This window comes from Hordeum vulgare, chromosome 6H (assembly GCF_904849725.1).
Source record: "Hordeum vulgare subsp. vulgare chromosome 6H, MorexV3_pseudomolecules_assembly, whole genome shotgun sequence".
Classification (NCBI taxonomy): Eukaryota; Viridiplantae; Streptophyta; class Magnoliopsida; order Poales; family Poaceae; genus Hordeum; species Hordeum vulgare.
The window spans coordinates 34,608,456-34,680,544 of NC_058523.1; the positions used below are offsets into that span (position 1 = coordinate 34,608,456).

The following is a 72,089-nucleotide window of genomic DNA, read 5'->3' on the forward strand; positions in this document are numbered from 1 at the left end:
ATACCGGTTCGGTTGCTAAGTGATTAGTAACAGGAAATGAAAGCTACGGCATAAACGGAGACTAGCTAAAGGCGAGGTGACGATACGTGTTGGAAGTGTTTCCAAGGTTGATATGATCAAACGTCGCACGCTCCCTCTACCATCGGGATTGGTGTTAAACCAAAATAATTGTTATTTGGTGCTTGCGTTAAGCGTGGACATGATTGGATCGTGTTTATTGCAATACGATTATTCATTTAAAGAGAATAATGGTTACTCTATTTGCTTGAATAATCACCTTCAATGGTTTATTGAATCTCGATCGTAGTGTTACACATGTTCATGATATTGGTGCCAAAAGATACGAGGTAATGATGATAGTACCACTTACTTGTGGCACTGCCGCTTGAGTCATGTTGGTATAAATTGCATGAAGAGGTCCATACTGATGGATCTTTATACTCACTTGATTTTGAATCACTACTGACATGCAAATCATACCACATGAGCAAGGCCTTGTTTTCATTGAGATGAAACAAGATAGTAACTTGTTGGAAGTGATACATTTTGATGTATGCAGTCCAATGGGTCCTGAGGCACGCACTGGATATCATTATGTTCTTACTTCAATGACGATTTGAGTAGATACAAGAGTATTTACTTAATGAATCACAAGTCTGAAATATTGAAAAGTTCAATTCTGTTTCGAAGTGAAGTTCGTCGTAACAAGAGGATAAACTGTCTATGATATGATCATAGAAATGAATATCTGAGTTACGAGTTTTGGTACGCAGTTAAGACAATGTGGAAATTGTTTCGCAGTTCATGCCACCTGGAACATCATAGTGTGATGATGTGTCTGAACGTCATATCCACACAATATTTGGTATGGTGCATGCTACGATGTCTCTTATCGAATTACCACTATCGTTTATGGGTTATGCATTAGAGACAGCCGCATTCACTTTAAATAGGGCACCGCGTGTTTCCGTTGAGATGACACAGTATAGACTGAGGTTTAGAGAAATCTAAACTATCGTTTCTTGAAAGTTTGGGGCTTCGACACTTATGTGAAAAAGTTTCAGTCTGATAAGCTCGAACCCAAAGCGCATAAATGCATCTTCATAGGATATCCAAAACAGTTGGGTACATCTCCTATCTCAGATCCGAAAGCAAAGTGTTTGTTTCTAGAAACGGACCCTTTCTCGAGGAAAGGTTTCTCTCGAAAGAATTGAGTGGGAGGGTGGTAGAACTTGATGAGGTTATTGAACCATCACTTCAACCAGTGTGTAGCAGGGCGCAGGAAGTTGTTCCTGTGGCGCCTACACCAATTGAAGTGAAAGTTGATGATGGTGATCATCGAGCATCGGATCAAGTTACTACAAACCTCGTAGGTTGACAAGGTCGCGTACTACTGCAGAGTGGTATGGTAACCCTGTCTTGGAGGTCATGTTGTTGAGCAACAGTGAACCTACGAGTTATGGAGAAAGCAATGGTGGGCCCGGATTCCGACAAATGGGTGGAGGCCATGAAATCCGAGAGAGGATCCATGTATGAAAACAAAGTGTAGACTTTGGAAGAACTACTTGATGGTCATAGGACTATTGAGTAAAGATGGATCTTTAAAAGGAAGACATACGATGATGGTGATAAGTCACTATTAAGAAAAGCTCGACTTGTCGCAAAGATGTTTCCGACAAGATCAAACAGTTGACTATGATGAGACTTTCTCACTCGTAGCGATACTAAAAGTCTGTTAGAATTATGTTAGTAGTTGCTGCATTATTTATGAAATATTGCACATAGGATGTCAAAACATTGTTTCCTCAACGGTTTCCTTGAGCAAACATTGTATGTGATACAACCAGGAGGTTTTGTCGACCCTAAAGATACTAGCAAGTATGCAAGCTCCAGCGATCCTTCAATGGACTGGTGCAAGCATCTCGGAGTTGGAATATACACTTTGATGAGATGATCAAAGATTTTGGGTTTGTACAAGGTTTATGAGAAACTTGTATTTCCAAAGAAGTGAGTGGGAGCACTATAGAATTTCTGATAAGTATATGTGGTTGACATATTGTGGATCAGAAGTAATGTAGAATTTCTGTAAAGCATACAAGGTTGTTTGAAAGGAGTTTTTCAAAGGAATACCTGGATTGCGCTACTTGAACGTTGAGCATCAAAGATCTATGGAGATAGATCAAAAGCGCTTAATAGAAGTTTCAACAAGATGCATGCCTTGACAAGTTTTTGAAGGAGTTCAAAATAGATCAGCAAAGAAGGAGTTCTTGGTTGCATTGTAAGGTGTGAATTTGAGTAAGACTCAAAACCAGACCCCGGCAGAATAAAGAGAATAGACGAAGGTCGTCTTCTATGCCTTGGCCATAGAATCTGAAGTATGCCATGCTGGGAACCGCACCTGATGTGTGCCTTGACTCAAAGTCTGTTGAGAGGTACAGAGAGTGATCCATGATTAAATCACTAGCAGCGGTCAAAATTTATCCTTAGTAACTGATGGACTAAGGAATTTTTCTCGATTATGGAGGTGGTTAAAGAGTTCGTCGTAAAGGGTTACGTCGATGCAAGCTTTGACACTAATCCGAATAACTATGAGTAGTGAAACGGATTCGTATAGTAGAGTAGATATTTGGAGTATTTCCGAATAGCACATAGTAGCTGCATCTATAAGATGACATAAAGATTTGTAAAGAACACACGAATCTGAAAGTTTCAGAACCGTTGACTAAAACCTCTCTCACGAGCAAGACGAGATCAGACCCCATAACTATATGGGTGTTGGATTCGTTGGAATGACATGGTGATGTGAACTAGACTATTGCCTCTAGTGCAAGTGGGAGACTGCTGGAAATATGCCCTAGAGGCAATAATAAATTAGTTATTATTATATTTCTTTGTTCATGATAATCATTTATTATCCATGCTATAATTGTATTGATTGGAAACACAATGCATGTGTGGATACATAGACAAAACATTGTCCCTAGTAAGCCTCTAGTTGACTAGCTCGTTGATCAAAGATGGTCAAGGTTTCCTGACCATAGGCAAGTGTTCTCACTTGATAACGGGATCACATCATTAGGAGAATCATGTGATGGACTAGACCCAAACTAATAGACGTAGCATGTTGATCGTGTCATTTTGTTGCTACTGTTTTCTGCGTGTCAAGTATTTGTTCCTATGACCATGAGATCATATAACTCACTGACACCAGAGGAATGCTTTGTGTGTATCAAACTTCGCAACATAACTGGGTGACTATAAAGATGCTCTACAGGTATCTCCGAAGGTGTTTGTTGAGTTAGTATGGATTGAGACTGGAATTTGTCACTCCGTGTGACGGAGAGGTATCTCGGGGCCCACTCGGTAATACAACATCACACACAAGCCTTGCAAGCAATGTGACTTAGTGTAAGTCACGGGATCTTGTATTACAGAACGAGTAAAGAGACTTGCCGGTAAACGAGATTGAAATAGGTATGCGGATACCGACGATCGAATCTCGGGCAAGTAACATACCGTAGGACAAAGGGAATGACATACGGGATTATATGAATCCTTGGCACTGAGGTTCAACCGATAAAGATCTTCGGAATATGTAGGATCCAATATGGGCATCCAGGTCCCGCTATTGGATATTGACCGAGGAGTCCCTCGGCTCATGTCTACATAGTTCTCGAACCCGCAGGGTCTGCACACTTAAGGTTCGACGATGTTTTATACGTATCTGAGTTATATGGTTGGTTACCGAATGTTGTTCGGAGTCCCGGATGGGATCACGGACGTCACGAGGGTTTCCGGAATGGTCCGGAGACGAAGATTGATATATAGGATGACCTCATTTGGTTAACAGAAAGTTTTCGGGCATTACCGGAAAAGTTTCGGGCTCATCGGTAGTGTATCGGGAGTGCCGGGAGGGGTGACGGGGACCATCTAGAGGGGTGTCACGCCCCAAGGGGTCTCATGGGCTATGGGAAGAGATAAACCAGCCCCTAGTGGGCTGGAATAAGTTCCCACTAAGGCCCATAAGGTTTGATAAGGGAAAACACAAGGTGGAAAGAGTTTCCAAGTGGGAAGGTGGAATCCTACTCCAAGTAGGATTGGAGTAGGACTCCTCCACCTCAAATTTCGGCCAAACCTTGAGGGTTTGAGGCTGCCTCCTACCCTCCCTCCCTCCTATATATACTGAGGTATTAGGGCTGATTTGAGACAACTTTGCCATGGCAGCCCGACCACATACCTCCATGGTTTTTCCTCTAGATCGCGTTTCTGCGGAGCTCGGGTGGAGCCCTGCTGAGATTAGATCACCACCAACCTCCGGAGCGCCGTCACGCTGCCAGAGAACTCATCTACCTCTCCGTATCTCTTGCTGGATCAAGAAGTCCGAGATCATCGTCGAGCTGTATGTGTGCTGAACGCGGAGGTGTCGTCTCCGTTCGGCACTAGATCGGAGTGGATCGTGGGACGGTTCGTGGGACGGTTCGCGGGGCGGTTCGCGGGGCGGATCGAGGGACGTGAGGACGTTCCACTACATCAACCGCGTTTCTTAACGCTTCTGCTGTGCGATCTACAAGGGTACGTAGATCGGAAATCCCCTCTCGTAGATGGACATCACCATGATAGGACTTCGTGCGCGTAGGAAAATTTTTGTTTCCCATGCGATGTTCCCCAACACATGTGAGAAAGTAACACAACAAAATCTCATGCCACTTTACACTGTCCCTAGAGACTTTATCTTCGCCTGCCCAAAAAGAAAGCCCTACAAAGCTTGTCTATTTTCTGAACCATACCTATAGGCAGCCGCAGAGCAGACATGGCGTAAATAGGGAGCACACGCAGCATAGCATGAACCAGGATGGCCCGCCCTGCTATGGACAGAAGAAGACCCCTCCAAACCCGGAAGCCTACGATCGATTTTATCAATGATAAAAAATAAATCCGAGAGGTTTAATTTGTGAGTAGAGAGCGGCAAGCCTATGTAGGACTGAGGGAAGGAAGCAATAGAGAAACCAAAGTGATTTGCTATACTAGTAGCCTCATCCGAGTCAACGCGAATTGGGGCAAATGTACTTTCGTGAAAATTAATGTGCAGCCCAGTCGCATTAGAAATTTTTGCCATAATTGATTTAAGAAGCAGAAGTTGATCCCTATCGGCCTTTGAGAATGTTAAGCGTGTCATCCGTGTACTGAAGGACCGGACAATGGATAGAAATATCGATCGGGTGGGAGAGCAACCCATTAGCCGAGGCATGGGTGATCAAACGCTGAAGGACATCGTCAACAATAATAAAAAGAAAAAGGGGACATGGAATCTCTTTGTCTTAACCCGTGCCGATAGATAATCCAAAGGTCCGGCTTGCCATTAAGAACAACTGTGGATTGACTAGATTGATTAAGGCTTTGAATCCAATCACACCAGATTAACAGGAAACCTTTCACCTGCATAATAGAGGCCAATGCCACCCAAGAGACCGAGTCGAAAGATTTTCGGTAATCAAGCTTAAGCATGATTGCCGGTTTTTTGCGCCTAAAACAGGTTTGAATAATGTCTGCGGCGTAAGCAAAATTGTCGGCAATACCACGACCCCTAATAATTTCAGACTGGTCATGATGAATAATTGAAGGGATTACTGGTTGAACTCTGGATGCCAGGCATTTTGAGTTGAGCTTGATAATGTAGTTTTGTAAAGACACCGGGTGAAAATTGTCCGGGGATGTGGCCCTAATTTTTTTAAAAGTAAAACAATATAAGCTTTGTTAATACGAGAAATATAGGCTCTTTCCTGGTGCAAATCAATCATGAATTCTAAGAGGTCCATCTTAACCAAATCCCAATTGGCTTTAAAAAAGGCAGGGCCAAAACCGTCTAGTCCCGGGCTGGCGTTCGCATTCATAGGTAGGATAGCTAACCGGATCTCATCTAAGGAAAAATTCCTAGTCAAGGAGGCATCCTGAGATGAGGAGAGAGAAGTTTCTGAGAAAATATTATTGAGATCAAAGTTAAGAGTCCTTGGAATGTTGTCCCTAGGAGATTGAAGAAGAAATCATGAAGAACTCGTTCTTTGCCATTGTGAGAGGTGACATGCGAGCCGTTGATTCTTACGATACAGAATGGAGGCCGAAGCACGAAGATAGGCAGAGTTTTCGTCCCCAAATTTGCAGTCCTTAATTTTTTCTCGTTGGCGCCAGTATTCTAAGAGGAACTTGTTATGACGGTGAAGAGCAAGTTTAACCGCGATCCAAAGTTGTAGCTCTAGCGGCGACAACCTTCTAGATTCTTCAATTTTGTCGAGGAAATTGATAGCAGTACTGCAATTAGTAGCTAGAATTTTTGGAGATTTAGCATTGACGACCCACTTCTTTGTCACCGCTCTCGTACGTTTAAGCTTAAGAGCAAGCCGACTCAGGGATCCAATATTGAAGAGATTAGCAGACACACTAAGCCAGTTCCGGGAGACTTGATGGATGAAATACGGATTGTAAAGAAGGTAGTTGTTTAGCCTAAAGATCGGTGGCTTAGGAATGTACGTGGATGCGGAGAGAGTTAGTGGCGGTTTAGGGCCCCAGGCAGCCCAGGCGGCGGACGCGTGAGGCCCATTTTCTTTGTTGACTGTAGGAAATACTATAGCAATTTGCTACAGTCAACAAAGGTTGCCTGGGCCTGACCCAGTTCGCCCTGGGCTTGGCTCATTCCTGGGTTCGCCACTGGAGAGAGTAATCGGGGCGTGGTCCGAGGTACTCCTGGTGAGCGAGGAGAGAGTTGAGTCTAGGAATAGGGCAGACCAAAACATGTTCACAAATGCCCGATCTAGTTTAACCAAGGTAGGGTTTACTTGTTGGTTCGACCAGGTGAAAAGTTTGTCCAACAAGGGCAGTTCCTGAAGCTGCATGTGATTACGAAGAGGCTAGCTTCATTAGCATTAAAATTACTAGTCGAATTGAAGGGGCGAAGAGTTAGATTGAAATTGCCCAAAATTGTTCCTAGGTCGTTAACTAATGACGACAGGGATTTAAGGCATTCTACGAACTCCAGTTGGTTAGGGCAACGCGTATGTGGGTGCGCGTTGGGTACGACGGACGAGCCAGAACCGTGCTCTGTGTGTGTGTGTGTGTGTGTGTGTGTGTGTGTCTGTGTGTGTGTGTGTGTGCGTGAGTCAGCGTGTGTGTGCGCGGGGCCACGGGAGCTGGTTGGCGATGGTCCAAACAGAGAGGACAACGTCAGGCCCGCGAGGAGGCCGCGGCGACCGCGTCGAGCGCGGGACGTGGGCGCGAGCCGGCGCATGCGGGGCGTGGCGAGTGGGGTAGCGAGTGCGTGTGGGCGAGGCCTGGCATGTCAGTTCTCGCGGGTATAAGACCCTCTCTCTGTGTAGCTCGCGCAACTGAAAAGACCTCAATGACGCCTAGAGGGGGGTGAATAGGCTATTTAAAAACTTCTTCGGATTTGGCTTGAACCTAATGCGGAAATAAACTAAGAGGGTACTTGTCAAGCACAAATCCTAAATGCACTGGGTACTGCAACGTGTATCAACAACACGATCTACCAAGATGGACACAATACAGTTACTAACAAGCACAAGTAAGTTACACAAACTTACTTGAGCTATATCACACGACAAGTAGGTGAACGACACAAGATACTAGATCACACTATATCACACGATATATCAAAAGCTGCAAGTGTGAACGTGTGGATGTAGAGGGTATGCTTGAATGATTAATCTTGTACAAGAAATAGCCAACACAATATAATGAGCACAACCAATATGCAATGTATGTATGCTCAAGTAACACAAGTAAACCACAAGAAAGGAGTTAGGGTTAAGGATAACCAAGGTCACTGAGACGAAGATGTATCCCGATGTTCACTTCCTTGGAGGGAAGCTAGTCACCGTTAGAGAGGTGGATGTTACCACGAAGGCACACCAACGCCACGAAGGCTCACCCTATTCTCCCTTTGAGATAACACCACGAAGGCGTTTCTCAACCACTAGTGGTAAGCCTTTGAGGTGGCTTCCAAACCCTCACAAACTTTTCCGGGGGTAATCACACGGATTGATTCCTCTCCGAAGAACTCCTACCGCCTAGGAGTCTCCAACCTCCAAGAGTAACAACATCACGGGGAATGCTCAAAACTTGCTCAAAACTCAGCTTGGGTTGAGAGGAGGAGAGGGAGACGATCTATCTTTTGATTGGAACAACTCTCAAAGGGGCTCACAAATGCTCTTGGGATCAAAGATTTGGTGTGAGCAAATGTGTGTGAGGTAGAAATGTGTTCTTATGAGGATAAGGCTGTGTTGGGCACCCTCTCACGAAGTGGGAGGGGTATTTATAGTGGGGAGAGAAAAACAGCCGTTGGGGACACTTTAAGTCACACACGGGTTAGACATCTCGCAGTTCACGGATGTCCGGGCGTCCACAAGGGGTCGGACGTCCGACAGGGGTCGGACGTCCGAGGGCTGTAAATATATCTGGAAACACTCTGGAGTTGGACAGGGACCGGACGTCCGGAGAAGGCCGGAAGTCCGAGTTATTCGACTCAAACGTCTCTGGTGCAAGATTCCGGATTTCCGAAAGGAGACGGACGTCCGGCCCTCGGACGTCCGGAGGGAGCCGGAAGTCCGAGTTATATGGCTCAAGTTTCTCTGGTGCAAAGCTCCGGATTTCTGAAGCTGGTCGGACGTCCGGCCCTCGGTCGTCCGGAGGGAGCCGAAAGTCCGAGTTATATGGCTCAAGTTTCTCTGGTGCAAAGCTCCGGATTTCCGAAGCTGGTCGGACGTCCGGCCCTCGGACGTCCGGTGGGAGCAGGAAGTCCGAGTTATATGGCTCAAGTTTCTCTGGTGCATAGTTCCGGATTTCTGAAGCTGGTCGGACATCCGGGCCTCGGACGTCCGGAGGAGGCCGGATGTCCGAGGCACTGGTCCTGTTTTCTGATAACAGCAGAGCAGTGGAGATGTGGTAAGAGCAGAACAGTGGATATCTAGTTTGAGCAAGTTCATCACAAAACCTGTGATCCCCTCTTAATACTGCGGGATCCCTAAAGACTCAAGAATTATAAAAGGGGTACCGATGATCCATACTTGAGTGTATACTTTTATTCGCTGATCATCACTCCTCACCACTAACGTCAAAGTAACTGATACCTTTGAGTTAGCCCTTTCACTTGAGCTTGATGTTGTTGTTCCTTCTTGGCTCAAGTTGAAAGCAAGACATGATGAAGTCTTCAAGAAGCTCTCCCATACACAATGTGGAAAGCCTAGCTTATGTATTCATCTTCATTTGTCCACCATGTGAACATCCACAAGAGTCAAGCATGTAGTGCTCAGGAATGCTTATCAAGATCTTGTCCTCGTTAGCACATGAGCTTGTCCTTATCAACACATGATCATTAACAATAGTTTCAATGATATATTCGTGTTGATCCACTTGAACTTGCACACCACAATCTTGATGACGATCACCACTTGACGTCATCCTTCATGGGTTGTATGAGATCTTCCTTTTGACGCAAGCCCATGGAAGCACACCTAACCCCCACATAGGACTCTCACAAAGACCATGGGTTAGTACACAAACACGTAATGGACAAAGCTTACCATACCATGGGATCACTTGATCCCTCTCGATACATCTTATACGCTTTGTGTGTTGATCATCTTGATTTACTCTTTGTCTGAGATCTTGATCAGGCTAGTGTCTCTATGACCATTCTTTGGATAATACCTTGAATACCATCTTGGTCATCATATAAACTCCTTGAACCCAACAGATGGACTTCAAGAAGTGCCTATGGACAAATCCTATAAATATAACTTAAGGCAACCATTAGCCCATATGAATTGTCATCAATTACCAAAACCACATATGGAGATATATTCTCTAACAATCTCCCCCATTTTGGTAATTGAAGACAACCACTTCAAGAGAGTTTATATAAGGAAATAAGCATAACCAAGCGCACACATACAAGGTAATAATGCATGCGTGCAAGATGTAAATGCTTACGCAATAAAAGCAAAACCCTCTAAACATATCCAAAGTAAACTCTCTAAACTTCTCCCCCATTGGCATCGATTGCCAAAATGGACGAAAAGTTTGGAAAGCCAATATAGTAGGTGGTCCTCCAAAAAGTATGTACTTCTCAGCACATGAGTGCAGAGAAATACACAGATACAATGATAAGTAGTTGGAGGAAAACAAACTATATTGAGGACCCAAAGATTGCAAATAAAAGGATCGTATGCCACAAAGACATACACAAATAGAGGCAAGCAATCAAAAGATTCCAGATGGAACAAACAATCATATGGTCCTTCGAACCACATGAATAAAAGATATTATGATAACGGCAACAGAGTGTTTTATCAAAAACTAGAGAAGCTTCCCATGATTTGTGCATTAATATGAGATTTTTGTATTTGATACAGGTGCACAAAAGAGGATCGTTGCTCCCCAAAATGAATAAAAACACACAACGAGTGCAAGAAGATAGATGAGACAATAAGCATATCAATTGCACAAAACAAATGGTTGAGCAACATGTAAAAGAAACAACTTAAGAATAGGCTCAACCAAAGTAATGTGTGTGAGTCATGGCAAAGCACTTGAGAAGACTAAGATAAGGATGAGCATTACTCATCAACATAGTCTTGATGAAATGAGATACAAAGTGCAAGACATATCATTCCCACACACACATACTAGAAAATGGGTTCACAAGCTTACTAATAAACAAAATAAGAACCAACGCTTGTGACAACCCATTGTGAAGCTAGGAAGTAAGAACCTTGTCAAGAGGAGGGATACTAATTGAAATGGCAAAACCCTCATCAAGGCAAGCATGAGGAAAAATAATCTTCACGGCCAAAGAATGCATCAAGATGTAGGAAAATAAGATACGCACTCAAAACAAATCCTTTCACGAAGCCACCAAAAACTGAAAAAGGAAATGCAACGATGGACGTGAAAGAAAAGAGGATATCAATTAGAGATGTAACTTCTCTCATGTGTAAAAGATTCTAAGTAGAAGACAATCATGATGATATATATCCACAAAGAAGGATGTACACACGAAATGGTTACAAGAAGGAACAAACTAGATATCCAAAAGGAAGTCATAAATATATCAATGAGATCTTTTGCTTGGAAGCATAGCACATGGCCTAATATTTTCTTATTGTACAATATGAACTTCCAACATACGAACATCAAAGACATCCCAACTAGTAGTAAGACATCATCGTTCGGATGCTTTGAGAAAGCAAACAAGTACTACAAGAACGAATCAAGAGATTCATGCCATGATGCAACCTGGAAAAGAAAAGACAGGTTGGGGCCTTTGCAAGAAAAGAATGCATGAAGTGGATACTTGTTACCGAGACGACATTGGATTGATGTAGTAGATAGTTGTTATTTGATCATCCTAACTTGGATCCAATAATCACATGGTCTCAATACCTTCCTTATAGGTGAGCCGAGCATCCAATGCATCTCCAGTTGTTCCTGGAACAGCAAAAACAAACAAAATGGTGCCCAAACTCATTGGGACCAAAGAGTTAGAAAACCAACAATACATAGGACAAACTCCACATACATGTGTGCATACAGATATGAATTTGAATTTCATGCACACTTTAGCCAATTTATGACAAGGTGGAGTTTCCCCTATATATTGGGTCAAAGAAGGAAAGCAGGCAAAAGAAGTTGTATATAGTAGATATGCATGCTCAAGACTCTCAAGAATCAACTCAACACAAAGTTGATAAGTCATCAAAAGACAAGGTATCAAGTGATAATAAGATCTTAAACAAAAAGGAACTATCACTTGAAGGATATCAATTAAAAGATACCTCAACGAATGAGATATCCATTGACACATGCCAAATAAAAGGAAGCAAGAAATCAATTGAAGGAAAACAAACACGAGGTATCTAATTTCCAAAAGAGAGCTAGGTTCTAACAAACCAAGCCCTCGACAAATTTTCATGATGGCACAAAGCATTATAAAGTGCAAGACTTGCCTCCCATCAACACACACTTGATGGGGATCAAAATATTTTATGATGGGTGAATAAAGAAAATAGGATAGCTCCCCCAAGGGACGTGCATTATATAGAATTTGCATTTAAATACAAAATGCACATAATGGGATCATCACGTTCTCTATATCTATAAAAACACTAGACATGTTAAAATATATCCATAAGAGGCAAGGAAGACAAACGAAAACACAAAATCCAATGTTAAGACGATTAGCAATTCCTATCACATGATGGGAATACCAATTGTCAAGGACAAGAAGTATTTTGGAAGTGATACTCATTGGTAGATCGCAAATATATCCAAGATCATCTTTACCATAAAACGCAAGCAAATGACACTTGTAGAGCTAACACACCACCTAGGAACAAGATAATTTACAATATCAACACTAAGTGGCAACACCTCAAATGTACACATTTTCTAGGTTTCTAATATGCACATAGCATATTACTCCCCCATAATGTGATAAACCAACAATATTAACAAGTGGCAAATTGAAACCAACAAGAGATAATTAATGGACCATATAGAATTTGAATTTCTCATGAGTAAGACATACCACATAGAAACTAGGTAATCTTGAAATATCAAAACTAAGTGGTATTCCCCATGTATACACATTTATAGGATTGTGAGGTGTGCAAAGCACATCACTCCCCCACAATGGGATAATCCATTAGTCTCTCACAAGAGCCAACAAAAATACAAACAGGATGCAAAAGGCTTAATACAAGACCCACATGTACATGATATGCAAACCAACATACACATACTCGATTACTCAAGATAAGCAAGTTGGAAGCACAACATATACAAACGTATGCAAGGTACAAAACCACAACATGCAAAGGGGCAAGCACCTAACAATGTAAACAGTTTAAGTACAAGTTACCGTAAGGAGGCACATTGGATATAAGATAGAAACTCGATAATCCAACTGACTTGGCTTGAGATAATATGAATGATGAAGACCCCTTAATTCTTCATTATGTATCAAAGTCTCTAATGTCCTCCATAGTCACCTATTGATCAAGTTTGAGCTTGTTGGTCCCCAACTACGTTGGGTCCTAAGAGGTTAATCACAATAGGCTTGGCAACCCAAATGGTTCTTTTCTTGACACCATTTTGAGTACCAACAAACTTGGCAAACACATTGCCAACCTTATCCTTCCCAAGGGAATAGATATCATCAATAGTGATTGGGTTGGATAAGTTACCTCTTGTGCAAGACGAAGCGACGTGACCCTTCTCACGACATAAGTAGCAACATCTACCCTTTGCTTTCTTCCCAGTTGATTTCTCACCTCGGGGAGTGTTGGCTTGGGTCTTATTGGGAAGAGGCCTTCCTTCAACTTGTAGCTGAATATGTGATTGAGTTTGTGGCCGCTTCCCTTGTTGCTTGTGACTTTGAGACTTCGTCTTCAGAGGGCAAGATCTAACATGGTGCCCTTTAACTTTGCACTTGAAGCAAATGATTTTGGCCAAATTCTTGACTTGTTCTAGGCCCCTCTTGTTCTTGTTTGAGTTTACTCCAACATCATTTTTATCATTCGGAGATGTTTGCTCACACAGGACGTTGTTGAGTGTGGACATCCCTTCATGACATTGTTCCAAGTCTTTCTTCAAAGAAGTGACTTGGGCCTTGAGCTCTTCGATTTCCTCTGCATGGTTAGTATCAATGCAAGTACTAGAGGAAGTGTAAGCTTCAATGTTAGAGCAACAAGGCAAGGAAAGTAATTCATCACACGAGGTAGCAACATTATGAGTAGACGAATTACGAGGACTAGCACATGGAAATATAGTACTTTGACTAGAAGTAATGCCATTGTCCACATGAGGCTCACTTGATGTTACCTTGGTGATGATAGCCTCATGAGCTAACTTTTGCACATTATGGGATGTTATAAGATCGGCATGAGAACTTGTGAGCATTACATGGTTTTCTTCCAGCTTCCCATAATTGCTAGTTAGTAAATCAAGTTGAGCACGTAGCTCAACATTCTCCTTCAATGTTGATACTTCAAAAGAGATAGGGTTAGATGTACAAGTATCATCAACAATATGAGAGGAGTAAGTAGAGATTAGAGACTTCTCATGAGTAGATTGAAGCTCCTCATAGATCTTAGAGGTTTTGACGAGCTCTCCCTTGACATTCTTGCATTCAAGGAGAAGGACCTCAAAATCCCTTTTAAGTTTATCATGAGTAACTTCAATCTCCCCTTTTGAAGATCTTAAGTCTCTACATGCTTGATGACTCTTCTCAAGTTCATGTTCAAGTTGTTCACTTTTAGCTTGTTCATGATTAAGTGAATCATTACACTTTTCAAAGTAAGCAAGAACATCTTGGAACCTTTGAAGAACGTTATTTTTAGCTTTATGAAGAATTTTACTAATCACATAGATATTTTCAGTCAAGTCATCATCATCATCATCATCGCAAAATCATCGTTATTGCACAGGGAAGATGATACCTCATTATTACCTCTTGCCATGAGGCACATGTGAACTGGAGGAGTTGATGATGATTCTTTTGGTGAATCAGATTCTTCATTAGTCAAAAGTACTTCATATTTCTTGATTTCCCCTAAATTATTAGCCATAGAACAACTAGGGAGAAACAAGATATTTTGATCAAGAGGACACGGGAGAGCAGGCATATCACCACAGACATTTGTCGAGGGATCTTTAGGTGAAATGCATGACCTATCAGCACAATAATTTACACTATGTGTGGTGCTAGATATGCTCATGTCCATAGAGGCTATGACATTTTCATCAACATATATTTCTTCACTCACCATGTCATTACCTTGTGAGATTGAAGATGTTGAGGTGTGCAAGCAATCGGATATGGAAGTAGTGGTGGACTCTTTATGATCGAAAAGAGTGAAGAGCTCATGCACCAACTCCTTCATCATAATATCATCTTCATCAAGATTGGACCCACCATATATATCTTCAAGTTTAGTCCAAACTTCATGAGCTGACTTGCAAGTCGAGATAGACTTAAACACTTCAGGACTTATGGTTCGATGAATGGTAAGAAAAGCCTCACAATCAAGATACATTTCATTAGTAGATGAGGAGGCATCATCCTTTTTGTCGGCAATCCCTACAAGAACAATTCGTAAATTATTTGGGCCCATGGCCCGAAAGTGATGAAGCATACGGATTCTTCATAGGGTATAATTTGTGCCATCAAAGTCAAAGGTGCCATTGTGCACTAATCCAATAGTCGACATCGATACTCTCTAGGTCGTGAAACCTAATTAAAGAGAGACCTAGCTCTAATACCAATTGAAAATACCTCGATGACGCCTAGAGGGGGTGAATAGGCTATTTAAAAACTTCTTCGAATTTGGCTTGAACCTAATGCGGAAATAAACTAAGAGGGTACTTGTCAAGCACAAATCCTAAATGCACTGGGCACTGCAACGTGTATCAACAACACGATCTACCAAGATGGACACAATACAGTTACTAACAAGCACAAGTAAGTTACACAAACTTACTTGAGCTATATCACACGACAAGTAGGTGAACGGCACAAGATACTAGATCACACTATATCACACGATATATCAAAAGCTGCAAGTGTGAACATGTGGATATAGAGGGTATGCTTGAATGATTAATCTTGTACAAGAAATAGCCAACACAATATAATGAGCACAACCAATATGCAATGTATGTATGCTCATGTAACACAAGTAAACCACAAGTAAGGAGTTAGGGTTAAGAATAACCAAGGTCACTGAGACGAAGATGTATCCCGATGTTCACTTCCTTGGAGGGAAGCTTGTCACCGTTAGAGAGGTGGATGTTACCACGAAGGCACACCAACGCCACGAAGGCTCACCCTATTCTCCCTTTGAGATAACACCACGAAGGCGTTTCTCAACCACTAGTGGTAAGCCTTTGAGGTGGCTTCCAAACCCTCACAAACTTTTCCAGGGGTAATCACACGGATTGATTCCTCTCCGAAGAACTCCTACCGCCTAGGAGTCTCCAACCTCCAAGAGTAACAAGATCACGGGGAATGCTCAAAACTTGCTCAAATCTCAAATAGCTTGGGTTGAGAGGAGGAGAGGGAGACGGTCTATCTTTTGATTGCAACAACTCTCAAAGGGGCTCACAAATGCTCTTGGGATCTAAGATTTGGTGTGAGCAAATGTGTGTGATGTAGAAATGTGTTCTTGTGAGGATAAGGCTGTGTTGGGCACCCTCTCACGAAGTGTGAGGGGGTATTTATAGTGGGGATAGAAAAACAGCCGTTGGGGACACTTTAAGTCACACAGGGGTCGGACATCCGACAGTTCACGGATGTCCGAGCGTCCACAAGGGGTCGGACGTCCGGCAGGGGTCGGACGTCCGAGGGCTGTAAATATATCTAGAAACACTGTGGAGTTGGACAGGGACCGGACGTCCCAAGAAGGCCGGAAGTCCGAGTTATTCAACTCAAACTTTTCTGGTGCAAGATTCCGGATTTCTGAAAGGGGATGGACGCCCGGCCCTCGGACGTCCGGAGGGAGCCGGAAGTCCGAGTTATATGGCTCAAGTTTCTCTGGTGCAAAGCTCCGGATTTCCGAAGCTGGTCGGACGTCCGGCCCTCGGTCGTCCGGAGGGAGCCGAAAGTCCGAGTTATATGTCTCAAGTTTCTCTGGTGCAAAGCTCCGGATTTCCGAAGCTGGTCGGACGTCCGGCCCTCGGACGTCCGGAGGGAGCCGGAAGTCCGAGTTATATGGCTCAAGTTTCTCTGGTGCATAGTTCCGGATTTCCGAAGCTGGTCGGACGTCCGGGCCTCGGACGTCCGGAGGAGGCCGGGTGTCCGAGGCACTGGTCCTGTTTTCTGATAACAGCAGAGCAGTGGAGATGTGGTAAGAGCACAACAGTGGATATCTAATTTGAGCAAGTTCATCACAAAACCTGTGATCCCCTCTTAATAGTGCGGGATCCCTAAAGACTCAAGAATTATAAAAGGGGTACCGATGATCCATACTTGAGTGTATACTTTTATTCGTTGATCATCACTCCGCACCACTAACGTCAAAGGAACTGATGCCTTTGAGTTAGCCCTTTCACTTGAGCTTGATGTTGTTGTTCCTTCTTGGCTCAAGTTGAAAGCAAGACATGATGAAGTCTTCAAGAAGCTCTCCCATACACAATGTGGAAAGCCTAGCTTATGTATTCATCTTCATTTGTCCACCATGTGAACATCCACAAGAGTCAAGCATGTAGTGCTCAGGAATGCTTATCTTGATCTTGTCCTTGTTAGCACATGAGCTTGTCTTTATCAACACATGATCATTAACAATAGTTTCAATGATATATTCGTGCTGATCCACTTGAACTTGCACACCACAATCTTGATGACGATCACCATTTGACGTCATCCTTCATGGGTTGTATGAGATCTTCCTTTTGACGCAAGCCCATGGAAGCACACCTAACCCCCACATAGGACTCTCACAAAGACCATGGGTTAGTACACAAACACGTAATGGACAAAGCTTACCATATCATGGGATCACTTGATCCCTCTCGGTACATCTTATACGCTTTGTGTGTTGATCATCTTGATTTACTCTTTGTCTGAGATCTTGATCAGCCTAGTGTCTCTATGACCATTCTTTGGATAATACCTTGAATACCATCTTGGTCATCATATAAACTCCTTGAACCCAACAGATGGACTTCAAGAAGTGCCTATGGACCAATCCTATAAATATAACTTAAGGCAACCATTAGCCCATAGGAATTGTCATCAATTACCAAAACCACATATGGAGATATATGCTCTAACAGCAACGGACTGAGTACGTGCTCAGGGAAGAAATACAGGAAGTGTCGTTCATGGCGGCCTGGAAAATTTCTGTGTTCCTCCTCCCCTCGTCGTATCTTGTCTCCGGTGCTCGTCGGAGTGCGAAGGTTCCATTTTTTAGCTGACATTTGGTATCAGAGCCACAGGTGATGGAGGAGCTCGCCGGCCATGGCGCTGGTCCCGTACTCTGATGGGTCGGGGACGACGATGTCGACGTCGGTCTCTGTGCTCACGAGGGAGAACTATACCACCTGGGCCATCAAGATGGAGGCCGACCTCGATGCTGCCGGGCTCTGGGAGGCGGTGGTGCCACCGGAGGACGCGGCGTCAGCGGTGATCGCCAAGAAAGATAAGCCGGCGCCGGCTTACCTGCTGCGGGCACTCTCCAACAACTTGCTGCTGCAGGTGGCCGCAAAGAAGACCGCGGCGGAGATATGGTCCGGTCTCAAGTCGCGCTTCGTCGGAGCCGATTGTGTGCGGGCGGCGCGGCTGGCTACGCTCTGAGGCGACTTCGAGCGGCTGCGCATGGACGTCGACGAGTCTGTGGATGCTTTTGCGGGGAAGATCAGCGGGATGGCGACGCGTTACGCGGGGCTCCGATCGACCCTGGACGACGTCGCGATGGTCAAGAAATTGCTCGACGCCGTGCCGGACCGCCTGTACGCGGCGGTGGCATGGATTGAGCAATTCTGTGACGTATCCACGATGCTCTTCGAGGACGCGTTGGGGCGGCTCAAGGCGTTCGACGAGAGGTTGCGGCGCCGTGGACAGGACGGCGACGATCGTGGCGGCGACCAATTGCTGCTGACCATGGCGCAGTGGCGGGTGCGGGAGCGGCAGCAGGGAGGAGTGCACGACGACGTCGACGGACGGAGCGTGGCGTCGGGCAACCACGGCAACCGACGCGGGCGTTGCTACAAGTGCGGCAAGCGCGGCCATTTCAAGCGGGACTGCCCCGAGTGGCGGAGGGAACCGGTGGCGGAGCGTGCGCTGTTGGCGGACGTCGACGTTGAGAATGCCGGGCTCCTCTGAGCCGCGTCTTAGGGGGAGAATGTTAGGGCAATAAGCCGCGGCGATGAGCCGGCTGTGCCGGACGCGTATATGGGTGCGCGTCGGGCACGACGGCGAGCCGAAACCGTGTTGTGTGTGTGCGCGTGAGTCAGCGTGTGTGTGCGCGAGGCCACGGGAGCTAGTTGGCGAGGGTCCAAACAGAGAGGACCGCGTCAGGCGCGCGAGGAGGCCGCGCCGAGCGCGTCAAGCGCGGGACGTGGGCGCGAGCCGGCGCGTGCGGGGCGTGGCGAGTGGGGTAGCGAGTGCGTGTGGGCGAGGCCTGGTATGTCAGTGCTCGCGGGTATAAGACCGTCTCTGCTGTGTAGCTCACGCAACGGACTGAGTACGTGCTCAGGGAAGAAATACAGGAAGTGTCGTTCATGGCGGTGTAGGTGTTCGAGCGCGTGGAAAATTTATGTGTTCCTCCTTCTCTTGTCGGATCTTGTCTCCGGTGCTCGTCGGAGTGCGGAGGTTTCATTTTTTAGCTGACACAGTTTACGATCATGCATGATCGCAAGGACTGTACACATTAGTAACTACAAAGGAGACATCAGTCGATTTTGAGGAGAACCAACAGGTAAGAGCAAAAGTATATAATTGGAAGTGCGTACAAGCAAAATTGGCTTCATCCCAAGCCGTTAGAACCCCTCCTGACGCCGCCACACAGGGAATGAAGTGGGAGCATCGAAGAGAAACCGAAAGGAAAGAAATCGCTTTGAACGTAGAAATATCCCAAGTTTAGAGGGTGTTTGTTTTCAGGGACTTATTGCTTGAGGGACTTAAAAAAGTCCCTATAAGTCCCACCTAAATCAAACACAAGGGATTTATTGGGACTTACTGTGGTGATTTGGGACTTATCAAATAAGACTCTCAGGGAGGAGCTTATTGGGACTTATCCCGGGCCGGACCTACCCGTGTCGCTCCAAGCTCGGTCCAAGCAAGCCGCCCCGCCTCTCGGTCCAATCGCCGCCGCCGCCCCGCCTCTCGCCCCGTCGCCGCCCCGTCACCGCCGCGCCTCTCGCCCCGTCGCCGCCCCGTCACCGCCGCGCCTCTCGCCCCGTCGCTGCCCCGCCTCTCGCCCCGTCGCCGCCCCGCCTCTCGCTCCGGTCGCCTCCCCGTCGCCGCCCCGCCTCGGTTCGTTCTGCCTCGGTACGCCGCCCCGTCGTCGCCCCGCCTCGGTTCGTTCTGCCTCGGTTCGTTGCAGCGGTGCCTCCAATCGCCGGACAGACCCTCTCCTGAGCCTCGTTGAAGCGGTGCTTATCCTGTGTGCCTTACGCGTTGGCTGATTACGATCCATGTGAACAAGTGTATTATTAGGTGCAACATGGACTTATAAGTCCGTGTAAACAAACAGGTAGGGACTCAGGACTTATAAGTCCCTGTAAACAAACAGGTAATGACTTATGACTTATAAGTTGGGACTTAAAAAAGTCATAGGACTTATGAAACAAACAGGGCCTTAGTTTCTTGATGACAAAGAATGGAGCGGGTAGCAGATCGAAGCCAACATTGTCCCCACCGACTTTCTCATTTAACTTTATAAAACCTTGATAAATGAACAGCATAAACTTAAAATCTTCTGATCATCATGGCATCACAAACGTCCGATCTGGTTTAACCAAGGTAGGGTTTATTTGTTGATTCGACCAGGTAAAAAGTCTGTCCAACAAAGGCAGTTCCTGAAGCTGCATGTGATTAATAGTGTTTGCGAGGAGGCTTGCTTCATTAACATTAAAATTACCAGTCAAATTTTTGGAGTGGCGAAGAGTTAGATCGAAATTGCCCAAAATTGTTCCTAGGTCGTTAACTAATGACGACAAGGATTTAAGGCATTGTACGAACTCCAGTTTACAATCATGATCGCAAGGACCGTACACATTAGTAACTACAAATTAAAGAGAGATCAGTCGATTTTGAGGAGAACCAACAGGTAAGAGCAAAAGTATCTACTTGGAAGTGCGTACAAGCAAAATTGGCTTCATCCCAAGCCGTTAGAACCCCCCCCCCCCCTCCCCCCCCCCCCCCCCCCCCCCCCCCACCCACACAGAGGGAATGAAGTGGAAGCATTGAAGAGAAACCAAAAGGAAAGAAATCGCTTTGAACGTAGAAATATCCCCAAGTTTAGTTTCTTGATGACAAAGAATCGAGCGGGTAGCAGATTGAAGCCAACATTGTCCCCACCGATTTTCTCATTTAACTTTATAAAACCTTGATAAATGGACAGCATAAACTTAAAATCTTCTGATCATCATGGCATCACATGATCTGTTGCCTGCGTACTTACTGGCGTAGATTTCATACGTGTGTCCAGTTCAACCAAGGGCATGCATGTATCAAACGGAATTGCTTTCAACATGACCGTTTGCCGCCCCATGCATACTCTTTGTTAACCATTTTGTAATGGGTCGAGGCACAGTGAAGTGTATGTGCATGTGCATGCTGTGGGCGCTTCACCTAACCGCCATCGACTAATCGCCACCTGAGCCGCGTCCACACGTACGTACGCATCCACGCCGTTGAACGGAACCCTACGCATGCGCTGGATCCATTCAAAGTCTCGGAGTTCTTGCGACCGGAGATGGAGCATTCCATTCCACGCGGACGAACGATGCGTCTTGGTGGCTCGGACGGGTTCCCCACGAGAGCTTGCACCGCGCGCGTCCACGACGTGCCCCCCGTAAATAGAGCTCGCCAGCGGCGTCCATGCAAAAGAAACACAGCTAGCGACCCATTAAGGGACGACGGAGAAACGGAGAAAGAATAGCAAGCTCTTTCGCACCGTTGCACGGCACGGGCCAGAAGCTTGTGGTCGTTCCTTCCACCTTGGCCACAGCTAAGCTAAGACCAGCGATAATGGCGTCGCCTTCGCCTTCGTTCCTCCTCCAGCTGGTCCGGTACGTGTCGTCCCTCCCGAGCCAGTTCATGGGGGCGACGGCGAGGGCGCTCCCAGCCTCGAGGGAAGGCGCCGCCGGCGGGGCGATCCGCGCGCCATTCGCCGCCCCCGGGCCGCAGCGGCCAGGCACGCCGGCGGAGGGCGCCGGCGGCCAGGGTGGGGTCATCCATGAGGCTTCTCCCGTCCCGCTAGAGCTGATGCACGCGTCCGCAAGAGCGGCGCCTCGGATGCAAGGCGCTGCCGGCAACAGGACACATCCACCCACGGCCGGACTTATGGCGCCTCAGCGGCCCGGGACGCCGAAAGAAGGCGCCGGCGGCCGCGGCGGGATCATCCATGCGGCTTCTTCTTGATCAGCGCAGCTCGGGTGCATGCACTTTCGGGATGGCACGACGGATGAAGAAGAACAAGAAACTCGAGATTAGTTGAAAATTATTACAGGTTCATCAATTTGCTGATTCGGGTACGCACAGTTCGAGATGTAACACATGTCCAGTGTGCGTACGCGCTTCAGGTTCAGATAAATTGCCTGAACATCGATGGAGGTTGTGGAATCTACAAATCGACGTCAAAACATCTCGGTATTATGCTCGCTAGATGACCGGCCTGTTGTGCCAAACAGCGCATGAGAAATAAGTCGGCGTTAAAGTGTATGCCAAATAATGTGGTGTTGCTCTTGAACTACCTTGGTTTTTTATCTAAGAGGCCAGAGTTGTTGCTTCATCTATTTCTGAACATGTTCCTCCATGCTGTCATAGTTAGGCTGGTGTAATATGTAAAAATGATGTGCCACAAAGATGAAAAAAACGCATAAACACTAGTGGGGACGGGGCCTTTAGCCCCGGCCCGTAAGGGGCTTTAGTCCCGGTTCACCAACCGGGACTAAAGGGGCGGGACTAAAGGCCTAACCTTTAGTCCCGGTCCTGTTACAAGCCGGGTCTAAAGGTGCTCCACGTGGGCGCCTCGTAGCGCCCCACGGGCAGGGCCTTTAGTCCCGGTTTGTTACACGGGCCGGGACTAAAGAGTTTCAAATCTTGCTTATTTTCGGGGTTTTTTAATGAAATTATTTTTGGGTTTTAGGGTTTTAGGGTTTAGGTGTTCGGGAGATTAACGTGATGCCTCGTTTGGTGTTCGGAATTAGTTTTCATATAATTTAAATAGAAATAATTATGCATATATACATAAGGTTAACTTATCTTACAAGCGAGCATATATATATACAATTATACGGAGATCTGAATTATCGGGACTAGAGCCCGTCTATTTGATTACATGGACGAACATCAGTAATGGCCCCTAGCTACACTAAATCGTCCTTTGTCATCTATAGCTTCCGTCTTCAGAAAGGTCACAAGCTCCTCTGCAACAGCAATCGCGCGTTGCTCTGGTAGGACCTTCGTCGTCATGGCCGTGTGCTATATAAGAAGAGGAGATGAATATGAATATCAATCATGATAACAAAGAATGACGGGTAAAAATAGAGGTGTGAATGTTCATTGCTTACGTCGAATATGTGATCCTTGTACTCAGAGATAAACGTGCGAATGGTCTCGCAAACATAGTATCCGCCTAGATGCGTTCCCCGTGGCTGCTGGTCGCACTTTACGAGAATAGAATATGAATAATCAAAATAATAATCTAGCATCATAAATGTATTGAAAATAGAAGTATATCATACTACTACTTACCTCAGCCGCTCTAAAGGTCAGCTTCTCATGCTCGATACCGGGAGTCACGCACTTGAACCGCTTCCAAACCCTGCCCGACAAGGATAATGATTTGCTAAGTTTTTCATTAATTGATATATCAGAAAATCATTGAAAGAGACCGATAGAGCGCAAAAATGATTGAAATTACCCTTGGAGCATGTCCTGCAGGCTTTGGAACTGTTCCAAGGGTCTCGATAATGGGTCGAAGGCATCAACTCTTTCCTTATCAATTTGAATGTCCAACATAATCAAATGGAAGCTGCACATGTGTATACATATATGTGTGTCAGTAACTTATCAATTACACTTATAAGTGAATGGACACAACAGAGTAAAGACCCTCACCTGAAGTTGTATGGAAACAGTATGTGGTCACAGAAATTTTGATCTGTTAGAAACCTTAGAAGGTTTTCCTCCGTCTCCTTGGGATAATTAGTTAGCGTCGCTATATGTATTTTATCTGGGTCAATAAACCCAATATTTAGGATGCTCTTACTTTTACAATCCAGAATCTTCATTCTGCATAATAGAGTACAAGTTATATATAGACAATGAATTGAAATAACTAAACAAGTTATATGTAGACAACGAATTGAAAAACTTACAGACAATAGCAACTCATAAGCGATTTGTCGAGGGCGTCGCCGTTGTACATCTGGAAGAGTTCATCAAAGTCGATATGGATTTGTTCGGGGCGGCCGTAGTACTCCTGTGGGACACTCAGCACGATCATCGTTCTCCCATTCTTTGATTCACTTAATTACCATTGATGCAAGTAACGCATATTTGTTGGGAGATCATCTTTGCTGATCAAAGGCTCACCCATGACAAACTGTGGCTTAGGGGCTACCACAGCCTTGGGTATCCTGTCGTCTTGGGAAGACAACAATTCTTCAACCGAGACACCACATGCAACCGCCAACTCCTTTGCTCTTTCTAAAGCTAGCCCCTGCACCGGAGGGGGAACATTCTCGGTTAACACCTTGAGGGGTGGGATCGACTGTTTGGCCTGTTGTCCAAGCTGAGGAACATCTGATTCTTTCTTGCTTGTAGTTGAACTTGATTTGCTCCCACTTGCACTTGCACGTGATCTGCTCTTTTTCACTTCCTTCTGCAATGTGCGTGTATAGTCATCAGGCTTATGGTGTAAGTCATACTGTGATGGAAGGGTCGTGAAGTATTTTGCAAATGCTATTTGCTTCTCGGTGTATTCCGGGCGGGGCTCGGGTTCCTTCTTTTCCATCTGCGCATCATGATGTTCCTTTGCTATCCTGGCATTTTCCTCGGGGTTACGATCATAAGGTCTGATAGGAAGATTAGCATGACGTACCTTTGGGAGGGGCGACCGTTTGTGCTTTGGGGTGCTCTGTGGCTTAGGAATCGTCGGCGGAGCGTTCTTGGTGGCACGCTCCCGCTTTGTATCCGGAGCGGGCGGCGGCGGAGACGGACGACCCAAGTCCGGCGGCGGTGATCGAGATGGACTCGTGTTGTGCTGGCCGACGTCATGTGGAGGGCTTGCACGTGATCTGCTCTTTTTCACTTCCTTCTGCAATGTGCGTGTATAGTCATCACGCTTATGGTGTAAGTCATACTGTGATGGAAGGGTCGTGAAGTATTTTGCAAATGCTATTTGCTTCTCGGTGTATTCCAGGCGGGGCTCGGGTTCCTTCTTTTTCATCTGCGCATCATGATGTTCCTTTGCTATCCTAGCGTTTTCCTCGGGGGTACGATCATTAGGTCTGATAGGAAGATTAGCATGACGTACCTTTGGGAGGGGCGACCGTTTGCGCTTTGGGGTGCTTTGTGGCTTAGGAATCGTCGGCGGAGCGTTCTTGGTGGCACGCTCCCGCTTTGTATCCATGGCAGGCTCAGGCTTTGTATCCGGAGCGGGAGGCGGCGGAGACGGACGACCCAAGTCCGGCGGCGGTGATCGAGATGGACTCCTGTTGTGCTGGCCGACGTCATGTGGAGGGCTTGGAGGTAATGGAGGTGTAGGTGACCTGCGACGACTCGGAGGCGGTGTTGTCCTTGGGGCCGAGCCTGGAAGCTTGATGTAGTTCTTGTCCTATAGGATGACTCCACCCAGTACTTCTCCGAGTGTCCTCTCATCTTCGGGTCCAGCTATGTCGAGCTCCATATCATTAAACCCCATCATGATTTCATCCACCCCGACTTTAGCAAAGCCAGCTGGAATCTCACGGCCATGCCAGCGTGCATCAGGGCCAGAAGGTAAAGCTTGTCCGACGGCCACCTTCATGGATATGTTCTTGAATTTCTGATGGAGTTCACATGATGTTGACTCCTTGATTCCATCCACGGGGTAGCCGGGACCGCCCTCTATCATTCTTCGTTCATCGTCAGGCGGGGCCTCAGATTCAGTCACGCTGCTTTTCCGCTTAGATGGGACGCCGGTAATATCAAGTGCAGGATCTTCCTGGCGCGGTACTCCTCTAAGCTCATTAATCTGCTTCTGTTGCTCGTTAATCCTGGCAAGCAACTGGTTGAACTTGTCATTCTCCTCATCCTGCTGCCGCTTCTTTGCTCTCTCTCGGCTTCTGTAAGTGTCTTGGTCTCTGGCAAACCCAAGCCACAACGGGTAAGAAGGACCGAAGCCTCGCGTTCGTCCTCCATGTTCGTCATTGCCGAGGACCAGTGTGAGCAAATCTTTATCTCTATCTGTAGTGAACTTTCTTTGTCCCTCCTTAATTTCTTTCACTATCCTTTTCCAATTCTCCCTGGGTATCCTAAGATCGTCATTGCAGATGAGGTCCCCTGTTGTTTCGTCGTACGACCCACCATGCGCAAGGAACCAATTTCTTGCTCTCAATTCCCACTTATCACGGAGTGGTTCAGGTACGATGCCTTTATCTATCAGATCTTGCTCTTTCTTATCCCACTTTGGGATGGCAGTCTCATAGCCCCCTGGCCCCAGCTTGTGGTGATATTTCTTCTTGTCGGCATTTATCTTGTTCTTTTCTGATAATGCCTGGGCATATTCTGACTCCTTGTACTCTTGAAATTCCTTCCAGTGATTCGCCTGCTTGGCTAGATACCCCTCGAATACTGGCACTTTCTTTGTCTTCAGATAGTTTTTCCATAGCTTCTTCTTCCAGCTACGGAACAGTTCGGCCATCTTCTTTAGAGTCCACTGCTTGACTTTGGCCCTCAGTTTGTTTGCGGCGTCTTCATTCTCACATTCTGGCAGGTTGAAATGTGACATGAGATCATTCCAAAGATTATCTTTGTACCTTTCGGCGACATAGTCACTATGGGCTGCCCCTTTGCACTTGTTCCACTCCTGGACGTTGATCGGGACGTGATCCCTAACGAGAACTCCGCATTGCTTCTTGAATGTGTCAGCAGCATTCTTAGGAAGCTTGGCTTCGCCCGTAGGCATTATCACCTCAAAGGTGTAATGCGTCCGTGCATCCAACTTTCTAGTCGGGCCTCGTTTCGTAGATTTGCTCGATGTGGAGGCCTAAGAGGGAGAAACATTCGTCAAATGAATGTATATGTATACAATATAGAGCTATCTCCAATATTTTTCACATATTACAAGTGATTGTCGAACTTCATATGTATACCTCGCCGGACTTTATTATTTCTTCACCGGCTTCTCCATCAGTGGAGCTATCACCTTCTCCGTCATTGGACCTATCTCCTGCCCCATCGGCTTCATCTTCGTTTCGCTCGACCTCCATTCCATATCCGGAGTCGTTTAGATATGACGTCGGAGATTCAGCTGGTTCAACGTCGGGGCCGTCTTTGATTATATCTTCGAGAAGTTCTTCCTCTTCGAGGTTCCTGATATGTGGATCCATAGTTCTGCAAAAAACGGACATTTGATTAACTAATAAACTAACAAACTATATAAGAGGGGTTGGAAACTTCGAAGTGTCGTTTTATATAGGAGGACCTTTAGTCCCGGGTCTTGGCTAGAACCTAAACTCTAAAATACCAGCCGGGCGGAGCCCAGTCCCGGACACTTAAGCATATACAATAGCAAAATTAAACTAGTTCTATTAATTTTCTTGCTAAAAATAAACTATTAACACTTAAGCATATACAATAGCAAAATTAAACTATTAACACTTAAGCATATACGATAGCAAAATTAAGCAATAATCTAAGAAACACTATTAACACTTAAGCATATACACTATACAATAGCAAAATTAAATGACAAAAAATATATTTCTTCTTCTTGTAACCCTACACTAAATTTTCCTCTTCTTCTATTTCTCCTCTTCTTCTACTTCTACTTCTCCTCTTCTTCTACTACTTCTCCTCTCCTCTTCTTATATTTTTCCTCTTCTTCTCCTCTCCTCCTCTTCTTATTCTCCTTTTTCTTCTTTTCTTCTCCTCCTCTTCTTATTTTCTTTTTTCCTAATTCTACATATTACTAACCCTAATAATCTAGCACAAACCTAATAACAATAGGAATTAAATGATAAAAAAAATATTTTTCTTCTTTTCTTCCCTTTTTCTTCCTTTCTTCTCCTTTTTCTTCCTTTCTTCTCCTTTTTCTTCTTTTCTTCTCTCCTTCCCTTTTTCTTCCTTTCTTCTCCTTTTTCTTCCTTTCTTCTTCTTTTTCTTCATTTCTTCTCCTTTTTCTTCCTTTCTTCTCCTTTTTATTCTTTTCTTCTCCTTTTTATTCCTTTCTTATCCTTTTTCTTCTTTTCTTCTCCTTTTTCTTCTTTGCTTGTGCTGGCCGGAGTGTTGGGGATGAGGGGGCGTGGGGCTTACCGGCCGGAGGTGTCGACGGCGCGCGGCGAGGAGGACGGCGGCGCGCGGCGAGGAGGGCGGCGCGCGGCGAGGAGGACGGCGGCGGCGAAGAGGATGACGGCGACGGCGAGGAGGACGGCAGGCGGCGGCGAGCAGGACGGCGGGCAGCCTGACGGCGTCGTCGAGTTCGTCACTAGCTGTGTCGCGCCGGGCAGGAGAACGAGAGGAAGAAGAAGAGAAATGGACGATTTGGGTTTGAAATTTTCTAACTCCCGCTCATACAGGTGGATCTTTAGTCCCGGTTCGGGGCTCGATCCGGGACTAAAGACCCCTTTAGTCCTGGGTGGAGCCACAACCCGGGACTAAAGTGTTGGGTAACGTAGCATAAATTCAAAATTTTCCTACGCATATTCAGATCTTCCTATGGAGAGACCAGCAACGAGAGAGGGGTAAGAGCATCTTCATACCTTTGAAGATCGCTAAGCGGAAGCGTTGCTAGAACGCGGTTGATGGAGTCGTACTCGCAGCGATTCCGATCTAGTGCCGAACTACGGCACCTCCGCGTTCAACACACGTGCAGCCCGGTGACGTCTCCCACACCTTGATCCAGCAAGGAGGAGGGAGAGGTTGGGGAAGAACTTCAGCAACACGACGGCGTGGTGTCGATGGAGAGACGAGGTCTCTCGGCAGGGCTTCGCCAAGCACCGGCAGAGAGGAGGAGGGAGAGGAGCGGGGCTGCGCCAAGAGAGAGGAAAAACTGTGTGTCTCAATGGCCAAAAGTGCCCGATATATATAGGGGGAGGGGAGAGGGGGTGCCACCCCTAGGGTTCCCACCCTAGGGGGTGTGGCAGCCCCCTCAAATGGGAGGTGCGGCGGCCAGAAGGGGGAGGAGGGGGTGGCGCACCATCTGGTGGGCCTTAGGCCCACCTGGCCTAGGGTTTGCCCCCCCCCCTTTTTCTCTCCCTTGCGTTATGGGCTGAGTGGGGAGGCGCACCAGCCCACCTAGGGGCTGGTTCCCACCCCCACTTGGCCCACCTTATCTCCCGGGGTCGTTGCCCCCCTTCGGTGGTCCCCCGGGGCCACCTCCGGTGGTCCCGGTACGTTACCGGTGATGCCCGAAACACTTCCGGTATCCGAAACCATCCGTCCTATATATCAATCTTTACCTCCGGACCATTCTGGAGCTCCTCGTGACGTCCGGGATCTCATACGGCACTCCGAACAACTTTCGGTAACCTCGTATAACAAGTCCCTATAACCCTAGCGTCATCGAACCTTAAGTGTGTAGACCCTACGGGTTCGGGAGACAGGCAGACATGACCGAGACACCTCTCTGGCCAATAACCATCAGCGGGGTCTGGATACCCATGGTGGCTCCCACTAGCTCCACGATGATCTCATCGGATGAACCACGATGCCAAGGATTCAATCAATCCCGTACACGATTCCCTTTGTCTGTCGGTATAGAACTTGCCCGAGATTCGATCGTCGGTATACCTATACCTTGTTCAATCTCGTTACCGGTAAGTCTCTTTACTCGTTGTGTAGCACGTCATCATGTGACTAACTCCTTAGTCACATTGAGCTCATGATGATGTTCTACCGAGTGGGCCCAGAGATACCTCTCCGTCACACGGAGTGACAAATCCCGATCTCGATTCGTACCAACCCAACAGACATTTTCGGAGGTACCCGTAGTGCACCTTTATAGTCACCCAGTTACGTTGTGACGTTTGATACACCCAAAGCACTCCTACGGTATCCGGGAGTTGCACAATCTCACGGTCGAAGGAAAAGATACTTGACATTAGAAAAGCATTAGCATACGAACAATACGATCTAGTGCTAGGCTTAGGATTGGGTCTTGTCCATCACATCATTCTCCCAATGATGTGATCCCGTTATCAATGACATCTAATGCCCATGATCAGGAAACCATGATCATCTATTGACTAACGAGCTAGCCAACTAGAGGCTTGCTAGGGACACATTGTGATCTATTTATTCACACATGTATTACTGTTTCCTGTTAATACAATTATAGCATGAACAATATACGATTATCATGAACAAGGAAATATGATAATAACCATTTTATTATTGCCTCTAGGGCATATTTCCAACAGTCTCCCACTTGCACTAGAGTCAATAATCTAGTTACATTGTGATGTATCGAACACCCATAGCATTATGGTGTTGATCATGTTTTGCTCGTGGAAGAGGTTTAGTCAACGGGTCTGCAATATTCAGATCCGTGTGTACTTTACAAATATCTATCACTCCACTCTAGACATGGTCCTGGATGGAGTTGTAGCGGCGCTTGATGTGCTTCGTCTTCCGGTGAAACCTGGGCTCCTTGGCTATGGCAATGGCTCCAGTGTTATCACAGAAGAGTGTCATAGGACCCGACGCGCTTGGAACCACTCCAAGGTCGGTGATGAGCTCCTTCATCCAAATTCCTTCATGAGCCGCTTCTGAAGCAGCTATGTACTCCGCTTCACATGTAGATGCTGCCACGACTTCTTGCTTGCTGCTGCACCAGCTCACTGCCCCACCATTCAACACATATACGTATCCGGTCTGTGACTTAGAGTCATCCGGATCTGTGTCGAAGCTAGCGTCGACATAACCCTTTACGACAAGCTCTTCGTCACCTCCATAAACGAGAAACATTTCCTTAGTCCTTTTCAGGTACTTAAGGATATTCTTGACCGCTATCAAGTGTTCTGTACCGGGATTACTTTGGTACCTCCCTACCAAACTTATGGCAAGGTTTATATCAGGTCTGGTACACAGCATGGCATACATTAGAGAGCCCACGGCTGAAGCGTAGGGGACAGAACTCATCTTCTCTCTATCTGCTGCCGTGGTCGGCGACTGAGTCTTACTCAATCTCATACCTTGCAAAACTGGCAAGAACCCTTTCTTTGAGTTTTCCATATTGAACTTCTTCAATATCTTGTCAAGGTATGTACTTTGCGAAAGACCTATGAGGCGTCTCGATCTATCTCTATAGATCTTGATGCCTAATATGTATGCAGCTTCTCCAAGGTCCTTCATTGAAAAACTCTTGTTCAAATAGGCCTTTATGCTCTCCAACATCTCTATATTATTCCCCATCAATAATATGTCATCCACATATAGTATGAGGAAAGCTACAGAGCTCCCACTCACTTTCTTGTACAGACAGGCTTCTCCGTAAACCTGTATGAACCCAAACGCTTTAATCACCTCATTAAAGCGAATGTTCCAACTCCGAGATGCTTGCACCAGCCCATAGATGGAGCGCTGGAGCTTGCACACTTTGTTAGCACCCTTAGGGTCGACAAAACCTTCTGGTTGCATCATATACAACTCTTCCTTAAGGTTCCCGTTAAGGAACGCTGTTTTGACGTCCATTTGCCGAATTTCATAATCATAAAAGGCGGCAATTGCTAACATGATTCGGACTGATTTCAGCTTCGCTACGGGAGAGAAAGTCTCTTCGTAGTCAACTCCTTGAATTTGTCGAAAACCCTTTGCGACAAGTCGAGCTTTGTAAACGGTTACATTACCGTTTGCATCAGTCTTCTTCTTGAAGATCCATTTATTTTCTATGGCTCGCCGGTCATCGGGCAAGTCCACCAAAGTCCATACTTTGTTCTCATACATGGATCCTATCTCGGATTTCATAGCCTCAAGCCATTTGTTGGAATCCGGGCCCGCCATTGCTTCTTCATAGTTCGAAGGTTCACCGTTGTCTAACAACATGATTTCCATCACAGGGTTGCCGTACCACTCTGGTGCGGAGCGTGCCCTTGTGGACCTTCGCGGTTCATTAGTAACTTGATCCGAAGCTTTATGATCATCATCATTAACTTCCTCTTCAGTCGGTGTAGGCGCCACAGGAACAGCTTCCCGCGCTGCGCTACTATCTTGTTCGAGAGGGGGTGTAATTACCTCATCAAGTTCTACCTTCCTCCCACTTACTTCTTTTGAGAGAAACTCTTTCTCTAGAAAGGATCCGTTCTTGGCAACAAAGGTTTTACCTTCGGATCTAAGATAGAAGGTATACCCAATAGTTTCCTTAGGGTATCCTACGAATACGCATTTCTCCGCTTTGGGTTCGAGCTTTTCTGGTTGAAGTTTCTTCACATAAGCATCGCAGCCCCAAACTTTAAGAAACGACAACTTAGGTTTCTTGCCAAACCATAGTTCATACGGTGTCGTCTCAACGGATTTAGACGGTGCCCTATTTAAAGTGAATGCAGCAGTTTCTAATGCGTATCCCCAAAATGATAGCGGTAAGTCGATAAGAGACATCATAGATCATACCATATCTAATAAAGTGCGATTACGATGTTCAGACACTCCGTTGCGCTGCGGTGTGCCAGGCGGCGTCAGTTGTGAAACGATTCCACACTTCCTTAGGTGTGTGCCATACTCGTGACTCAAATATTCTCCTCCACGATCAGATCATAGACATTTAATTTTTCTGTCACGTTGATTCTCAACCTCACTCTGAAATTCCTTGAACTTTTCAAACGTCACAGATTTGTGCTTCATCAAGTAGATATACCCATACCTACTCAAATCATCGGTGAGAGTGAGAACATAACGATAACCACCGCGAGCTTCAACGTTCATTGGACCACACACATCAGTATGTATTATTCCCAATAAGTCAGTTGCTCTCTCCATTATTCCTGAGAATGGAGTCTTAGTCATCTTGCCCATGAGGCACGGTTCGCATGTGTCAAATGATTCAAAGTCAAGAGACTCTAATAGTCCATCAGTATGGAGCTTCTTCATGTGCTTAACGCCGATATGACCAAGGCGGCAGTGCCACAAGTATGTGGGACTATCATTATCAACTTTGCATCTTTTGGTACTCACACTATGAATGTGTGTAACATCACGATCGAGATTCATCAAGAATAAACCATTCACCAGCGGAGCATGACCATAAAACATATCACTCATATAAATAGAACAACCATTATTCTCTGACTTAAATGAGTAGCCGTCTCGCATTAAGCAAGACCCTGATACAATGTTCATGCTTAAAGCTGGTACTAAATAACAATTATTAAGGTTTAAAACTAATCCCGACGGTAGATGTAGAGGTAGCGTGCCGACGGCGATCACATCGACCTTTGAACCATTCCCGACGCGCATCGTCACCTCGTCCTTGGCCAGTCTCCGCTTATTCCGCAGTTCCTGCTTTGAGTTGCAAATGTGAGCAACAGCACCGGTATCAAATACCCAGGAGCTACTACGAGCGCTCGTAAGGTACACATCAATAACATGTATATCACATATACCTTTAACGTTGCCGGCCTTCTTGTCCGCTAAGTATTTGGGGCAGTTCCACTTCCAGTGACCCTTTCCCTTGCAATAGAAGCACTCAGTCTCAGGCTTGGGTCCGTTCTTTTTCTTCTTCCCGGCATCTGGCTTACCGGGCGCGGCGACAGCTTTGCCGTCTTTCTTGAAGTTCTTCTTACCCCTGCCTTTCTTGAAACTAGTGGTCTTATTGACCATCAATACTTGATGCTCCTTCTTGATTTCTACTTCTGCAGACTTGAGCATCGAGTACAACTCGGGAATGATCTTCTCCATCCCTTGCATGTTGTAGTTAAGCACAAAGCCTTTGTAGCTTGGTGGGAGAGACTGGAGGATTCTGTCAATTATAGCATCATCCGGAAGTTCGACTCCAAGTGAAGTCAGACGATCGTGTAACCCAGACATTTTGAGTATGTGCTCATTGACAAAACTGTTCTCCTCCATCTTACAGCTAAAGAACTTGTCGGAGACTTCATATCTCTCGACACGGGCATGAGCTTGAAAAACTAGCTTCAGCTCCTGGAACATCTCATATGCCCCGTGTTGCTCAAAACGCCTTTGGAGCCCCGTTTCTAAACTGTATAACATGCCACACCTGACCAGAGAGTAGTCATAACTCCGCGTTTGCCAGACGTTCAGAATGTCCTGGGCTGCTGCGGGAGCGGGAGGGTCACCTAGCGGTGCATTAAGGACATAAGCCTTTTTAGCTGCTTCAAGGATGAGCTTCAAGTTGCGAACCCAGTCCGCATAGTTGCTACCATCATCTTTCAGCTTGTTTTTCTCTAGGAATGCGTTGAAATTGAGGTTGACGTTGGACATCTACAATATTTATAAAGACAACTTTTAGACTAAGTTCATGACAATTAAGTTCATTTAATCAAATTAAGTATGAACTCCCACTTAAATCGACATCCCTCTAGTCATCTAAGTGATACATGATCCATGTTGACTAACCCGTGTCCGATCATCACGTGAGACGGACTAGTCACCATGGTGAGCAACTTCATGCTGATCGTATTCAACCATACGACTCATGTTCGACCTTTCGGTCTCTTGTATTCGAGGTCATGTCTGTACATGCTAAGCTCGTCGAGTCAACCTAGGTGTTTCGCGTGTGTAAATCTGGCTTACACCCGTTGTATGCGAACGTTAGAATCTATCACACCCGATCATCACGTGGTGCTTCGAGACAACGGACCTTCGCAACGGTGCACACTTAGGGGAATACGTTCTCGAAATTTTAAGAGGGATCATCTTATTATGCTACCGTCGTTTTAAGCAATAAGATGTAAAACATGATAAACAGCACAATGCAATCATATAGTGACATGATATGGCCATTATCATCTTTGCTCTTTCAATCTCCATCTTCAGGCATCGCATGATCATCATCGTCACCGGCGTGACACCATGATCTCCATCATCGTGTCTCCATGAAGTCGTCATGCGAACTACTACTATATCTAACCGTTAGCAATGAAGTAAAAGTAGTAAGCACATGGCGTTGCATCTCATACAATAAATTAAGACAACTCCTATGGCTCCTGCCGGTTGTCATACTCATCGACATGCAAGTCGTGAAACCTATTACAATAACATGATCATCTCATACATCATACATGCAACATCACAACTTTGGCCATATCACATCACATGTCAAACCCTGCAAAAACAAGTTAGACGTCCTCTAATTGTTGTTGCAAGTTTTACGTGGCTGATTTGGGTTTCTAGCAAGAACGCCTTCTTACCTACATGACAGCCACAACGATGATATGCCAAAGCTATTTACCCTTCATAAGGACCCTTTTCATCAAATCCAATCCGACTAGAGTAGGAGAGACATACACCCGCTAGCCACCTTTATGCACGATGTGCATGTCTGTCGGTGGAACCAGTCTCACGTAAGTGTACGTGTAAAGTCGGTCCGGGCCGCTTCATCCCACAATACCGCCGAAAAAGAATAAGACTAGTAGCAGCAAGCAAATTGACAAATCATCGCCCACAACTTTTGTGTTCTACTCGTGCATAGAATCTACGCATAGAAAACCTGGCTCGGATGCCACTGTTGGGTAACGTAGCATAAATTCAAAATTTTCCTACGCATATTCAGATCTTCCTATGGAGAGACCAGAAACGAGAGAGGGGTTAGAGCATCTTCATGCCTTTGAAGATCGCTAAGCGGAAGCGTTGCTAGAACGTGGTTGATGGAGTCGTACTCGCAGCGATTCGGATCTAGTGTCGAACTACGGCACCTCCGCGTTCAACACACGTGCAGCCCGGTGACGTCTCCCGCACCTTAATCCAGCAAGGAGGAGGGAGGAGTTGGGGAAGAACTCCAGCAACACGACGGTGTGGTGTCGATGGAGAGACGAGGTCTCCCGGCAGGGCTTCGCCAAGCACCGGCAGAGAGGAGGAGGGAGAGGAGCGGGGCTGCGCCGAGAGAGAGGAAAAACCGTGTGTCTCAATGGCCAAAAGTGCCCGATATATATAGGGGGAGGGGAGAGGGGGTGCCACCCCTAGGGTTCCCACCCTAGGGGGTGCAGCAGCCCCCTCAGATGGGAGGTGCGGCGGCCAGAAGGGGGAGGAGGGGGTGGCGCACCATCTGGTGGGCCTTAGGCCCACCTGGCCTAGGGTTTGCCCCCCCTTTTTCTCTCCCTTGTGCTATGGGCTGAGTGGGGAGGCGCACCAGCCCACCTAGGGGCTGGTTCCCACCCCCACTTGGCCCTCCTTATCTCCGGGGGTCGTTGCCCCCCTTCGGTGGTCCCCCGGGACCACCTCCGGTGGTCCCGGTGGTCCCGGTACGTTACCGGTGATGCCCGAAACACTTCCGGTATCCGAAACCATCCGTCCTATATATCAATCTTTACCTCCGGACCATTTCGGAGCTCCTCGTGACGTCCGGGATCTCATCCGGGACTCCGAACAACTTTCGGTAACCTCGTATAACAATTCCCTATAACCCTAGCGTCATCGAACCTTAAGTGTGTAGACCCTACGGGTTCGAGAGACACGCAGACATGACCGAGACACCTCTCTGGCCAATAACCATCAGCGGGGTCTGGATACCCATGGTGGCTCCCACTAGCTCCACGATGATCTCATCGGATGAACCACGATGCCAAGGATTCAATCAATCCCGTACACGATTCCCTTTGTCTGTCGGTATAGAACTTGCCCGAGATTCGATCGTCGGTATACCTATACCTTGTTCAATCTCGTTACCGGTAAGTCCCTTTACTCGTTCCGTAGCACGTCATCGTGTGACTAACTCCTTAGTCACATTGAGCTCATGATGATGTTCTACCGAGTGGGCCCAGAGATACCTCTCCGTCACACGGAGTGACAAATCCCGATCTCGATTCGTACCAACCCAACAGACACTTTCGGAGGTACCCGTAGTGCACCTTTATAGTCACCCAGTTACGTTGTGACGTTTGATACACCCAAAGCACTCCTACGGTATCTGGGAGTTGCACAATCTCACGGTCGAAGGAAAAGATACTTGACATGAGAAAAGCATTAGCATACGAACAATACGATCTAGTGCTAGGCTTAGGATTGGGTCTTGTCCATCACATCATTCTCCCAATGATGTGATCCCGTTATCAATGACATCTAATGCCCATGATCAGGAAACCATGATCATCTATTGACTAACGAGCTAGCCAACTAGAGGCTTGCTAGGGACACATTGTGATCTATTTATTCACACATGTATTACTGTTTCGTGTTAATACAATTATAGCATGAACAATAGACGATTATCATGAACAAGGAAATATGATAATAACCATTTTATTATTGCCTCTAGGGCATATTTCCAACATAAAGGCCCTTTTTCGGCAGACCAAAGGGCGGGAAGCAGGGGCCTTTAGTCCCGGGGCGTGGCTCGAACCGGGACTAAAGACACCCCTTTAGTCCCGGGTGGAGCCACGACCCGGGACTAAAGGCCCTTTTTCGGCAGACCAGAAGGCGGGAAGCAGGGGCCTTTAGTCTCGGGGCGTGGAATGAACCGGGACTAAAGTGTTGCCTATATAAACCCTCGCCCCTGCCCATCATATCCCGTGTTTTTTGGTTGTTGAAGTGTGACCATGCCATGCTCTTGCCACTCTAGTTCATGCACATGACGTGTTCGATGAAATGCCCGAGCCACTCTACTTAAGATTTCTCCTCTCCAAGCTCGACCTCCAAGCTTCATTTTCCTTAATATTTGTCTAGGTTTGGCCGTGCACCAACTGCACAAGTGTTTTAAAAGGTTAGCTACTTCATCCTTTCATTTGTCACTGCTAGTGTAGCTCATTTCAAATGCTCAAATTAACTTCTTAGAGTCTGCACATGCGTAGGGTGTCGTCCCGTGCCCGTCCTCACCATTGTCGATCGCCCCGTGCCGATCTCGTCGCGAGCACCACCGTGGTGAGCCTCTTGTTCTTATCTTCTTTTTAAAAGAAAAAAAATCTTGTATGATTTAGATACATACTTGTATAAATTACTCACTTTCATTATTTTTTGTTATTATATAGTGCGATGGTTTTGGTATCCGCCTCCGTCGGCCCTCGTCCTGTCTATGATTCAGATGTGGTATATATTATCTTTTATAACTATTTGTTTTATTTAGTGTTTATGACAATTATGACGACCAACGTGACATATATTTTTTAATCTAGGAGGTATGTGAACCGGAAATTCCAACCCACATAAAAATTCTTGTCGAGAAGTTAAATTTGGTTGAAAAAGACAACAAATACTTGAAGAAAAAATTAAAAATAACTGAGGATAAGAATATGGAACTGGAGTTGCATGTCGCCGATGTCATCGATGATCGCAAGATGAAGATCGATACGATACGGTTGAAGATGGATGCAATGCGCTTGAAGATGGATGAAATGCGCTTGAAGATTAGGAATATTAGAAAATATGCCATTGATAAAGAGGCTTGGTATCATTATGCCGTTGGGTCAATTGTTACCTTAGTTGTGATTTTGATCGCGTTTGTTGTTGCATTTAAATGTTTTACATAGTTCTATGTTCTTTTATGAGAGACATTTGATCACTACTGTTCTTTGGCTTTAATGTGATGATGAACTTGTATTAATTTGGTCATATGTTTTGCAATGGTTTTTTGAGCTAGTTGACCCTGAAATTGAAAAGCACTACAAATGAACTCTGAAAATTTTGAAAGTTGGCATGCTATCATCATTTCAGCCACATAGCATGTGTTAAAAAGTTGAGAGGGCTACGACAAAAACTGGATGCACTTCGTGTACAAAACGGACAATCTCTCTCGAAGTATCAGGGTTTCGAACGAGAACTCATCTCTTACAAAGGGATTTCATTTTTTTGAACTTATTTGAACTCCATAGTTTTTGTGTGTTAAAAATGCACCATTCAAAGGCACATCACAAAATTTCAACAATTTCTGACTTCATTTGGTATATTTCGTGCATTTACTTATTTTTTATGAGCTAGTTGACCCTGAAATTGAAAAGCACTACAAATGAACTCTGAAAATGTTGAAAGTTGGCATGCTATCATCATTTCACCCACATAGCATGTGTTAAAAAGTTGAGAGGGTTACGACAAAAACTAGATGCACTTCGTGTACAAAACGGACAATCTCTCTCGAAGTATCAGGGTTTCGAACGAGAACTCATCTCTTACAAAGGGATTTCATTTTCGGAATTGATCAGCGTACGATGAATCTATGTACGATTCCCGTCCGACGCTATCCTAATCCTCCATTGAATTGAACGGACGGCTCCCGTGCATTGTCGTACGAAAATCGTACAGAAACAGTCGTATGTATAGCAGCTCTCTTTCATTTTTTTGAACTTATTTGAACTCCATACTTTTTGTGTGTTCAAAATGCACCATTCAAAGGCACATCACAAAATTTCAACAATTTCTGACTTCATTTGGTATATTTCGTGCATTTACTTATTTTTTTTGAAGTAATTGATCCTGAAATTGAAAAGCACTACAAATGAACTCTGAAAATGTTGAAAGTTGGCATGCTATCATCATTTCACCCACATAGCATGTGTTAAAAAGTTGAGAGGGCTACGACAAAAACTGGATGCACTTCGTGTACAAAACGGATAATCTCTCTCGAAGTATCAGGGTTTCGAACGAGAACTCATCTCTTACATGGATACTATGAAAATGAAAAGTGTTTGAAATTTAGTACATTCCATACATGCATTACATAAAAGGTTTAATACATTATTACATTATTGCACCAATATTCCTATCTATTATTTCTGTTTTCTTCTGGGTCGTAGCCATGGAGAATCTTCATCATTCAGTAGGATGCTTGGGTCAGTTTTCACTTTGAATGGCGGAATTTCATGAAACTTATTATAATCTTCTGACATGTCTGTCTTGTCATCTACTCCCACGATGTTTCTTTTCCGTGAAAGAACTATGTGGCGTTTTGGCTCATCGGACGATATCTTCTTTTGCTGATTTCTTTTTCTCGTTTTTGTAGACATGTCCTTCACATAGAAAACCTGAGCGACATCATTGGCTAGGACAAATGGTTCGTCCATGTACGCAAGATTGTTGAGATCCACTGTTGTCATGTCGTACTTTTGGTCTACAACTACCCCGCCTCCTGTCAGCTTCACCCATTTGCACCGAAACAAAGGGATCTTAAAAGTAGGTCCATAGTCAAGTTCCCATATCTCCTCTCTGTACCCGTAATATGTTTCCAAACAGTGCCCATTTTTGTCAGTTGCATCAAAGCGGACACCACTATTTTGGTTGGTGCTCTTTTTATCTTGGGCAACCGTGTAAAATGTATTCCCATTTATCTCATACCCTTGGAAAATACATATAGTCGAAGATGGTGGCCTGGCCAAACAGTACAGCTCATCTCCAACGGTGTCGTCATTCATGAGATGTGTCTGCAACCAACTGTCGAAAGTCTTCTCGTGTTCCCCTTTAATCCAAGAGTCAGCCTTCCCCGGGTTTTCGGAGCGTAGAATATTCTTGTGTCTCAGGATATACGGAGCCACCACGGTGGAATTGTGTAGAACTATGTAGTGTGCTTGAGAGAAAGAATGCCCGTCCATACATACTTTTTCTTTCCTTCCTAGTGTGCCTTTTCCTGTCAGCCTACCCTCATACCGAGATTCAGGAACACCAATCGGCTTAATGTCAGGAAGAAAGTCCACACAAAACTCAATGACCTCCTCTGTTCCATAGCCCTTGGAGATGCTTCCTTCTGGCCTAGCACGGTTACGAACATATTTCTTTAAGACTCCCATGAACCTCTCGAAGGGGAACATATTGTGTAGAAACACAGGACCGAGAATTCTAATCTCTTCGACTAGGTGAACTAGGAGGTGTGTCATTATATTGAAGAAGGATGGCGGGAACAACAACTCAAAGCTGACCAGACATTGGACCACATCAATCTGTAACCCTGATAGACTTTCTCGATCGATTACCTTCTGAGAAATTGCATTGAGGAATGCACATACCTTCACAATTGCCAGGCGAACATTTTCCGGTAGAATTCCCGTCAATGCAACCGGAAGCAATTGCGTCATAAGCACGTGGCAGTCATGAGACTTTAGGTTTTGGAATTTTTTGTCTTTCATATTTACGATTCCCTTTATATTCGACGAGAAGCCAGTCGGGACCTTGATACTGAAAAGGACTTCAAAGAAGATTTCCTTCTCTTCCTTAGTAAGAGCGTAGCTGGCACGCCCTTGAAACTTCCCTGGATGCATGCCATCTCTTCCTTTATGACGTTCCTGGTCCTCCCGTGCTTCCGGTGTATCTTTTGACTTCCCATACAAGTCCAGGAAGCCTAGAATATTCACGCAGAGATTCTTTGTCAGGTGCATCACGTCGATTGCCGAGCGGACCTCATGGACTTCCCAGTTGGGTAGCTCCCAAAATATAGCTTTCTTCTTCCACATGGGTACGCGCTTATCAGGGCCGTTAGGAACAGGTTGGCTGCCAGGACCCTTTCCAAAGATTACTTTTAAATCTTTGACCATATCAAATACTTCAGCACCAGTACGGATGACAGGCTTCCCCCGGGGTTCTGCCTTGCCATTGAAATGCTTCCCTTTTTTCTTTAAGGGATGCTTGGGCGGAAGAAAACGACGATTGTACGGATACACATTCTTCCTACATTTGTCCAAATATATACTTTCTGTCTGATCCAAACAGTGTGTGCATGCATTGTATCCCTTGTTTGACTGTCCTGAAATGTTACTAAGAGCAGGCCAATCATTGATGGTTACGAAAAGCAACGCTCGAAAGTCAAATTCCTCTTGTTTGTGCTCGTCCCACACACGTACACCTGGTTCAGCCCACAGCTGTAAAAGTTCATCAACTAATGGCCTTAGGTACACATCAATATCGTTGCCGGGTTGCTTTGGACCTTGGATAAGCACTGGCATCATAATGAACTTCCGCTTCATGCACAACCAAGGAGGAAGGTTGTAGATACATAGAGTAACGGGCCAGGTGCTGTGACTGCAACTCTGCTCCCCAAAAGGATTCATGCCATCTGTACTCAGACCTAACCATAAGTTCCTTGCGTCAGCTGCAAATCTCGAGAACTCTCTCTCGATTTTTCTCCACTGCCGACCATCAGCAGTGTGCCTCAACTTATCGTCTTTCATAGGATCTTCCATGTGCCATCACAACAACTTCGCATGATCTTTATTTCTGAACAGACGTTTCAACCGTGGTATTATAGGAGCATACCACATCACCTTGGCAGGAACCCTCTTCCTGGGTGGCTCGCCCTCAATATCACCAGGGTCATCTTTTCTGATCTTATACCGCAATGCAGTGCATACCGGGCATTTATCCATATTCCCGTACTTCTCACCGCGGTAGTGGATGCAGTCATTAGGGCATGCATGTATCTTCTGCACATCTAATCCTAGAGGGCAGACAAGCTTCTTTGCGTCGTACGTGCTGGCGGGCAATTCGTTCTTTCTTGGAAGCATCTTCTTCATCAGTACCAGCAACTTTTCGAATGACGAGTCAGTCACACCGGTCTCTGCCTTCCACTTCAGCAATTCCAGTGTGCTACCCAGCTTCTTCTGGCCATCTTCACAAGTTGGGTACAACAATTTGTTGTGGTCCTGTAACATCTGCTCGAACTGCAACCTCTCCTTTTCTGTGTCGCAACCTCGCCGTGCATCAGAAATGACCCGGCCAAGATCATCAGCGGGCTCATCTGGTTCCCGTTCTTCATCCTGATCTTCTTCTTCATTGTCTTCCATTGCGGTATCAGCATACTCAGGGAACATAGATCGGTAGTTGTCATCATCGTTCTCTTCTTCTTCATCGTCATCTTCCATCATAACCCCTCTTTCTCCGTGCTTGGTCCAAACATTATAGCCCGACATAAAACTGGACCGAAGCAGGTGGCTTTGAATGACTCTTGAGGAAGTGTAATCCTTCTCATTCCGACATTCAACACATGGACAAAACATATAGCCACCACCATGCTTGTTCACATCGGCTGCATCTCGAAAAGAATGCACGCCTTCTCTGTAAGCGGTTGTGCGTCGATCACCGTACATCCATGGATGGCTCATCTGTGTTATACGACAGTATATCAAATACAATCACGATTCTAAAAATTAGTACCGCACGGTCTAAACGAGGCAATATAGTTGCTAACCTTTTAGAATAAGTAGAAATAAAGAGGAAGAGGTTTAAGCGTGGCTCAGGCATCTCATATCGTAGTTGTGTTCGGTGAACTAAAGCGGCATCGCTCTAACACACATTTCAACAAACACCTCTAGTGCATCAAAAAAAGTGGAGAGCAAGCACCACCCACAATCCTCCATCCAAGAAAAATGCAAGGAAGAGGGGAGAGGGGGGCTGTGCTATATATAGGCAGAGGACTTCAGTCCCGGTTTGAGACACAAACCGGGACTAAAGGTGACGTACATGCGGGCTACCCGCCGCGTAGCCCTTTAGTCCCGGTTTGGGACACGAAGCGGGACTAAAGGCTCCTTACGGGCCGGGACTAAAGCCTCGAGGGAGGCATTGAGAATTGGGGCGACGTGGCCGGGCCTTTAGTCCCAGCCCAGAGGCAGGCCGGGGCTAAAGGGTTCAAGCCAAAGGCCCGTTTTCCACTAGTGAAAGACATGGAATTAGTACTTTCGCCATTAAGCATAGGTCCAGATGCGATTATATTTACATTCGATCATTAAAAGAACCCTATATTACTATACCAACCATACTTCTCCGTAGGCGCCCGTAAGCCGCAAAAGCAAACTAAACCCAGGCTTGGTAGCCTTAACCCTAATGATAACTATATTAAACATGTTACTACTTTACTCGATGATGATGCTTAAGGAAATGGTGGGCTTCGTTAGTTTAAATACACTACAGACGAAGTCGTTCACATACAAGAGCATACACTCATTTTTATACACCACCTTCGAAAGACTGGGCTGACACATCATCTTAAGATTGATGAAGTCGTGCGAGACGCCTTCGTAATCGACGGAAACGTCTCCTCTCACTAAACGCACATCACCTAAAGGCCTAAAATAATTTAGAAAAATACGATCAACAAGTCAAATCTAGGACTTAAACCCTAATGAGTAAGGGATACCACTGTCCTTCAAACCATCCAACCACAGATCGTTGGATGTTTCGATCTTCAAGAACCAAATTTTGGTGAAGTCTAAAACCAGAATGTCTGCATGGGCAAATTAACAAACTTTTTTTTTCTTTTTTTGAGAAAACAAATTAACAAACTTGATGCATTGGAAGACTGATAAACTTGTAAAAAAAGTAAAAATAAAGTGATCAAAAAACACACAATATAGCAATGCAGCACTACTGAAAAAAAAACGTCGTTGCCAAGTTCTTTGTTGTTTGCCGAGTACTAGAACACGGGATCGCGACAAAAAATATGTAAGTCGAGCACCGCTCTCGGCAGATAGTAGGGCACGGCATACAATAGAGATTACCGATCCCCGGGATGGACTAGCTCGGCAAACATGAAAGAAATCAGCCCATAGAGGGTATGCCGAGATCCTAACTGCGGCACACGTCACAGCGGTGCCACGTGGCACGGCCCATTGTAGTTGACGGCACCATGACGTAGAGTCCACCTTTGTCGAGACTCACACTCCTTGTACTCGGCAACATATTTAGGCCTTGTTTGATATTAGTGTATTTTAGGAAATTCGTAAGGATTATTCTGGTTAAACCCTTAAATCCCCACATATCACATAACATCATTTGATTCTAGTGTATTTGACATGTTTCATCCCCACATTTTTCTCACAGATCCCTAAATTCTAGTGCATTTTTCTCAGTACACAATACACTATCCCTACCTAGTGAATTAAGGATAAATGGGGATTTGAAGGGATTGGGTGAAGGTTGGGGTTTCACCCAATCCCTATGGAGATTATCCTCACCAATCTCCTCAAAAACCCTAATACCAAACAAGGCCTTAGAAAAATAATTCCTCCTTGCAATAAATGTTTGCTGAGCTTACTTGTCCATGTACTGGACAATCATTTTCGAAACACATTTTTTTGGTAGAAAATGTTTTCCGAGCTTCCTTTGTTACCAACTCAGCATATATATATATATAGAACAATTAAAGCTGCTAAGCAACGGCGCATGTCGTGCGTCCATAGTTGTGTTGCTAGCTCTTGACTACTTGACACGTGGCAGACATAGAACAATGTCCACAGATAACAGTGTCCACAGATGAACAGTGTACGTAGATAAACAGTGTATGTAAACGTTATTTTTGAAATAAGGCAAACATAATTAAAAAAATGTACGAATAATAATTACTTATGCAAAAAGTATTTTCAGAAATTGAACTACAAACTTCAAATTTAAAAGAACTGTGATTTTTTTTATATCCTAGACAAGCGACCCTGCTACTAGGTTTATGTATATTTTCATGTTGAGATGACATCAAAAAGTCAATGCTCAAATATATAGAACAATTAAAGCTGCTAAGCAACGACGCATGTCGTGCGTCCATAGTTGTGTTGCTAGCTCTTGACTACTTGACACGTGACAGACATAGAACAGTGTCCACATATGAACAGCGTACGTAGATAAACAGTGTATGTAAACGTTATTTCTGAAATAAGGCAAACACAATTTAAAAAATGTACGAATAATAATTACTTATGCAAAAAGTATTTTCAGAATTGAACTACAAACTTCAAGTTTAAAAGAATTGTGATTTTTTTTATATCCTAGACAAGCGACCCTGCTACTAGGTTTATGTATATTTTCATGCTGAGATGACATCAAAAAGTCAATGCTCAAATCAGCTTCCTCTTTTTCCCTTTCCTTGACTAATTTACATTGGAACCACACGTGTTTATCCATATGGCCACTGCTTTGACTAAATGTTCATGAATATTTTCTTTTTTTCTAGCTTCTGCCTCGCTTCGAGTTACTTCTTTTTAAATTTTGTTAAAATTGTTTAAATTTTGTTTAGGCTCTGATAATTAAAAACACGAGGTAGTTGGCAATGCATAATAATATCATTTCTTTTCTCCCTTCTCATAATTCTACAATAATGGGGAGCAAGTATAAATAAAATTTCATAAATGAAGCAATTAAATGGGCCATGCAATTGTCAATTCCCCGCGTTCGAGTGCTTTGGCATGAATCTTCCCTGGTTCACACATGTCCCAAGTTTTTTTCTGGTTCACTGTTAATTTTGTAACTTGGGTAGTTGGTTCACCATTTACGTGCTCAATGGGTCTTCTGTCTAAGTGTGATTTTTCTGGTGAATTTTCTACGTGACCCTTCCCAAGAGGTCGAGACTGTCTCGAGTGCTTCTTCTCCTTCACAACATCATTTCTTTCCTAAAAAAATTCCATCTCCGGTCTTCCTCACAAAAACCAGTAGGTCAGCGCAACAAAAGCATCAACGTCCCTCTCTCCCGTCCTCTCCAACCTCTCCCTTGCTGGCCTTTGGCCCCATCCATGTGTCTGCCGCAAATCCCGCCCCCAATTTTCTCTCGATGATATCCACCCTAGACCTGGGACTTGGTAATTGAAAACTCTTGGTTCTTTCCTTTCCGATTAGGTCTTCTTCGTAGCAATATATCACCCATGTAATCATCCTAACTTGAGTAAACCATATTGTATTAATGAGAATATAGTTTCAAAAGCGCTCTATTAATGCTTTAACAATTTTTCCATACATATTCTTCGAATGCTTTTAGCACGTTTTGGAGGCCTGGTAATTTTTTCTATTATTAACTGGAGATATCAATTTATGTTCTCTTGGATATTTTTTTTGAGCATCTGTATTGTTTCAACACATATTATACGGTTCATCTTAGGCAGATACTAACTCTTTTCTTTTTTGCATATATTTTAGAAACTATCAGTAATCATACAAACTCTATGAATCAAGTAATAATAGTAACTAGGATAAGAGAAAAGCAGCAAATACAGTTTGTCTTAGATACATGCCGGTCCTTCTCTTCTTTTGCTTACACAACATAACATGGTTTCTCCTTTTGATGGAGGGTCTACTAAAAGGACACCAGCTTGCATAAAATAATCATCATGGACTTCTTATTCACTGATTTCTCTAATGAAGTAGAGACACGATATGCCGAATTTCAAAAGACAACATTGTATCTTAAAATGCATGATTACAGACCTTCTATATCATTTGCCTATTTTATTTTCTTAATCTTAGGCTCCTAAAACTGTAATGAAAATATTTAAATGTTCACGGACAGTGATCGTGTTTCTTGCTCTGTTTGTATATTACCTCGACATACAAGGACCAAAGACTACAAAAAGTTCTATGCAACCAGTTCGCCTCAAACCCACTGCCATCCCTCTTTTATTTGAAAAAACAACCTGCTAGTAGTTCATTATGTGTGCTCAGCCTCGGTTGCTAGCGGAACCGAGGCCCCGCCTCTGCCAAGATCTGTACTCGGCAAATCCTTATATCAACGAGTGCATAACACGGCAAAAAGTACCAGTACATCACTCAACACTAGTGGAAAACCGGGGCTAAAGGGCTTTAGTCCCGGCCCGTAAGGAGCCTTTAGTCCCGGTTCGTGTCCCAAACCGGGACTAAAGGGCTACGCGGTGGGCAGTGGTGGTGGCAACCGTTTGTATCCCCCTTTAGTCCCGGTTGGTGGCACAACCCGGGACTAAAGGCCTAACACGTGGCCTGCCGTAGTGGTGGCAACCGTTGGTATACCTCTTTAGTCCCGGTTGGTGGCTCAACCCGGGACTAAAGGCCCAAACGGTTTGCATCCCGCATCGTTTCGGACGATGAAAAACACGAACCGAAGCAGAGTCACCATTTCTCTGTTTCTTCTTCTATGTCGCTCTCGCTCTCTGTTCTTCTCCTCTCTTCTTCCCTTCTCTTCTTCCATCATGCCAACTCGCTTTGAAGAGGTGCTCGCACATGGCACGACCATGCTCGATGTCGTGTATACGAACGAGAGCAGGGAGATGCCGTTTTTTCTTGAACAGTTGAAGGAACGATGGCTTGACGCCGCAATGGATCATGAGAAGTTCTTGGGGCTTGATCTGGAGTACATGGCCGATCAACGCGGTGTTGCCATCATCCAACTATGCTTCGCACACCATGTCTTGATCTTTCAATGGGCGAGGTAAGTTTTCAGGCTTTCTTTGATCCAAGATAATGACATTGTAAGTTTATTTGTTTCAATCATAGTTGGTTCCCTTCAAATAGTTGTAGTGAAACAATTTTGATTAGTTGAAGGGGAACGCAATCTAATTGGAATAGTGTTCCATAATCTGAAAAATCGTATTAGAATCAACTAGTGTTTAATATGTTCCATTGGAATCATAGTTGGTTCCCTTCAAATAGTTGTAGTGAAACAATTTTGATTAGTTGAAGGGGAACACAATCTGATTGGAATAGTGTTCCATAATCTGAAAAATCGTATTAGAATCAACTAGTGTTTAATATGTTCCATTGGAATCATAGTTGGTTCGCTTCAAATAGTTGTAGTGAAACAATTTTGATTAGTTGAAGGGAACACAATCTGATTGGAATAGTGTTCCACAATCTGAAAAATCTGATTGGTTCAATATGTTCCATAGAAATCATAGTTGTAGTGATACAATTTTATGCGGTGTTCTTTGATCCAAGGTTATGAAAATTGCATATAGCTAGTGATCTCTCTAGGTTCCATTGGATAGCAATATGATATGTCATAGTCATGAAAATTGCATATAGCTAGTGATCTCTCTAGGTTCCATTGCATATGTTCTATTTGAATCCTAAAGATAATTTTCTCTTTAGTTGTAGTGAAACATGTTTCCTTATTGCAGCAGTATGTAACATTTGTTCCATTTTAATTTGTTTCTGTTGCAGAAGTGACAAGCATTGTCCAGAACTCATGGACTTCCTTCGCAGCGGCACCACTTTTGCTACCGTTGACATATGGAACGACATCCTGAAGATGAGGCACAACTTCGGTATTGAGATACCAACTGGTTGCCTCATTGATCTCCAAACGGTATTCAGGCTTCGACATGTCAGGACTTCGATGGCTCATATGGCAGTTGCCTTGATCGATGAGGAATATGGTGATATGAAGACCAGTTTCACAAAGTCTCAGCACAAACTTTGGGAGAAGGTCCCACTTGATTGTATCAACATTGAGTATGCAGCAAAAGATGCATACGTTTCATACGAGTTGTACCGCAAGATTCGAGCCATCAACTATGGCCAGCGTCACCTCGAGGAAGGTGGACATTCTGATTCAGACGATTCAGACGAGTAGTGTTCTCAACGTCGAACACTTGTATATATATCTATGGTAGCTATTATTATGTACTGTTTGGACTAGTATCATGTACTGCTTGGACCAATTTATATATGTCTAGTTTCTGTTTGTGCCATTATAGTTTCCAAATTTGAATGGTTTAGCCCTTTCTAACTTCATTTGCTACTTTTGAATGGTTTAGCCCTTTCTAACTTCATGGTATCATGCATTTCGACCACATATATATACAAAAAGTCTTCAGTTCAAATAAGTTCAAAAAATGAAATCCCTTTTGTAACAGATCTATTCTTGATTAAAACAGTCATTTAAAAATGAAAGACCATTAGTCCCACGTGGCGTGCAGCGGAACCACGTGGCGTGCCGCGGAACCACTTTTGTTGTGGGGGTCGCTTTTCCTTCTTCTCCTTGTGCTAGATATTTGTTATGCATTAGGGAAAGAAGGAATAGCGACCATCATCGACGGTCAAAAAATCAGGTGAGGGAGTGTCCACCATACATGAGAGAAGAAGAATGCCGACTGTTGTTGTGGGGGTTGCTTCTCCTTCTTCTCTTTGTGCTAGATATTTGTTATGCACTAGGGGAAGAAGGAGTAGCGACCATCATCGACGGTCGAAAAATCAGGTGAGGGAGTGTCCACCATACATGAGAGAAGAAGAATGTCGACTGTTGCTGTGGGGGGTCGTTTCTCCTTCTTCTCCTTGTGCTAGATATTGGTTATGCACTAGGGAAAGTAGGAGTAGCGACCATCATCGACGGTTGAAAAATCAGGTGAGCTAGTGTCCATCATATATGAGAGAAGAAGAATGTCGTCTCTTATTGTGGGGGTCGCTTCTACTTCGAGAGAGATTGTCCATTTTGTACACGAAGTCCATCCAGTTTTTGTCGTAGCCCTCTCAACTTTTTAACACATGCTATGTGGGTGAAATGATGATAGCATGCCAACTTTCAACATTTTCAGAGTTCATTTGTGGTGCTTTTCAATTTCAGGGTCAACTAGCTCAAAAAAAATAAGTAAATACACGAAGAATACCAAATGAAGTCAGAAATTGTTGAAATTTTGTGATGTGCCTTTGAATGGTGCATTTTGAACACACAAAAAGTATGGAGTTCAAATAAGTTCAAAAAAATGAAATCCCTTTGTAAGAGATGAGTTCTCGTTCGAAACGCTGATACTTCGAGAGAGATTGTCCGTTTTGTACACGAAGTGCATCCAGTTTTTGTCGTAGCCCTCTCAACTTTTTAACACATGCTATGTGGGTGAAATGATGATAGCATGCCAACTTTCAACATTTTCAGAGTTCATTTGTAGTGCTTTTCAATTTCAGGGTCAACTAGCTCAAAAAAAATAAGTTAATGCACGAAGAATACCAAATGAAGTCAGAAATTGCTGAAATTTTGTGATGTGCCTTTGAATGGTGCATTTTGAACTCACAAAAAGTATGGAGTTCAAATAAGTTCAAAAAAATGAAATCCCTTTGTAAGAGATGAGTTCTCGTTCGAAACGCTGATACTTCGAGAGAGATTGTCCGTTTTGTACACGAAGTGCATCCAGTTTTTGTCGTAGCCCTCTCAACTTTTTAACACATGCTATGTGGGTGAAATGATGATAGCATGCCAACTTTCAACATTTTCAGAGTTCATTTGTAGTGCTTTTCAATTTCAGGGTCAACTAGCTCAAAAAAATAAGTAAATGCACGAAGAATACCAAATGAAGTCAGAAATTGTTGAAATTTTGTGATGTGCCTTTGAATGGTGCATTTTGAACACACAAAAATTATGGAGTTCAAATAAGTTCAAAAAAATGAAATCCCTTTGTAAGAGATGAGTTCTCGTTCGAAACGCTGATACTTCGAGAGAGATTGTCCGTTTTGTACACGAAGTGCATCCAGTTTTTGTCGTAGCCTTCTCAACTTTTTAACACATGCTATGTGGGTGAAATGATGATAGCATGCCAACTTTCAACATTTTCAGAGTTCATTTGTAGTGCTTTTCAATTTCAGGGTCAACTAGCTCAAAAAAAATAAGTTAATGGTTTGGATAGTCAAAATAATTACTTTTGAAAATAGAAAATAGTTTTGCATTATTTATTCAATTTCAAACACTTTTCATTATCATAGTTTTGTCAAATTTTCAAATATGCAAAAAGAATTTTTAATAAACATAGTTTTTAATTGAAAATAACAAAATAGATAATAGTTTGGATAGTCAAAATAATTACTTTTGAAAATGGTAAATAGTTGCATTATTTATTCAATTTCAAACACTTTTCATTATCATAGTTTTGTCAAATTCTCAAATATGCAAAAAAGAATTTTTAATAAACATAGTTTTTAATTGAAAATAACAAAATAGATAATAGTTTGGATAGTCAAAATAATTATTGTTGAAAATAGAAAATAGTTTTGCATTATTTATTCAATTTCAAACACTTTTCATTATCATAGTTTTGTCAAGTTCTCAAATATGCGAAAAGAAAATTTAATAAACATAGTTTTTAATTGAAAATAACAAAATAGATAATAGATTGGATAGTCAAAATAATTAATTATGAAAATAGAAAATAGTTTTGCATTATTTATTCAATTTCAAACACTTTTCATTATCATAGTTTTGTCAAATTCTCAAATATGCAAAAAGAATTTTTAATAAACATAGTTTTTAATTGAAAATAACAAAATAGATAATAGTTTGGATACTCAAAATTATTAACTATGAAAATAGAAAATAGTTTTGCATTATTTATTCAATTTCAAACACTTTTCATTATCATAGTTTTGTCAAATTCTCAAATATGCAAAAAGAATTTTTAATAAACATAGTTTTTAATTGAAAATAACAAAATAGATAATAGTTTGGATAGTCAAAATTATTAATTATGAAAATAGAAAAAAATTGAAACTATATTCGAAACCATAGAGAAAATTCAATCTAAATTTTTCTCTAGTGAATTTAGATTGAATTTTCTCTATAATTTCGAATAAAGTTTCAATTTTGAGTGAGTTTAGGCCCGTAAGCCTGCTTTAGAGAGGAGCTCGATGGAGAAGCTGCGACGGGGCTTATAAACAAGTGTTAGTCCCCCTCGCTGGGCGAGGTGGGACTAAACTTATCGTGCAACCGAGGAGGGGCTTTAGTCCCGGGTGGAGCCACGCCCCGGGACTAAAGACCCCCTTTAGTCCCGGGTCGAGCCACGCCCCGGGACTAAAGACCCCTTTTCGGCACGCGAGGAGGCGGGAAACAAGGGGCTTTAGTCCCGGGCCGTGGCTCCACCCGGGACTAAAGGGGGTCTTTAGTCCCGGTTCGAGCCACGCATCGGGACTAAAGATCCACCTATATAAGCGGGACTTCGAAAAATTCTAACCCAAATCATCCATTTCTCTTCTTCTTCCTCTCGTTCTCCTGCCCGGCGCGGCACAGCGATGAACTCGACGACGCCGTCAGGCTGCCCGTCGTCCTGCTCGCCGCCGCCTGCCGTCCTCCTCACCGTCGCCGTCGTCCTCCTCGCCGCGTGCCGCCCTCCTCGCCGCGCGCCGCTGTCCTCCTCGCCGCGCGCCGCGCCGTCCTCCTCGCCCCGCGCCGTCGACACCTCTGGCCGGTAAGCCCCCCGCCCCCTCCTCCCCAACACTCCGGCCACTAGAAGAAAATAAGAAAAAGGAGAAGAAAAGAAGAAAAAGGAGAAGAAAAGGAGAAGAAAAGAAGAGGAGGAGAGGAGAAGAAGAGGAAAAATAGAAGAAGAGGAGAAGTAGAAGAAGAGAATAAGAAGAGGAGGGGAAGAAAAGAAGAAAAAGGGAAGGACAAGAAAAGAAGAAAAAGGAGAAGAAAAGAAGAAAAATGAGAATAAAAGAAGAAAAAGGAGAAGAAAAGAAGAAAAATGAGAAGAAAAGAAGAAAAAGGAGAAGAAAAGAAGAAAAAGGAGAAGAAAAGAAGAAAAAGGGAAGAAAGGAAGAAAAAGGAGAAGAAAGGAAGAAAAAGGAGAAGAAAAGAAGAAAAAGGAGAAGAAAAGAAGAAAAAGAAAAGGATTTTTTTGTCATTTAATTCCTATTGTTATTAGGTTTGTGCTAGATTATTAGGGTTAGTAATATTTAGAATTAGGTTAGGGTTACAAGAAGAAGAAATATGAACAAAAATAAGAAAATAAGATTAGGAAAAATGAAAATAAGAAGAGGAGGATAAGAAAAGAATAAAAAGGAGAATAAGAAGAGGAGGAGAGGAGAAGAAGAGGAAAAATAGAAGAAGAGGAGAAGTAGAAGAAGAGAAAAAAATTAGAAGAGGAGGAGAGGAGAAGTAGAAGAAGAGAAGAGGAGAAGTACTACAAGAAGAGGAGAAGTAGAAGTAGAAGAAGAAGTAGAAGAAGAGGAAAAATTAGTTTAGGGTTACAAGAAGAAGAAATATATTTTTATGTCATTCAATTTTGCTATTGTATAGTGTATATGCTTAAGTGTTAATAGTGTTTCTTAGACTATTGCTTAATTTTGCTATTGTATATGCTTAAGTGTTAATAGTTTAATTTTGCTATTGTATATGCTTAAGTGTTAATAGTTTATTTTTAGCAAGAAAATTAATAGAACTAGTTTATTTTTTTAGTTCATTTTACGATGCCTATCCCGCATCCTCGTCGTCGACTCGGCGGAGGACACCTGCTTGATCAGAGGGGCCTTGTCCGGGACTGGGCTCCGCCCGGCTGGTATTGGGAGGTGCTACCTTCCGGGGGGCGTAGATTGGTGAGGAGCCAGCCCGTCGTTGACCCGATCCTTGTTTGGTGGCGGTCGCGTGGGCCAGTGAGGGTGCCGAGGCTTCCGGACACCGCGGAGGTGGTATGTCACCGTGTCAGCGAGGAGGATGTGCACGTCCGTCGCTACATGGTTGCGTTGGAGGGCAGGTTCGAGCATACCTGGAAGGTTCTTCGGGGATCTCACTGGAGCTATGATCCTGTGATGGTTCCTTCTCTTTGGGTGTCCACCGCCCGCGCCGATACCCGTCGGGCGCTACGGTTCTAGATGTATCAGTGATGCTATATGTATGATAGTATTCGAGGAGTATTAGTGATAATATTCGACGATGTACGGACAAAAGAGATGATGTATTTTCTTATAATTGAATGCATGCTAATTTGAATACTACTTTATTTTACGATTTGGTTTTGCTTATTGAATGCTCAAATTGGAAAAGTACTCCTACTTTCAATACTATGCAGAAATCTAGGAGTCCCGGGTGGAGCCACGACCCAGGACTAAAGTTGTTTTGGAACGGAGTTCCTGATAGAATAATTCTTTTTTGGTACAAAGGTTAAGAGAATCCGTTTTTTGCAAAACTATGGATCCACATATCAGGAACCTCGAAGAGGAAGAACTTCTCGAAGATATAATCAAAGACGGCCCCGACGTTGAACCAGCTGAATCTCCGTCGTCATATCTAAACCACGACATTGGAATGGAGGTCGAGCGACACGAAGATGAAGCCGATGGGGCAGGAGATAGGTCCAATGACGGAGAAGGTGATAGCTCCACTGATGGAGAAGCCGGTGAAGAAATAATAAAGTCCGGTGAGGTATACATATGAAGTTCGACAATCACTTGTAATATGTGAAAAATATTGGAGATAGCTCTATATTGTGTACATATACATTCATTTGACGAATGTTTCTCCCTCTTAGGCCTCCACATCGAGCAAAACTACGAAACGAGGCCCGACTAGAAAGTTGGATGCACGGACGCATTACACCTTTGAGGTGATATTGCCTACGGGCGAACCCAAGCTTCCTAAGAATGCTGCTGACACATTCAAGAAGCAATGCGGAGTTCTCGTTAGGGATCACGTCCCGATCAGCGTTCGGGAGTGGAACAAGCGCAAAGGGGCAGCCGATAGTGACTATGTCCCCGAAAGGTACAAAGATAATCTTTGGAATGATCTCATGTCACATTTCAACCTGCTAGAATGTGAGAATGAAGACGCCGCAGACAAACTGAGGGCCAAAGCAAGCAGTGGACTCTAAAGAAGATGGTCGAACTATTCCGTAGCTGGAAGAAGAAGCTATGGAAAAACTATCTGAAGACAAAGAAAGTGCCAGTATTCGAGGGGTATCTAGCCAAGCAGGCGAATCATTTGAAGGCATTTCAAGAGTACAAGGAGTCAGAATATGCCCAGGCATTATCAGAAAAGAACAAGATAAATGCCGAGAAGAAGAAATATCACCACAAGCTGGGGCCAGGGGGCTACGAGACTGCCATCCCAAAGTGGGATAAGAAAGAGCAAGATCTGCTAGATAAAGGCATCATACCTGAACACTCCGTGATGAGTGAGAATTGAGAGCAAGAAATTGGTTCCTTGCGCATGGTGGGTCGTACGACGAAAAAACAGGGGACCTCATCTGCAGTGACGGTCTTAGGATACCCACGGAGAATTGGAAAAGGATAATGAAAGAAATTAAGGAGGGAAAAAGAAAGTTCACTGCAGATAGAGAGAAAGATTTGCTCACACTGGTCCTCGGCAATGACGAACATGGAGGACGAATGCGAGGCTTCGGTCCTTCTTACCCGTGGTGGCTTGGGTTTGCCAGAGACCAAGACACTTACAGAAGCCGAGAGAGAGCAAAGAAGCGGCAGCAGGATGAGGAGAATGACAAGTTCAACCAGTTGCTTGCCAGGATTAACGAGCAACAGAAGCAGATTGATGAGCTTAGAGGAGTAGTGCGCCAGGAAGATCGTGCACCTGATATTACCGACGCCCCATCTAAGCGGAAAAGCAGCGTGGCTGAATCTGAGGCCCCGCCCGACGATGCACGAAGAATGATAGAGGGCGGTCCCGGCTACCCCGTGGATGGAATCAAGGAGTCAACATCATGTGAACTCCATCAGAAATTCAAGAACATATCCATGAAGGTGGCTGTCGGACAAGCTTTACCTTCTGGCCCTGATGCACGCTGGCATGGCCGTGAGATTCCAGCTGGCTTTGCTAAAGTCGAGGTGGATGAAATCATGACGGGGTTTCATGATATGAAGCTCGACATAGCTGGACCCGAAGATGAGAGGACACTCGGAGAAGTACTGGGTGGAGTCATCCTATGGGACAAGAACTACATCAAGCTTCCAGGCTCGGCCCCAAGGACAACACCGCCTCCGAGTCGTCGCAGGTCACCTACACCTCCATTACCTCCAAGCCCTCCACATGACGTCGGCCAGCACAACACGAGTCCATCTCGACCACCGCCGCCGGACTTGGGTCGTCCGTCTCCGCCGCCGCCCGCACAGGATACTAAGCGGAAGCGTGCCACCAAGAACGTTGCGCCGACGATTCCTAAGCGATGGAGCCCCCCAAAGCGCAAACGGTCGCCCCTCCCAAAGGTACCTCATGCTAATCTTCCTATCAGACCTTATGATCGTACCCCCGAGGAAAACGCCAGGATAGCAAAGGAACATCATGATGCGCAGATGAAAAAGAAGGAACCCGAGCCCCGCCCGGAATACACCGAGAAGCAAATAGCATGGGCAAAAGACTTCATAACCCTTCCATCACAATATGACTTACACCATAAGCCTGATGACTATACACGCACATTGCAGAAGGAAGTGAAAAAGAGCAGATCACGTGCAAGTGCAAGTGGGAGCAAATCAAGTTCAACTACAAGCAAGAAAAAATCAGACGTTCCTCAGCTTGGACAACACGCCAAATAGTTGATCCCACCCCTCAAGGTGTTAACCGAGAATGTTCCCCCTCCGGTGCAGGGGCAAGCTTTTGAAAGAGCAAAGGAGTTGGCGGCTGAATGTGGTATCTCGGTTGAAGATTTGCTGGCTTCCCAAGACGACAGGATACCCAAGGCTGCGGTAGCCCCTAAGCCACAGTTTGTCATGGGAGAGCCTTTGGTCAGCAAAGATGATCTCCCAACAAATATGTGTTACTTGCATCAATGGTACTTAAGTGAATCAAAGAATGGGAGAACGATGATCGTGCTGAGTGTCCCACGGGATTACTACGGCCGCTCCGAAGAAATCCATATCGACTTCGATGAACTCTTCCAGATGTACAATGGCGACGCCCTCGACTAATCGCTTATGAGTTGCTATTGTCTGTAAGTTTTTCAATTCGTTGTCTACATATAACTTGTTTAGTTATTTCAATTCATTGTCTATATATAACTTGTACTCTATTATGCATAATGAAGATTCTGGATTGTAAAAGTAAGAGCATCCTAAATATTGGGTTTATTGACCCAGATAAAATACATATAGCAACGCTAACTGATAAACCCAAGGAGACGGAGGAAAACCTTCTAAGGTTTCCAATAGATCAAAATTTATGTGACCACATACTGTTTCCATACAACTTCAAGTGAGGGTCTTTACTCTGTTGTGTCCATTCACTTATAAGTGTAATTGATAAGTTACTGACACACACACATATATATATATATACATGTGCAGCTTCCATTGGATTCTGTTGGACATTCAAATTGATAAGGGAAGAGTTGATGCCTTCGACCCATTATCGAGACCCTTGGAACAGTTCCAAAGCCTGCAGGACATGCTCCAAGGGTAATTTCAATCATTCTTGCGCTCTATCGGTCTCTTTCGATGATTTTCTGATATATCAATTAATGAAAAACTTAGCAAATCATTATCCTTGTCGGGCAGGGTTTGGAAGCGGTTCAAGTGCGTGACTCCCGGTAACTTTCCTGAGAAGCTGACCTTTGGAGCGGCTCAGGTAAGTAGTAGTATGATATACTTCTATTAATTTTCAATACATTTATGATGCTAGATTATTATTTTGATTATATATATTCTATTCTCGTAAAGTGCGACCAGCAGCCACGGGGAACGCATCTATGCGGATACTATGTTTGCGAGACCATTCGCACGTTTACCTCTGAGCTCAAGGATCACAGATTCGACGTAAGCAATGAACATTCACACCTCTATTTTTACCCGTCATTCTTTGTTATCATGATTGATATTCATATTCATCTCCTCTTCTTATATAGCACACGGCCATGAGGACGAAGGTCCTACCAGAGCAGCGCGCGATTGCTGTTGCAGAGGAGCTTGCGGGATTTCTGAGGACGGAAGCTATAGATGACAAAGGACGATTTAGTGTAGCTATGGGCCATTACTGATGTTCGTCCATGTAATCGAATAGACGGGCTCTAGTCCCGATAATTCAGATCTCCATATAATTGTATATATATGCTCGCTTGTAAAATAAGTTAATCTTATATATATATATATATATGCATAATTATTTCTATTTAAATTATATGAAAACTAATTCCCGAACACCAAACGAGGCATCACGTTAAATCTCCCGAACACCTAAACCCTAAAACCCTAAAACCCAAAAATAATTTCATTCAAAAAAAACCCAAAAATAAGCAAAATCTGAAAATCTTTAGTCCCGGTCCGTGTAACGAACCGGGACTAAAGGGCCTGCCCCTGGGGCGCTACGAGGCGCCCACGTGGAGCACCTTTAGTCCCGGATTGTAACAGGGTCGGGACTAAAGGTTAGGCCTTTAGTCCCGCCCCTTTAGTCCCGGTTGGGGAACCGGGACTAAAGCCCTTACGGGCCGGGGCTAAAGGCCCCGTCCCCACTAGTGCAAGTATAGCACATGTATATTGTTTGACATGATTTAAGAGCACAACACAACGCATATCACATATAGATAGGGTTACATCTATATAGCTCAAAGTGACATCACATACGAACTAAAATCATATATACCAACTAGTTCACAACAAATTAAAAACATAGTTCACAATCGGTTCACAAGTATACTACATAGTCCATCCGAACAAACCCAAAATAGAAAATATGACTATAGGAAGAGGACGAGGGTCGACACATCATGACAATCCTGGAGGAGGAGGAGGAGTACGAGGGGTGCCACGCATCCTTACCGCCCACATTCTCCGTAACCCCTACAGAGGACGGGGGCCGACACATCAACATTGCTCCAAGTTGGTAAATCAGTTAATATGGATAGGCATCAATATGGAAAAGTAATAGCGTGTAAATCAGCCATTTCTGTCTGTTCGGTCATAATTTCTTCTTTTTGTCCGTCCGTATGCTTCTCTCTAGCCGCCACTTCAGTATATAGCCAATCCTCTTGTTCGACAGCGGCTTGTGCCCGTGCGGCCTTAGATGCCTCCAACACGGACTGTATTATGCAAGAGTTCCTTCGCATAATTATTCGTACGTAAAAATACATAATCCAAACATAGTTCAAACATAAAAAATAGTCCACAAGCAAAGTTTATTGATATCTAGCGTGGATCCTCATATGCTCCACAAGATCCTTTAGAATTTTCATATGCACCTATTGATCTCGCACTTGTCGGTGCATCTCTAGAATGTTAGCCACGTGCTCTACCTCTTCTTGGAAAGTGGTTTTGCTTGTTGCCTTGGGGATCATATGTGGTCTTCACAAATGTCGTCTACTAAGGGTAGATACCATCAACAAGGTACCCCATGTTATAGTTGTGCCCGCTGATGGTATAGTTGGACGGTGGAACATCCCCATCACAAATTCTCTTGAACAAAGTAGATAGTTGGAGCACATTAATGTTAATGCACGAACCTGGCGTGCCAAGGAAATCATGCCAAATTCACAAATCCTTCAATGTCATATTGTTTCAAATATGATGGTGGCTTCTTTGAAATAACCTTGGTATTGCCAACACAAATCTTTTGGATAGTTCTTTCATTGTCCATGCATACAGTCAACTGAACACAACTTACCTGGGAATCCTCTCGTTGATCGAACTGCCAACATTTTTTGGTGCCATCCATAGTTGTCTCTCTCAGGTACTCTGGTCCAAAAGCCTTCACCATGGTGCGTGAAAATTGCATCGTTTTGTTGAGAACCATGGTCTCTCCCATTCAAATTTCAGTGTCAATTGCATATGTGGCCTTACTATAAGCAAGCATCCGGACAACACCCATGCATTTCTGCAAATGAGGGAACGATAGTTGTCTGCAATAATCCTTTCTCAGGTTGAAGTTGTCATCCGCCATCTCCACGTCAGTCACTACATGCAAGAGCCAATTTCTGCTCCAAAAGCAACGTAGATATGTTGGGTCTGCCCGTGAAGTAGTCCGTGTACATAATACATGCACCTGAAATCCTATCGTGGGGGAGAACTCTCTCGCCATTTACGGAACCCTTCAAGATTGGGATGTGCTCCTCTGCCTAATGGGCCTAACGAGACACGTTGGGCCCAATTTGGGTGATGTTAGCACTATTTGAAAATATTAGTGCCGACGTTGGTGAGAAATGACGCGCCACAAACAAGAGTTGTGGCTAACCATTTCTCCACTAGTGCAAACTCAGAGAAAAGGAGCCACCACATTAGCGTCGATGTAATAAGGCACATGCCCGGTGATGGATGTCGTGGACTGCTTGCCGAGCTGTTTGGCGGCGTAGAAGTAGGGATGCATGCATTGCTCCGACCAGGATGACGTCTACACGGACAACAACGGAAGCGACCCCACCTTGCACCACGCCCTTCCCCTGCATGTCCACCACCACAGCCACCGCCCCTGCTGCCTTTCTCCTTGAGCGGTGCTGCCTTTGCCTTATGTTTGAGCCGATCGTCTTGCCGTGTCGCCGAGTTAATGTTTCGGGAGGACATGATCATCAGATCTTCCACCACTGCCATCTCCGACAACTTTTCGTATGGGTCCATGCAGTGACGACAATGAAAAAGGACAGGAATTGGGGTGAGGAGCGGCGTGATGGTAGTCATAGGGTTGGGGAATTTTATCGCAGAAACAGTTTGACAACTCAAAACATGCGGCCCCGTCTCAACTTTGGATGGCTCGGGGTGTCGGAGTCTTATGTGGCTGGTCGAGACTCTCGCAAAGCCCGGTTCTGTTGCAAATTTGCGAGAAAACGAACACTCGAACCGGTCCACAGACCAATGCGTGATGTTGTTGAATGACTTGCAAGATCTGAACCGTTTGATACAAACGAATGCTAAAAGTTTGAGAGTTCACATTAAAGATGACCTAAGAAAAGGACTCATTGTTACCATTGGGAGCATCTCCAACAGACGTCCAGCGCGTGGTGCACACAAAAATGAGTTTACAGCGCGTACATATCTAATTTAACGCGCCGGCGAACGTTGGCTCCAGCGGAAGCCGCAAAATTTGGCGCGCGCGGGGCACTCCAGCAAACACGCAAAAACTTCACCGCTCGCAACATGCATTTTTGATCATATGATATTTTAAACGATACATAGCGATACATAGCATAGTTTTTAATAAATACTCCCTCGGTTCCTAAATATAAGTCTTTGAAGAATTTTCACTAAGGGACTATATACAAAGCAAAATGAGTGAATCTACATTCTAAAATATGTCTATATACATCCGCATGTAGTCTACTAATAGAATATTTAGAAAGACATATATTTAGGAACGGAGGGAGTAATAGACACTAGTGGGGACGGGGCCTTTAGCCCCGGCCCGTAAGGGGCTTTAGTCCCGGTTCACCAACCAGGACTAAAGGGGCGGGACTAAAGGCCTAACCTTTCGTCCCGGCCCTCTTACAAGCCGGGACTAAAGGTGCTCCACGTGGGCGCCTCGTAGCGCCCCAGGGGCAGGACCTTTAGTCCCGGTTCGTTACACGGGCCGGGACTGAAGATTTTCAGATTTTGCTGGTTTTTGGGTTTTTTTTAATGAAATTATTTTTGGGTTTTAGGGTTTTAGGGTTTAGGTGTTCGGGAGATTAACGTGATGCCTCGTTTGGTGTTCGGAATTAGTTTTCATATAATTTAAATAGAAATAATTATGCATATATATATAAGGTTAACTTATCTTACAAGCGAGCATATATATACAATTATATGGAGATCTGAATTATCGGGACTAGAGCCCGTCTATTTGATTACATGGACGAACATCAGTAATGGCCCCTAGCTACACTAAATCGTCCTTTATCATCTATAGCTTCCGTCCTCAGAAAGGTCGCAAGCTCCTCTGCAACAGCAATCGCGCGTTGCTCTGGTAGGACCTTCGTCGTCATGGCCGTGTGCTATATCTTTCTACAACACCTACATTAAACCCTTGCTTCGCAGTGGTAGCATTATATAAATAATGTTGAGAGAATTCTTTTATTCCCTTCCAGCTAGTTAATGTTAATTTTTCTATTTCTCTCAACCTTTTGTTTTGTAGCGAGGTATATCCTAATTCCGGGTCTTCTGCGATGATCATATTTGAAATAACATTTGCAAAGTTATTAGGGTTACTTCCGGCCCTTTTTAATTCTTCATACTGATTAGGATATGTCTCTACCCATTGTTCCCATAGAACTTTTACAGATTCTCCTAAAAATGTTTCAAGATATGTTAACATATCTTCTACCTTAGTTCCTATATTATACTGGTTTTGTATATATTTTTGAACTATTAAACCTTTCCATATGCTGATTATATTCGGCCAATCTATCGGGTCATGAGCTGCTAGGTTTAAAATAGCACCATCATTCTTATAATTTTGAAATTGCACTGGCTTTTCAAAATCTCTTCTTTTAGCACCCATATATCTATATTGTCCAGGGATATATGTAGGTTGATAATCATCCTTTTCTGGAGGCCATTGTCCAGCTGATCTGGTAGGTCTCTCTCTCTCTCTCCTTCTCTTTTTACCGAAGACTCGCCATATCCCTTTCTTCTTTTATTACTACTTTCTACTTCCATAGCTTCCATTGCATTGTCTAAATTTTGTAGCCCCACATCATCTAGTGAGTTATAAAAATCACTATTCTGCTCCGAATCATTATAATTTTCATCTTCTAACCACATATCTTTTACTAATTCCTCTTCCTCTTCATAACTTTCTAGTAATAACTTATTATTTATATCCCATTGCTCTTCTTCACTAATAACTTCTTCTTCCTGAGCAATATTCTTATCTCTATTAGTGATAGCATCATTATTACTACCAGCATGTTCTCCCCTTTCAATTGATGATGTATTTGGCATAATTGAACCACTAGTTACCAATTTTTCTCATTTTTTAGTTTTTTTAACCTTGCAATTTCTCTAATTATAAACAATTCTCTTTCTCTTATCTTAGGCCAATATTTTGTCATAGAATTTTTATATTCCCAATCTATATGCTTTAGCTTATTTTCCCAGTGAATTATTTCATCATCTAAATTAGCCTTTTCCATGCATTCGGTCAAACCTTTATTCTTATCGTCAATAGACTCTGTTTCTGACATAAAGGATTCTGCGTCTTCTATTGATGCCGATTTATAGTTCATAAATCTAATGCTACTACTTCCTTCACAATTTTGATAACTTATATAGTTTTCAGGTTGCTTTAATTCTTTTTTCTCTATTAATTCACCAATCTTCCACTCTTCTCCCGCTCTTTCTTCAGAACCAATTTTAAGTGGATTCATAAATTTAATACCCTTTGATTGCATACTATCAATTACATCGCTCACATTAACTCTATATCTAGAGTTACTTCTGTTAGTGAGCCTTCCTATAAATTCTATGCTTACTAACAAATTTGTTCCTTTAAAATCTTCATATCCCTTAGTTTGGAAACCAAAACTCATTTTTTCAATAAATTCTTTTACAGGCATCATTAGGTCTGGAGCTATATAGGTTATTAATCTATTTTCATTCATGTCTCCTTCTAAAAATCCTAATGCTCCTTTATCTACTGATTCCCACCTTCGGTCTAATAGAGTTATAAGCACCTTTGCTCCTAATTTCTTTCTTGTCATACCTTTAACTCCTATAATATACATACCTTGATGAATATATTTGTAACCACAATATTTTAGTTCATTTTCAATATTTTTGCTTACTATTCTTAAATCAACTGGGTGTGTTAACACACTTAGTTCTACTTCTCTTGATATTCGGTATAACCCGCTCTTACTCTCAAACATACCCATGTGATATACCTGTTGCGGTTTTATTTTTCTTAGGGTATCCTTTTGATATCTTTCGAGGTCTCTCTGAATATCTATAACTTCCTCAATACTATCAATATCATCGGCTTTACATGATAATCTATGCTTCATTGCGAGTGGTCTTGAGTCTTGTCTTACTAACTTGAGGGTTTTATCTCTTCTAAGGAAGCCTTTAGATATGTCCATTTTTCTGAATTAATATTTCTTGATGATGTTACGATTCCAGATGACGATAGCACAATTTCTTTGTTGTTTTGGACACTTTTTAGCTTGTCTAAAACTTGAATTAATAGCTGAAGAATTGTATTATTTTGTCTTATTATAATTTTAGAGTCTTCTTTTGGTGAGTCGTGATCAGCAAATCCTACAGGAGGTGACAAGTATTTGGCTACTTCGTTTAATGCTTGGCTATATTCAGTCATATAATTATGAGACAATCAAAGTTTTAACTTCTTGCAGCAACTTCTTTATATCGAGTATATCTTGTCTTGCTTCTGTGCGAGGGAGTGAGTCTTTGCCTTTACTTAGGTAACGGCCAATTGACAACACTTCTTCTTTAATATAATCGTTATTCTTGCAAAGTACGTTCTGCCTGGCCTTTGCTTCTTCTAGCTTATGTAAGGCGAGATCGACTTTATTGTTCAGACCAGAATATTTATCCGCAAGCTTTTGGTATTCTTTGGATAAACTCTTAAATTTTTGGTCTAAATTATCTTGTCTTTTCCCCCAAGATATGTAAAAGTTATATATCAAATCGACAATTGTATTTAGCTGGCTATGAGATGTATGCCAGGTATGCTCTTCAGAAGGATTTATTCTGCACCTTATATTAATATTCTCTTTAGTATTTATTACCTTACCTGCGCTAACTTCTAAATTTAAATACTTTAACCTATCAATGTTTAAAACGCTGGACCTGATACCAAATATACAGAATAATTAAAATATGTATAATAAATCTAAACTATATTAAGTTATAAATTCATGTTTTAATGTTGATATACGTGATTACGTATACGAGTAAATACAAACTTATTTATTTATTTTATATTATTTTTATACGAAGTGTTTTTAAATTATTTCGCTTATATTGCAGGATCTTTGAGGGGCTGTCGAGGCCAACAAGACGACTGAGGTGTACGCAGTGGTGTAATATCCTACTCAGTACTCACCATATTTATCATTATGTTGTTTCAGATGTAGCTAAGTTCGTTCACTTGATGTTTTAGTTGCAAATTTATGGAGTAAATTCCTATCGTCTTCCCAGGCAGTTCCACCCGAAGGGAACACTTCTCTACGGCCATAAGGTTCTCATTCAAATGCCATAAAATGCTACACAGAGAACTACCGGCAGAGTTTTCTCCTATAGGATCCCTAGCATAAGAACTCGTTCCATAAATTCAAAAATAAAATACCAAGTGAAAACACGAAACTACATCATTTCCACAACATAATTTACATATGGTTTTCCCTTTCGGGAACCCCCGAAGGGTTTACACAAGGGTAAAGAAATTACCTTCTAACTACCTTCGCGAGCTTACAAATGCTCTAAATATTGTAGCTCTTTATTACACGATGAGGAAGTACTACTACTACTATTTGAGCAAAGAGCTTGCTAGCTGAGTTGCAACTCTGCGCTCTATCTGTGGCTGGTTCTTCTCCGTCTGGTGTCTCTCTTCGCAGCAAGGCTCCTCCTTTTATAGGCAAGAGAGCACCTCTTGGATGGCTTCCGGGAGAAGGCTCCTCTATTATTTCCTCCTTCTTTCTCCTTGTCCATCATGCACCTAGTTTTTAGGCCTTCTAGGCTTTATAGGCTTTGTAGCCATTATAGCCCTTTTTTCTAGGGTATTGAGTGCATGTTGGAGAGGTTTGCACACCGTGTCTTGGCTGCCAATGGAGGTGGCATTGTCTTCTTTTTTGATTTTCTTCTTCGTCATGATTTTGTCTTGGACTTTAATCTTCAGGAATATTACAATCTTTGGATATGCATGTGCCCGTACACTGCCTGCTGATATGTGTATGCGGGCATACTTGGCTGGAAACATGCACATGTGTGTGCATTGGTTATTGATATGCGTACGCATACATGCTGCATTTTTTTAGGGGGGTCTTCCCTGCCCATATAATTGATATTTCGTATCAATATACACTAAGATTCTAGATTCAGCATTCAGTCGGAGTATATGTCCTCCGCGCCCGAATAATTGAAATATTTATAATTAAAATATACTATATATATATATGTGTGTGTGTGTATATATATGTGTGTGTGTGTCAGTAACTTATCAATTACACTTATAAGTGAATGGACACAACAGAGTAAAGACCCTCACCTGAAGTTGTATGGAAACAGTATGTGGTCACAGAAATTTTGATCTGTTAGAAACCTTAGAAGGTTTTCCTCCGTCTCCTTGGGATAATTAGTTAGCGTCGCTATATGTATTTTATCTGGGTCAATAAACCCAATATTTAGGATGCTCTTACTTTTACAGTCCAGAATCTTCATTCTGCATAATAGAGTACAAGTTATATATAGACAATGAATTGAAATAACTAAACAAGTTATATGTAGACAACGAATTGAAAAACTTACACACAATAGCAACTCATAAGCGATTTGTCGAGGGCGTCGCCATTGTACATCTGGAAGAGTTCATCAAAGTCGATATGGATTTGTTCGGGGCGGCCGTAGTACTCCTGTGGGACACTCAGCACGATCATCGTTCTCCCATTCTTTGATTCACTTAAGTACCATTGATGCAAGTAACACATATTTGTTGGGAGATCATCTTTGCTGACCAAAGGTTCACCCATCACAAACTGTGGCTTAGGGGCTACCACAGCCTTGGGTATCTTGTCGTCTTGGGAAGACAACAATTCTTCAACCGAGACACCACATGCAGCCGTCAACTCCTTTGCTCTTTCTAAAGCTAGCCCCTGCACCGGAGGGGGAACATTCTCGGTTAACACCTTGAGGGGTGGGATCAACTGTTTGGCCTGTTGTCCAAGCTGAGGAACGCCTGATTTTTTCTTGCTTGTAGTTGAACTTGATTTGCTCCCACTTGCACTTGCACGTGATCTGCTCTCTTTCACTTCCTTCTGCAATGTGCGTGTATAGTCATCAGGCTTATGGTGTAAGTCATAAGGTCTGATAGGAAGATTAGCATGACGTACCTTTGGGAGGAGCGACCGTTTGCGCTTTGGGGTGCTGTGTGGCTTAGGAATCGTCGGTGGAGCGTTCTTGGTGGCACGCTCCCGCTTAGTATCCGGAGCGGGCGGCAGCGGAGACGGATGACCCAAGTCCGGCGGCGGTGATCGAGATGGACTCGTGTTGTGCTGGCCGACGTCATGTGGAGGGCTTGCACGTGGTCTGCTCTTTTTCACTTCCTTCTGCAATGTGTGTGTATAGTCATCAGGCTTATGGTGTAAGTCATACTGTGATGGAAGGGTCGTGAAGTATTTTGCAAATGCTATTTGCTTCTAGGTGTATTTCGGGCGGGGCTCGGGTTCCTTCTTTTTCATCTGCGCATCATGATGTTCCTTTGCTATCCTGGCGTTTTCCTCGGGGGTACGATCATAAGGTCCGATAGGAAGATTAGCATGACGTACCTTTGGGAGGGGCGACCGTTTGCGCTTTGGGGTGCTCTATGGCTTAGGAATCGTCGGCGGAGCGTTCTTGGTGGCACGCTCCCGCTTTGTATCGGTGGCAGGCTCAGGCTTTGTATCTGGAGCGGGCAGCGGCGGAGCGTTCTTGGTGGCACGCTCCCGCTTTGTATCCGTGGCAGGCTTAGGCTTTGTATCCGGAGCGGGCGGCGGTGGCGCGTTCTTGGTGGCACGCTCCCGCTTTGTATCCGTGGCAGGCTCAGGCTTTGTATCCGGAGCGGGCGGCGGCGGAGCGTTCTTGGTGGCACGCTCCTGCTTTGTATCCGTGGCAGGCTCAGGCTTTGTATCCGGAGCGGGCGATGGGGGAACGTTCTTGGTGGCACGCTCCCGCTTTGTATCCGTGGCAGGCTCAGGCTTTGTATCCGGAGTGGGCGGCGGCGGAGCGTTCTTGGTGGCACGCTCCCGCTTTGTATTCGTGGCAGGCTCAGGCTTTGTATCCGGAGCGGGCGGCGGCGGAAACAGACGACCCAAGTCCGGCGGCGGTGATCGAGATGGACTTGTGTTGTGCTGGCCAACGTCATGTGGAGGGCTTGGAGGTAATGGAGGTGTAGGTGACCTGCGACGACTCGGAGGCGGTGTTGTCCTTGGGGTCGAGCCTGGAAGCTTGATGTAGTTCTTGTCCCATAGGATGACTCCACCCAGTACTTCTCCGAGTGTCCTCTCATCTTCGGGTCCAGCTATGTCGAGCTCCATATCATTAAACCCCGTCATGATTTCATCCACCCCGACTTTAGCAAAGCCAGCTGGAATCTCACGGCCATGCCAGCGTGCATCAGGGCCAGAAGGTAAAGCTTGTTCGACGGCCACCTTCATGGATATGTTCTTGAATTTCTGATGGAGTTCACATGATGTTGACTCCTTGATTCCATCCACGGGGTAGCCGGGACCGCCCTCTATCATTCTTCGTTGATCGTCGGGCGGGGCCTCAGATTCAGCCATGCTGCTTTTCCGCTTAGATGGGGCGCCGGTAATATCAAGTGCAGGATCTTCCTGGCGCGGTACTCCTCTAAGCTCATCAATCTGCTTCTGTTGCTCGTTAATCCTGGCAAGCAACTGGTTGAACTTGTCATTCTCCTCATCCTGCTGCCGCTTCTTTGCTCTCTCTCGGCTTCTGTAAGTGTCTTGGTCTCTGGCAAACCCAAGCCACCACTGGTAAGATGGACCGAAGCCTCGCGTTCGTCCTCCATGTTCGTCATTGCCGAGGACCACTGTGAGCAAATCTTTATCTCTATCTGCAGTGAACTTTCTTTGTCCCTCCTTAATTTCTTTCACTATCCTTTTCCTTTTCTCCCTTGGTATCCTAAGATTGTCATTGCAGATGAGGTCCCCTGTTGTTTCGTCGTACGACCCACCATGCGCAAGGAACCAATTTCTTGCTCTCAATTCCCACTCATCACGGAGTGGTTCAGGTACGATGCCTTTATCTATCAGATCTTGCTCTTTCTTTTCCCACTTTGGGATGGCAGTCTCATAGCCCCCTGGCCCCAGCTTGTGGTGATATTTCTTCTTGTCGGCATTTATCTTGTTCTTTTCTGATAATGCATGGGCATATTCTGACTCCTTGTACTCTTGAAATTCCTTCCAGTGATTCGCCTGCTTGGCTAGATACCCCTTGAATACTGGCACTTTCTTTGTCTTCAGATAGTTTTTCCATAGCTTCTTCCAGCTATGGAACAGTTCGGCCATCTTCTTTAGAGTCCACTTCTTGACTTTGGCCCTCAGTTTGTCTGCGGCGTCTTCATTCTCACATTCTGGCAGGTTGAAATGTGACATGAGATCATTCCAAAGATTATCTTTGTACCTTTCGGCGACATAGTCACTATCGGCTGCCCCTTTGCGCTTGTTCCACTCCCGAACGCTGATCGGGACGTGATCCCTAACGAGAACTCCGCATTGCTTCTTGAATGTGTCAGCAGCATTCTTAGGAAGCTTGGGTTCGCCCGTAGGCATTATCACCTCAAAGGTGTAATGCGTCCGTGCATCCAACTTTCTAGTCGGGCCTCGTTTCGTAGATTTGCTCGATGTGGAGGCCTAAGAGGGAGAAACATTCGTCAAATGAATGTATATGTATACAATATAGAGCTATCTCCAATATTTTTCACATATTACAAGTGATTGTCGAACTTCATATGTATACCTCGCCGGACTTTATTATTTCTTCACCGGCTTCTCCATCAGTGGAGCTATCACGTTCTCCGTCATTGGACCTATCTCCTGCCCCATCGGCTTCATCTTCGTGTCGCTCGACCTCCATTCCATATCCGGAGTCGTTTAGATATGACGTCGGAGATTCAGCTGGTTCAACATCGGGGCCGTCTTTGATTATATCTTCGAGAAGTTCTTCCTCTTCGAGGTTCCTGATATGTGGATCCATAGTTCTGTAAAAAACGGACATTTGATTAACTAATAAACTAACAAACTATATAAGAGGGGTTGGAAACTTCGAAGGCTCGTTTTATATAGGAGGACCTTTAGTCCCTGGTCTTGGCTAGAACCTAAACTCTAAAATACCAGCCGGGCGGAGCCCAGTCCCGGACACTTAAGCATATACAATAGCAAAATTAAACTAGTTCTATTAATTTTCTTGCTAAAAATAAACTATTAACACTTAAGCATATACAATAGAAAAATTAAACTATTAACACTTAAGCATATACAATAGCAAAATTAAGCAATAATCTAAGAAACACTATTAACACTTAAGCATATACACTATACAATAGCAAAATTAAATGACAAAAACATTTCTCCTTTTTCTTCCTTTCTTCTCCTTTTTCTTCCTTTCTTCTCCTTTTTTTTCCCTTTCTTCTCCTTTTTATTCCTTTCTTCTATTTTTCTTCCTTTCTTCTCCTTTTTTCCCTTTCTTCTCCTTTTTATTCCTTTCTTCTCCTTTTTCTTCCTTTCTTCTCCTTTTTCTTCTTTTCTTCTCCTTTTTCTTCCTTTCTTCTCCTTTTTCTTCTTTTCTTCTCTTTTTTCTTCCTTTCTTCTCCTTTTTCTTCCTTTCTTATCCTTTTTCTTCTTTGCTTGTGCTGGCCGGAGTGTTGGGGAGGAGGGGGCGTGGGGCTTACCGGCTGGAGGTGTCCCCCGCGCGCGGCGAGGAGGACGGCGGCGCGCGGCGAGGAGGACGGCGGCGCGCGGCGAGGAGGACGGGCCGGCGCGCGGCGAGGAGGATGGCAGCGACGAGCAGTACGACGGCGACGACGAGGAGGACGGCAGGCGGCGGCGAGCAGGACGGCACGCAGCCTGACGGCGTCGTCGAGTTCGTCGCTTGCCGCGCCGGGCAGGAAAACGAGAGGAAGAAGAAGAGAAATGGACGATTTGGGTTCGAAATTTTCTAACTCCCGCTTATACAGGTGGATCTTTAGTCCCGGTTCGGGGCTCGATCCGGAACTAAAGACCCCTTTAGTCCCGGGTGGAGCCACGACCCAGGACTAAAGGCCCTTTTTTGGCAGACCAAAAGGCGGGAAGCAGGGGCCATTAGTCCCGGGGCGTGGCTCGATCCGGGACTAAAGACACCCCTTTAGTCCCGGGTGGATCCACGACCCGGGACTAAAGGCCCTTTTTCGGCAGACTAGAAGGCGGGAAGCAGGGGCCTTTAGTCCCGGGGCGTGGAACGAACCGGGACTAAAGTGTTGCCTATATAAACCCTCGCCCCTGCCCACCATATCCCCTGTTTTTTGGTTGTTGAAGTGTGACCATGCCATGCTCTTGCCACTCTAGTTCATGCACATGACGTGTTCGATGAAATGCCCGAGGCACTCTACTTAAGCTTTCTCCTCTCCAAGCTCGACCTCCAAGCTCCATTTTCCTTAATATTTGTCTAGGTTTGGCCGTGCACCAACTGCACAAGTGTTTTAAAAGGTTAGCTACTTCATCTTTTCATTTGCCACTGCTAGTGTAGCTCATTTCGAATGCTCAAATTAACTTCTTAGAGTCTGCACATGCGTAGGGTGTCGTCCCGTGCCCGTCCTCACCATTGTCGATCGCCCCGTGCCGATCTCGTCGCGAGCACCACCGTGGTGAGCCTCTTGTTCTTATCTTATTTTTTAAAAGAAAATAAATCATACTTGTATGATTTAGATACATACTTGTATAAATTACTCACTTTCATTATTTTTTGTTATTATATAGTGCGATGGTTTTGGTATCTGCCTCCGTCGGCCCTCATCCTGTCTATGATTTGG

The 72,089-nt window shown here is 44.3% G+C and overlaps 2 protein-coding genes across 2 annotated transcripts; both read left to right on the forward strand.

Annotated features, from left to right (window-relative positions):
* Positions 1–18,382: 18,382 nt before the first annotated feature.
* Positions 18,383–18,889, forward strand: LOC123405339. The gene has a single exon (XM_045099066.1). It carries the CDS (start codon positions 18,383–18,385, stop codon positions 18,887–18,889), a length of 507 nt encoding a protein of 168 aa, XP_044955001.1.
* Positions 18,890–21,657: 2,768 nt separating this feature from the next.
* Positions 21,658–22,584, forward strand: LOC123406068. The gene has a single exon (XM_045099562.1). It carries the CDS (start codon positions 21,761–21,763, stop codon positions 22,151–22,153), a length of 393 nt encoding a protein of 130 aa, XP_044955497.1. The 5' UTR covers positions 21,658–21,760; the 3' UTR covers positions 22,154–22,584.
* Positions 22,585–72,089: the final 49,505 nt, after the last annotated feature.

Excerpts from the sequence above, each read along its gene's own strand:
- LOC123405339 (XM_045099066.1), top strand. The coding sequence starts at position 18,383 with ATGGACGTCGACGAGTCTGTGGATGCTTTTGCGGGGAAGATCAGCGGG.
- LOC123406068 (XM_045099562.1), top strand. The coding sequence starts at position 21,761 with ATGGCGTCGCCTTCGCCTTCGTTCCTCCTCCAGCTGGTCCGGTACGTG.